Source organism: Pseudonaja textilis, chromosome 11 (assembly GCF_049901715.1).
Source record: "Pseudonaja textilis isolate UNSWEBS1 chromosome 11, rPseTex1.2, whole genome shotgun sequence".
NCBI classification, from domain to species: domain Eukaryota; kingdom Metazoa; phylum Chordata; class Lepidosauria; order Squamata; family Elapidae; genus Pseudonaja; species Pseudonaja textilis.
Window position 1 is genome coordinate 18,859,198 of NC_142000.1, and position 65,635 is coordinate 18,924,832.

Here is a 65,635-nt window from a genome sequence, read left to right on the forward strand (position 1 = left end):
TGTGTGTGTGTGTGCAGTTTTCTTGGAGATATTTTTCAGAAGTGGTTTGCCATTGCCTCCTTCCTAGGGCTTAGAGAATACGACTGGTCAAAGGACACCCACCTGACTTTGTGCCTAAGGCAGGACTAGAACTCACGAAGCCCAAAGTCCAATCCCATTCTAGTTCTGCTCTAAGGAAGCAAGCTGCCTGGGTGACTTTGGCCCAATCACCAGGAGACAGGGAGTTCTAGTCCTGCCTGAAGCATGAAAGCTGGCTGGGTGACTTTGGGCTAGTCCTGACTCAGTTCCAACCGACGTAAGTAAGTAAGTCAGTCAGTCAGTAAATACATAAGTAAATAAGTAAGTAAATAAGTAAGAAAATAAGTAAGTAAGTGAATGAATGAATGAATAAATAAATATTTGCAGTTCTCTGAGTTGTCAACAGTTGGAAAGAAAAGTCCAAACAACAAGCACATATTGTTAAATAAGAGGTTGAAAAAGGCATGATATCAGAGAGAAATGTAGGCAAAAATTGACAGCAGAGGCATATGGTTTGAGAAAAGGTACAACAATGGAGACACCTATTTTTCTTGAAGTCTGATATTTGAGAGTTTCAATTTTCCGTATTTAGAACATGAGAGGAGAAAGTTCTTTCATGCAGGTTTCATCCCTTGGAAAAAAAACAATAATAATAACAGCCTAAGCATCCATTAGAAACGTCTTTGATCTGGGCAAAATTTGGGTCAGAGACCTAGAGTAATTTCCACTTGCACCCTGTAGTAGAGCAGAGGAAGGAATGCAAGGATGAGAAAAGGAATTTAAAAAGAGACCCTCAAAAGAACAACAAAGGCTGAAATTTAAATAAAGACAATGGTGTCAAAGTATCTCCAGAAATAAAGATATTCTGATCAGTTCGTTGCATCTCTTAAAAAAGAAAAAGAAAAGAAAAGGGCATTAATTCTGATTTATATTTAAATAAAAATGATTAAATTTTATCTTCCAAGATGGAAATGTTGTGATAAGCACTGGTTGGTGGCCAAAGTATTCTCTGATGCCTGGAGCTTTCAGCCCTGTTGTCTTGTACGTATATTTGAATGGCAATGGGTTTTATCAGTATTTCTAAAGGCACTCATTTAATTATGTGGTTGTAAGAATTTTCAAAACCCCAAAGAATTAACACTCCCAATGCATATTCATGTTCTTCACATTAAATCAGCTTGAGCCATTGGAGGGGTGGCGGGGGAGAGAGAGAAATAAATAATATAAAATGAGAAAGTGCAAACACCATTTTTATTTCTGTAAACATTTTGAAGCTTTATTTGGGACTCATTTGTAATCTTGTTTTATTTGTGTACAATTACAAATAATTAGATGTTATCTACCCTTTCCTACATGGGCTAAAGGGGACTGGAATCATTGTTTACAACAAAAGACACAGGAATGTCTTCTGATCCTTTATAAAAATGCAAGCTCTTTACCTCCAGTGAAACTATAACTTATTCGTGTTTATTTTTTTCATTTTTAAAAATCCCACCTTTACTGTTTTCACAATTCAAGGCAGAGAATATATCCAACAGATCTTCCTTTCATTTTCCACACAACGACAACCCTTGTGAGGTGAATTAGATTGAGGGAGAGTGATTGGTCCAAAGACACCCCACTGGCCTCCGTGAGGGACTAGAACTCATTGTTTCCTAGTGTTTGGCCCAAAGTCACCCAAACCGGCTTTCATGGTTAAGGTGGGACTAGTAACCACTGTATCCTAGTGATTGGCCCAAAGTCACCTAGCCAGCTTTCATGGTTAAGATGGGACTAGAACTCACTGTCTCCTGGTGATTGGCCCAAAGTCCCCAAATCAGCTTTCATGGTTAAGATGGGACTTGAACTCATGGTCTTTTAGCCTAGTAACTTAATCACTATTCAATTTTTTTTATTATTTATCAGGCATGTATTAGATAACAGATATAATTAGAACATGATTATGATTTCATGAAATGGGTACAAATAAAAGGGCACATTAGGACAGGGTGGGTAGGCACTTTGGTGCACTTATGCACGCCCCTTACAGACCTCTTAGGAATGGGGTGAGGTTGACAGTAGACAATCTAAGGTTAAAGTTTTGGGGGTTTGGGTAAGAAACCACAGAGTCAGGCAGAGTATTCCAGACATTGACCACTCTGTTGCTGAAGTTGTATTTCCTGCAATCAAATCTCATGTCAGAGTACATGTGTGCAATAAGATTGGCTTAGTTTTCCTTCCTTCCTTCCTTCCTTCCTTCCTTCCTTCCTTTCTTCCTTCCTTCCTTCCTTCCTTCCTTCTCTGATTCTTGGAGGCTGCTGTACAAGTCTCTACACTCTTCTTGGAAAGGTTTTTCAGAAGTGCTTTGCCATTGTCTCCTCCCTTGGGCTGAGGGAAAGTGACTGGCCCAAGGTCACCCAGCTGTCTTTATGTAGTGATTCTCCAGCCCACTGGCTCCAAAGCCCCTCAGTCCGAAAAACAGACCACAGTGGTTTTTTTTCCCCAATAGGTCATGACAGAAGGCCAGAAGTATCTTAGATGCCTACAGATATTGTTTCGGTGGGGGGATTGCTTCTAATGTCTTTTGAAAAATATGTGGCCAAATATCAACAGGTGCAAAGGGACATTTAAAACTCTCCAAACCAAGGTCTGCATTTACGTTTCTCAGGATTCATACTCCATAATCCATTGTTTCTTTGATTCCCTATTACGAACAGTATAAAGAAATAACAGGTTAAATGCTGCACATTTTTATGGACTGTGTTCCAGGTGTATTAACAGGGAGAATATGCTTCTTATAATTAGCAGCTGGCATTTAAATAATCTGCCGAAGATTATGACAGAAAGGCTGTTATCACGAGAGAATTAAAAATATATTACTGTCAAAACACAAGAAGAATGGCTTATAAAACTATCAAGGAAGCAGATTCGGGTGTTGGAATGCCCCCCAAAAAAAAGAAATGGTTATATTTGAAGAAAGAAGAAGAAGAAAGAGGCTTTTAAAAGATGAGGAGGATTGAGGATTTTAATCAATAGCATTGAGGATAGTCTCAGCAATGGTCCTGGTGGAACAGCAGATTAAGGCTGTCATTCCCACCAAGAAATGGCCAAAGCAGGTGAAAGCTTAAATGAAAAAATAAGAAGTTTATGGAAGGAAGGAAGGAAGGAAGGAAGGAAGGAAGGAAGGAAGGAAGGAAGGAAGGAAGTGTTGGGCTCTCTCTCATTCCCCAGCCCACTGGCTCCAAAATCCCTCCATCTGAAAAATGGAAGTCTCAATATTGTGTTTACTTCTCAGCCCATTCAGTTTTTTCATTATTCATTCCCAGGGCCTTCGTGTCTCAAAAAATTCCTTGGGTCCAGAAATATGGGCCAAAGAAATCTATGGGCAGTTGAACCTCATTCTTTTTCCTTCGGTCGAGAAGGCTGATCTCGCCACTATATCTTGCATTAAGACAAAATAATAACAACCAATATCCACGTTTATCAAATCTCTCTCCTTTCTCTCTCTCTTTGTTTTTTCTTTGCCAGCTAGCTGGGAGATTGACTTGCCACATTCATATTTTCCAAGCATGTCAATGCTCCCCTATATGTCTAAATCTCATCCTCCCTGGGTATAAATATGCTTGTGTTTCTGCCTACCCCTTTGTTCTTTGCTGCACCGTGGCGGTCTCAAATATATTTTGACAGCGAATTTAGACTAACTGAACTCCCTTTACTGTAAGGGGAAATAAATCCATTATTAACAAAGTTGTCAATAAGCAATATCAACTTTGTCAGGCAGATTTATTTCCAGGGGTTCGGGCTGGGGAGAAATCAATACTGGGCGATACATCAGAGTGCTACTCAAATGCATATTTTCGATTCTGCCCTTAAGAATAACTTAAAAGCAAAGGACTTTCCCCTGGCATTCCAGAAAATAAATGCATGCAACTAATCCTATTTACCTTCGTATGAATCCCAAGGACTTTTTTATTTTTTATTTTTTCGCCACCCCCCTTAAGATTTCCCCATTTGTGTGCTTGCATGAGTTGTCAAGGGGTTTTTCTACCTGATATCTGGACTTTTGTAATTTCAATCTCCCGAAAGCAATTGCTTTTAAATATACTTCCTGACAGTGTATTTAAAAACACCAATCCAGAGCTAAACATGTTGGAAAACTACACACATCACTAAACATAAGTACGGGAGGTTTAGACTGGGCTCACCCAGAGAAATTAATCTTCTGCCATATTAGCAAAGCCGAAAGAGGCTAAGAATGGGAAAGAGACAATTTTCTGAAGCCATGCTGGGATTCTCATTCCCATCCAATAACAGGGAGCATCATTGCCAGGTAGTCCTCGACTTGTGACCACAAAATGGACACCTAACATCAAAAACATCATCAAAAAAGCAGAACAAAGAATGTTCTTTCTGCACCACTTTAGAAAGCTCAAACTGCCCAAGGAGCTGCTGATCCAGTTCTACAGAGGAAGGATTGAGTCTGTCATGTGCACCTCTATACCTGTCTGGTTCGGTTCTGCAACCCAACAGGACAGACACAGACTCCAGAGGATAATTAGGACTGCAGAAAAAACAATGGCTACCAACCTTCCTTCCATGGAGGACCTGTATACTGGATGAGTCAAAAAGAGAGCTGTGAAAATATCTACAGACCCCTCACATCCTGGACATAAACTGTTTCAACTCCTTCCCTCAAAACGATGCTATCGAGCACTGTACACCAGAACAACTAGACACAAGGACAGTTTTTTCCCAAAATGCCATCACTCTGCTAAACAAATAATTCTCTCAACACTGTCCAACTATTTACAAAGTCTGCACTTCTATTACTATTAACCTTCTCATCACTCCTTATCACCCATCCCCTCCCACTTGTGACTGTATGACTGTAACTTTGTTGTTTGTATCCTTACGATTTATATTGACTGTTTCCTAGTATGATTTGATTGCTTATTTGTACCCTATGACTATTAAGTGTTGTACCTTATGATCTTTGACTCTGGATGAATGTATCTTTTCTTTTATGTGCACTGAGAGCATTTGCACCAAGACTAATTCCTTGTGTGTCCAATCACACTTGGCCAATAAAGAATTCTGTTCTGTTCTGTTCTATTCAATAGATCCCCCAAATTTCTGTCACAAAGAGAGGTGTTTGTTCAGTGAGCTCTTCCCCATCTTACCAGTTTTCTTGCCAAAGCTGTTAAGTCAACCACTGCCTTTGTTAAGCTAGGAACATGGTTGTTAAGTGAATGTGGCTTCCCCAACGCTTGTCCGAAGATGGCAAAAGTGGATCGCAAGACCCCCCTGGGACACTTCAACCGTCATAAACACGAGTCAGTTGCTAAGCATCTGTATTTGAATCCTGTGACCCTATGGTGCAATGGTCGTAAGTGTGGGGAAACGGTCATAAGTCACTTTTTGCAGTGCAGTTGTAACATTGGATGGTCACTAAATGAACTATTGTAAGTTGAGGACTATCTGTAATGGTTTATTTTTTTTAAAAAAATGTTGCTGGTATCATTTAGATGCAGTTTAGAAATTATTCCCGTTCTCAATCACACCAGCAGCATCTTCATTAAGAACACTGTTGATAAGCAATTTAAACTGATGAAGATCCAGCTGTTTGATTATTTGTATCCAGTCTTTATTGGTTTGACAAATAACTCAAGATGGCGAACATATCCAACACTTCTTCCTTCTCCTCTTACCTTCCCATCAGCTTTCATGCCTAAGATAGGACCAGAACTCACCTTCTCCTGTGGATTGGCCCAAAGTCACTCAAGCCAACTGCCGAAGATGGGATTATAACTCATCATCTCCTGGTGGGGTCACCCAAAGTCATCCAGATGGCTTTCGTGGCTAAGGTGGGACTAGAACTCTCTGTCTCCTGGTGATTGGTTCAAAGTTACCCAGCCAACTAGAGACTAGAATTCACAGTCTCCTAGCAACTGACCCAAAGTCTCCCAAGCTGGCTTTCATGCCTGAAGTGGAACTAGAACTCACGGTTTCCCAGTTTCTAGTCTTAACCAAACTGGTTCTCTCTTGTGATGATGCCTGGATGGGTCATTTATGCAGCCCTTAGCTCATTTGGGGGAACAATCTCTGAGACCCACCTACAGAAATTCAGCAACATACACACACTCACACATACACACCAAATTCCTTTGAGCTTCTGTTAAACCTTAACAAAAACACCCAGTTTGTTTCAAAATCACTCAGTCGTGATCCCCATAAAGCAAAGAGGAGCCGGCCTTTTGGGCCCATTCCAGCAATATCACTTATCTGCGTGATTTTAATATATATAAAATATATATATATATATATGGTGCCCTCTCCCCCTGCCCCCATTCCTGATTTTTGAGGGTTGACTGGGGTTCATTTCACTGACTCTATAAGTGGCCTCACCAGGATATCGGAGAAGATGCTCTTTTAAAGCAGTGGCATCTTGAGGGCCTGTCTGCAGAATTCTGAATTTTGGACGTTTTAATTTCAACCTGGAGGGCTGTTTTCTCTTCCTACCTTTTATAAGGAAAACCTGGGTGAGGCGAAAAACTTTATTGTCCCCGTATCACAACAGCCTCATTACTCATGTCAACCGGTGGCTGTAATTTCGGCAGATGTTTCCCATTTTAAAAAAAAATAAAAAAACAAATACGACGTTCTTCTTTTTATTTTATTTTATTTTTTTATTTAAAAAAAAAAAAATTGCCAACAGCAGCAGCCCCTTTGATAAAGGCCAGATGTGAATACCAGGGGAAACGATAGGTGTATTTTGTGGAGTTTATTTTCCTTCCTGAAATCTTTACAGCCACTGATGCAGAACAGGGCCCATCTCTTTGGAAGCGGTCAAAAAAGAAGAAGGGAAAAAAAAAAAACAACCCAAGAGTTTGAAGGCTTTGAGGAGAAATCACTAAACACGAACAATTCGTGTTCTCGGTGCTCTTCGGTTCTTGAGCAAGATTCCAGGGTAAACCTTCCAGTTATCGAGGTTTGCAACAGCTTAGTTTGGTGCGGATTTTGTCTCGTGCCAAGTTGTTCAGGGTTGTTTCAACATGACCCCTTCTCTACACTGGAGGAAATTGCTTGGCAGGGAGGGAGAAGAAGGGGCGGGGGTTGGTTTTGGGTTTTCTTTTTTTCTTTTCTCTGCAAAAGAGATCATTTGGAAGCACAAAGCATTTCTGAACGGTGGGAACCCTCCAAATAGGGGCAAGTGATGTTGAATTAGTAAAATGCAAAAAAAAAAACGGTTTCCTGATAGGATGAGGAAGGAAGGAAGGAAGGAAGGAAGGAAGGAAGGAAGGAAGGAAGGAAGGAAGGAAGGAAGGAAGGAAGGAAGGAAAGAGTACAGGGAGGGAGAGAGGATGAAGGGAAGGGGAAGGAAGGAAAAAAGGAAGGAAGGAAGGAAGGAGAACAAGGAGGGATGGAAGATGAAGAGAAGGGAAGGGAAGTGGGAAGGAAGGAACAAAGGAAGGAAGGAAGGAAGGAGCAAGGAAGGAGAGGGAAGCAAGGACAAGGAAGCAGGATAAAGGAAGGAAGGAGTACAGGGAAGGAAGGAAGGAAGGAAGGAAGGAAAGAAAAAAGAAGGAAGGAAGTGGCAGGGAAGGAAGGAAGAAGAAGGAAGGAAGAAGTGGCAAGGAAGGAAGGAAGGAAGGAAGGAAGGAAGGAAGGAAGGAAGGAAGGAAGAAGGAAGGAGATCAGGGAGGGAAGAAGGATAAGAGAAGGGAAGGGGGAAGAAAAGAAAAAAGGAAGGAAGGAAGAATACAGGGAGGGATGGAAGATGAAGAGAAGGGAAGGGAAGTGGGAAGGAAGGAACAAAGGAAGGAAGGAAGGAAGGAGTACAGAGAGAAAGCGAAGGGAAGGAGGGAGGGAGGAAGGAAGCCAATATCAGCAGTGCAGCAACAGATGCGCCTGCTCAACGCACACCTCAAAGAGCAACCTGCGGACCCACAAACAGTTAATGGGATTTGTTTGTTTGTTTGTTTGTTTATTATTTGATTTTCCCCCAGCCCTCCCCCCTCCAGCTCCCCAGCCCTTGGTGGTGATGGGAAGACGGAAACCAAGAGCACGCTTTAGCATTCTCAACTTTTCTCTCAAAAAAAGAGGAAAAAAAAACCACCATCTAAAGCTCTTAAAATGAATGTATAAATAACATACAACGGTCTAGACAGGGTAGGTCAGTTACAAAGATACCGGGTCAGGCAAAATTGTCCATCAGCCAGACAAGCAGAACTGATTCTGATGCTAAGTAACAGTTTGGATATTCAGTATTCTATATATGCGAAAGGCTTCAGTGAGCATTGAATCTTCTCAACCCAGTCCTTAAAAACACCGCTTTATGCAGCCAGGGGAAAAGCCATCCCTGCTATTTAGACATTAAAATTAATGCTCAAGGAATGGGCAGCTACTCCTTCCTAACAAGGGGTTAGAATCAACCTGTGTAATTGGCTACTGGTCAAGCAACAAATAACAATTACACAATTGCGCTTGCTAAACAGCTAACCTAAGTGTACAACACTGACAGAATCTTAAAGAGAAGCCAACACAACCGCAAGAGGAAATACAAAGCAAGGTTTCTTGCCCCCTCCTCTCTCCCCCGCCCCCGCACAAACATCTCCCTCCTTTTTAAGACCCCCTACAAATATATAGCCCTTACACTAATTTGAGGGTGTTTTCAGGGTGTCTCAATCATGGGTGATTAGCCGAGGAAGAAGGAAATTTGGTTGTGATCTTTGTAAAGATAAAAAACTAGCAAACTCGCAATGTTCATTTTTCTCGCCATAAACATGTATGCACCCAAACTAGACTGTGTTGTCTCTCTGTGTCATATAATATAGGTGGGTAGGTACATGATTTTGTATTTATTTCTTTATCTCGTCATGTTTATGTAGTTTAACGTTGGAGGGGGTGACCCTTTAAGAGCTGTATGCAATGAAATTTCATGTTTAATGTAGGCCAATTAATGTACATTCAAAGTGACAATAAAGTTCTTCTCTTCTCTTCTCTTCTCTTCTCTTCTCTTCTCTTCTCTTCTCTTCTCTTCTCTTCTCTTCTCTTCTCTCCCTTCCTCTACTCTACTCCACTCCACTCAATTCTATTGTTCAACTATTCTATACTATTCTGTTCTGTTCTATTCTCTACCCCTCTATTCCATTCTAAAAATCTGGCGATATGAAAAGGGTTTAGAATAGGAGAAGGAGCACAGAGCATTGGAGACCATAATTCCTAGAAAGGCCCACATGCCGTGACAGTGAAAGTTACTAACAAATGATCAAATCCTAGGGATGCAATTTTCAGCAGCCTTTTAAGCAAATGGAAAAGTTAACTCGGCTTGCTCAGGGCTTTTAGCGCATCAACTTTTCATTTTAAACAGGGGGGAAAAAAAGGCCATCTTCACTCCAAATGAAAAAGGGCAGAATATCTCATCTCCTCCAACAATCGAATCACGTCAACGAATCATCGCCATGTTTCCAGAAGGCCTTGCTGTCGTCCCAAAATCCACTTAAAGTTATCACTGGAAAAAATATTTCAGGGAGGGGAGGGAAAGAGAGAGGAAAGAAGGGAAGGAGGGAGGGAGGAAAAGAGAGAGAGAGAAAGGAAGAAAGAATGCAAGAAAAAGGGAGGGAGGCAAGGGAAAGAGAGAGGGAGGGAGGGAAGGAAAGGAACAAAAATGAATTTAAATAGTTTGATCGTTAATACCGTTAATAAGTGAATGTAATTCCCTTTAAAGATTGCAAGAGCAGGTGGAATGATTAATACTTGCATCATAGTTTAAAAGCGTTTGTAGGTTTCATTAATACATTCCTTCTTTGTGTAACTGTGTAAGGATGGGTCAGTTATCATGTCATGGATGTTGATCCCAGCTTTTTGAAGTGCTGACTGATCCAAAGAAGTATCTGGTTTAATCTATTCTCAAATTTTGAGGGTGGATACATGAGGACGTTTGCCATTTTCCTCCTCAATTCTCCAAGGATGCGTTATTAGGACACACACTAAAATTTCAGACTTCTTCCTAGTTTTTCCATGGAGGCTGAAGGAAGTTCCTATGTCTGATAACAACACATTTTTTTCAGTGGTGGGATTCAACATTTTTTACTACCGTTTCTGTGGGCGTGGCTTGGTGGGCGTGGCAGGGGAAGGATATACTGCAAAATCCCCATTCCTTCCCCACCCACTAACCTGCTTTCCGGCTCCATTCTCCTGTGCAAGGCAACCAAAGAAGACCCAGCCGATCAGCTGGGACTTGATAGGAGGCAGAGAATAGATGGAGTTGGCGGGGCCAATCAGAGGTGGCATTGGCCGGTTCTCCAAACTACTCAAAATTTCCGCTACCGGTTCTCCAGGAGTGATCAGAACCTATTGGATACCGCCTCTGAATTTTTTTTTTTTTTTAGAAGAATTAAACAGCTTGTAAAGAGACTGAAGATTTCTTCCCACCCCCTTCCCAGACTAATTTTGATAGCCTAATTGGGAGAAAATCACAACGTCCCATCGGGTAATCTTGAACAACAATTTCACGTGGACCCTGGCAAACGATTACCTTCTCCTCTGCCAGCCAGAGGAGAAATATTAAATCAAGCTTTGATAAATGATCCCGACAGGCGGATTTAATACTTCACTTTTGAGCTGTGTTTTAAAACAGTTGTGTAAGTGTTAACATATTTCCCTCTTTCTGGGCAGATGAACAGCACGCTTGCTTTTTTTAATGCTTTCCCTCCGTGGCAAACGTCATCCTAATTGGTGATGCCGTGTTTATGTGGCTGATTTAATAGCCCCTGGGATGTTTCAGGGTATGCTCATTCCAGCCATAGGAACTTTGAAAGATGCTCAGATGAAATTTTATCGGCAAGCAATTTAGCTAAACCTCTCAAACATTCAACAGCATTGCAGGCAGCTGAAGGAGTTCTCCAGTAAATGTCGATGAAGATTCTCAGTCATCCAAGTCCTGATTGTCCCCAAAATGTTTTTTTTTTTTCTCTCTCCAAAAGGCAACTGGACTTTCTTTGGTTTTCCTTGGAGACGTTTCACTTCACATCCAAGAAGCTTCTTCAGTTCTGATTGAATGGTGCAGCATGGAATGATTTATGTTCCTTGCAGTCGTCTGGTCATTAGTACTCTCTCTGAGAATCGTTGAAGCCGCTTGGGAGGTTTGAATCAGAGTGTAAATGGGTGTGGAACAGTGGTGCATTTCAAAAAAAAGTTTCAGTGGGTGTGGCTTGTTGAGTGCACTTTGCGCATGTATACTTAGCGCATGCATGCCAAATGCACACGTTCTTCCTACAATCCCAATTTTTGGAAATTAAAACCCACCCCTCTCCTAGGAAAGTGAAATATTTTAGGATATACAAAAGAGGCGGAATATTTCCTCTAAAAAAGAAAAGTAGAAACTCAGAGGGGCAGAAACTCAGCCCGCCACCCTCCACCCTTGCTAACTCTGGCCTAGGCCAGTCTATTTTACATAACAAAGACCTACTCCAGGTAAAGCCGTAATAGGAATGGCCCAAAGCCCTTTCATGACATCACCATCCAACGAGGCTCAACCAAGCCTGGGACTCAGGACAGCCTACAGAGTTGCCCCTGCAGAGAACCAGCCAATGCCACCTCTGACTGGCCCCGCCAACCCCATTTCTTCTCTGCCTCCCATTGAGTCCCAGCTGATCGGCTGGCTCTTCTTTGGTTGCCCTGCACAGGAGAACAGAGCTGGAAAGCCGGTTAGTGGGGTGGGGAGGGAAGGGGGATTTTGCAGTAACTTTCCCTGCCACGCCCACCAAGCCACCCCCCACCAAGCCATGCCCACAAGCCACGACCACAGAACCGGTAGTAAAAATTCTTGAATCCCACCACTGCCCGGGACGCTGCGGCCATCATGAACACGAATCAATTGCCAAGCCTCTGAATTTTGACCGCGTGATAAATGCAGATGCTGCAAAGATTGTCACTGTGAAAAATGGTCAGAAGTCACTTTTTATTTCCAAAGTTGTAACTTTGAACAGTCACTAAACGAACCATTGTAAGACGAGGAGTACTTGCGTAGCCTTTCAAAACTTCATTTCCCCCCGCCCAATCCTGAAACGATCCAGGAAATGCCTTAAGAAGGGACAGAAAATCTTGCAATGGACATGTTTTGTCTTGTCCTTGTAATCTTGACAATGCCAGCTATTTTTTTTTCTTCTCCTCCTCTTAGGACATTTCCAAAAACTTCTTAGTAAGTAACAAAGCCACATTCAAAAAAGGAGAGAGAGAGAGAGAGAGAGAGAGAGAGAGAGTTTAAAAAAAAAACTTCCCTGCACCCATCTATAACAGCAGGTTTAATTTAAAATGAATATCGCTTTCTGGCTTTACCCAACTTCAAAGTGAGTTTCATAATGCCTCTCATTTTCTGTGTCTGTTTTACATCAGTCACAATTTCGTATCACCATTTCACTTCTCCTTGATACATATCATAAATTTTTGTAACTGGAAAGCACACTTAGGATATGGATCAAATTAAGAGTGGTTTTTCAACAAAACGCGGGGAGGGAAAGGACTAGAAGATAGTGGGCATTGAGATTATTAACTCTCTCTCTCTCTCTTTTTCTTCTCATGTATCTGATGATACGTTGTTAAGGGCATGTTAAAATGCTGTAGGATAATCCACACCACATACATCAATGAGAGTCTTTTGGGGGCGAAAAAGAAAAAAAAAGGAGAGTCCTCAAATGAATTGAGGAAAGGAAGGAAGGAAGGAAGGAAGGAAGGAAGGAAGGAAGGAAGGAAGGAAGGAAGGAAGGAAGGAAGGAAGGAAGGAAGGAAGGAAGGAGAGGGAGGGAGAGAGATAGAAGGAAAGACAGAAAGGAAGGAAGGAAGAAAGGAAGGAAGGAAGAGGGAGGGAGGGAGGAGAGAAAGTAAAAGTAGGAAGGCAGAAAGGTGAAAAAGGGAAGGAAGGAGGGAAAAAAGGAAGGAGGGAAGGGAGGGAGGGAAGGTTGGAGGAAGGAAGGAGTACAGAGAAGAAGAGGAAAGATGAAGAGAAGGGAAGGATGGAAGGAAGGTTTAATAAGTTAAAAATAGATTAAAACATGGTAACTCTCTTTTAACTGAGTCCCAAATCTTACAGAAGGAGACAAAGAACAACTGATGCGCAAAGCAGTTTCATAATAAAAATTTAAATTATTCTATTTTTTTCATATTCCTAATCTGCTCAAAATAACTGGCATTTAGGCATCCAACAGCTATTTCTATGTCGGAATCTATGTCTAAGGAACTATCATCAACCCTTCTCCTTCACTGTACTGATAAACAATAAATCAGTAACATCTATATTATTCTGCCAAAGATACAAAACACATCTCATTAAATGTATGAGTACAAAACTCCACCCTGGCATGTTTCCTCAACACATTCAATGTCTTCTGGAAAAATAGGGCTGATACGAGAAGGTTTCTGTAGTTTGTGCCATATTCCTTTCCGTCTCGTTCTGTATCATTCATTTCAACCTTAGCTTAGCTGAAGTGAGCCTGATAAACACAACTGGCCATGAAGAACCTACTGGCAGAACATCCGTCATCATTGTAGGTGACCTTTCCAAGTAACTTCTTACAGAATTGAGAGGAACAGAACTTCCTTAGCACTCAAACTTCCAGAAGTTGTTTTCCAGTGAGGAATTGAAAAGACTTTCTTTTGATACTGCTATTTGGAGAGAGGTTAAGGCTGAGAAGGGACGCAGTGGCTCAATGGCTAAGACCCTGAGCTTGTCGATCGAAAAGGTCAGCGGTTCGGCGGTTCAAATCCCTAGCATTGTGTAACTGAGTGAGCTCCCATTGCTTGTCCCGGCTTCTGCCAACCTAGCAGTTTGAAAGCATGTTAAAAAAATGCAAGTAGAAAAATAGAGACCCCTTTGGTGGGAAGGTAACAGCTGGCCACATGACCAGAGAGACGTCTTCGGACAGCACTGGCTCTTCGGCTTTGTAACGGAGATGAAAGAAAGAAAGAAAGAAAGAACCTCCCCCTAGAGCCAGAAATGATTAGCATGTATGTGCAAAGGAAAACTTTACTTTTACCTTTTTAAGGCTGAAAACCTAGAGACTCTACCAGTGGGAGATCTCCTGTTCTCATTTTGACTTTTAATCTAAGACAATCAAAGAATAGCTTCTAGTTATACTAGATGTTGGCTTTCTGTAGGCCATCAAGAGATTGAGGTGTGCCTTCTGAATGATAGATTTACAGATTAATAGAGTTGGAAGTAACCTTGTATCTGGTCCAACCCCCACCCAAGCAGGAAACCCTATAATCTCTGACAAATGGCAATCCAGTCTCTTCTTGAAAGCTTCCAGTGATGAAGCTCTCACAACTTCTGAAGGCAACTTCTGTTCCACTGGTTGATTGCTCTGTCAGAAAATGACTCCTTATTTCTGGGTGGAATCTCTCCTTGATCAGTTTCCATCCTTTGTTCCTTGCCTGGCCTTCAGATGCTTTGGGAAATAGCTTGACCCCTTCCTCCTCTCTGTGGCAGCCCCTCAAATATTGGAAGACCTCTATCCTGTCTCCCCTGATTGTTCTCTTCACTAGACTAGCCAGCCCAGTTCATGCAACTGTTCTTCATAAGTTTATCATTGTATGATAAACTGATGTGGCCTTTCTCTCCTCTTTCCCCTACTTGAGGTGCCAACTTCTTCACACCTGTTGGCAGTTGTATTTGTAATACTGATCAATGGTCAGAACTTCAAATCTTTTGACATGAGTCTTCATGTTGAGGGTGGCCTAGGGTGTCAATCTCTGGGTCTGGAAAGAAAACTGCTCCTCCCGAGTACATCTCTTCCATCTGTAGAGACATTTGCTGTTGGCAATGTGCAAGCCATTCCATGTTAAAGTCACTGTAATCTGGGCAGTGTGGTCACTAGCCATGCGTAAAAGACAGTGTGAAGGAGGAGGGGCATTCTGCACACTGCCAGTGACACCGCACCAAGGAAAGGAAGATTAAATTAGAGTGAGAGGTTATAAGTCTGACAGAAACTTGATCTGTATTCCCTAATTATAGTCTCCCTTTCACAAAACTGACACATGCAAAAATGTTAAGCCAAATTAGATGTTGTCTAATTAACCATCATATACAAGGCTTTAAAAAAAAAGGAAAAGAAAGAAAGAAATGAGGAGGGAGGGAGGGAGGAATGAGAAAATTGGGGTGAAGGGGGAGTTGTTACACGTTATTTAGCACAATCGTTCTTCCGACTTCCAAATCATCACTTAGCAAGGATTTCCCTCTTGGTTAACTTTATCCAAACTTAAGCAGCTCTAATTCCAAAATGTGAATCGCTTTAAGAAGATTTCTTATCAGGTTCAATAACAACAGAAGCTTGGCAAATTTTTCATGACATGATGAAGTGGGAGAACTTCTTGATCCACAAGGTGCTTTTTCAAGAGGCAACTAGACTTTCTTGTTTGTCTTTGAAGACTTTTAACTTTTCATCCAAGAAGCTTCTTCACTCCAGCTGTCTCTTGAAAAAGCACCTTTGGGACAACCATGACCTGGATGACTGAGAATCTCCATAGTTATTCTGGATCCAGAGCTCAATTGCTTGGAAATATAGTGATGGGCTGACCAAAGGGGTTCTTTTCAAGTCATAGACTGGTGGAGAAAATCCAAAGAAATGGAGCTCCTGAGACCCAATATGTTTTCTTGCTTTCAAATGGTTGGCAATTGCACCTTAGCAGAACTCCTTCCGAGTAATTAGTAGATGATTTCACAAGTTTAAGACAGGTGAGCCAACTCTCAGAATTCCAGAGCCAGCCAGACTGAAAGTTATTAAGATTGAGAAACAATAAATTAGTGGTTTCCTTTTCGGTTGGCCACAATTGCTGGGGTTGGGACATCACTGGACCAGAAGTAGGTACGAAGGAAGTGAAAGAATTTGCTGTTCCCAAAGTCTCACCCAGTTTGTTCTTCCCTCTTCTCATGGGACCAGTGTCCTCTTCATGAATGAGTTAGCAGAAGACCAGAAAGTCAGATTGCCCATTGTGATCTTCTGAAATTGAGATCCCCAGACAAGATCATTGTGATAGAATTCAGGATTCCTTAGAGGAGAGAGGGAGAGAAACCAGAGTTCAAGAATGAAAATAATTCTCCTAATGAAAATTGGGATAAGCAGAATACAGAATAAAAGAGGACAATGGTGCAACAGGAGGGGCCCATTCAAACAGTCGATGGCTGGAGAAACATCCATGAGGACCTGCTTATATTACACCTGGATCCTAGATCATGGTTATTATACATTTCAAAACAAAACGCAAAAAGAAATTAATATTTCATTGGCGATATTTGGTTCGATCCTCTGCCATGTCTCTTTCAACAGCTAGAAACATTCGTTACCAATGATTTTTAGGAAGCAGAATATACACTTTTTTTTGGTCACCACATTATAAAAAAGATGTTGAGACTCTAGAAAAAGTGCAGAGAAGAGCAACCAGGATGATTAGGGGACTGGAGACTAAAATATATGAGGAACGGTTACAGGAACTGGGCTTGGCTAGTCTAGGGAAGAGAAGGACCAGGGGAGACATGATAGCAGTCTTCCAATATTTGAGGGGCTGCCCCAGAGAGGAGGAAGGGGTCAAGCTATATTTTAAAGTGCCTATAGGCCAGACAAGGAATAATGGATGGAAACTGAACAAGGAGAGATTTAAGCTGGGGATAAGGAGAAACTTTCTGACAGTGAGAATAATCAACCATCAGAAGTTGTAGGAGCTTCATCACTTGAGATTTTCAAGAAGAGATTGGACTGCCATTTGTCAGAAATGGTGTAGGGCCTCTCCTGCTTGGGCGGGGGGGTTGGACTAGATGACCTACAAGGTCCCTTCCAACTCTGATTATCTGTTATCTGTTAGTACTTCGGTTGTGAACTTTTCACAACCCCGAAGCCTCTCACAACAGCTTGAATCTTGGCAATCTGATTCAAGGATCCCTGCTGGAGGCTCACTTGGGGATTTAATTGGACTCTGAGAAGCCAGGAAAGATACAGATTGCTGTAGAAACAACAATACAATGACTTTCTAGCAAAGTCATGAGGCCCATGGCTGATGCTCCTTACTCAACTTGTTCAAAGTAGCTCTCCAACAATTTTGGCCCAAGCTGAGCTCAAGCTGACACTTCTTCCACCAAAATTTGGTGGAGTTGGTCCAGGAATGTATAGACACAAACAGTAGCTGGAATGTTTGTTGTCTTTTCCCATTTTTTTTTTTTAAAAATACCATGCTTTCTTAAAAGATATACCGGTGTATCTCCTGCTCCTCTCATATTCCCATGTGTAAGTCCTCCCTGTCACCACATCGTTCTATATTTAAAAAGCAGGTATAATGTATTTGCTTTGCAACCTGTCATGTCTGATTTCCAGGATGAACTCACTGTACAAAAATGTTCTTGACAGATTACATCGGCTTTACTACACGATTCCCACGGAAGACACACCGCAATGGAATGGCTACAATAGCGTGGTAAGGCCACCCAGATCTGAATCATAAGTGAAGCTGTGTCAATTTGATTCATAAATAAGTATTATTTGAGCAGTTCAGAAATATCTAGAACTCTAATAGGCCCTAAATATATGTCCTCGATTTTTTTTTCTGTTGGTGATGATTTCCACAAAACGTCAACAATTCTACAGGTGTCACACAAGGACTTCAGAGAGTAATTAGGACTGCAGAAAAAACAATTGCTACCAACTTGCCTTCCATCGAGGACCTGTATACCAAAGAAGTCAAAAAGAGGGTTGTGAAAATATTTACAGACCCCTCGCATCAGTGGTGGGATTCAAACATTTTTAATACCGGTTCTGTGGGTGTGGCTTGGTGGGTGTGGCATGGGAAGGATACTGCAAAATCCCCACCCCACTAGCCTGCTTTCCAGCTCCGTTCTCCTGTGCAGGACAACAAAAGAAGACCCAGCCGATCAGCTGGGACTCAATGGGAGGCAGAAAAGAGATGGGGTTGGCGGGGCCAGTCAGAGGTGGGATTTGCCGGTTCTCTGAACTACTCAAAATTTCCACTACTGGTTCTCCAGAACTGGTCAGAACCTGCTGAATACCACCTCTGCCTCACATAAACTGTTTCAATTCCTACCCTCAAAACAATGCTATATAGCACTGCACATCAGAACAACTAGACACAAGGACAGTTTTTTTCCTAAACGCCATCATTCTGCTAAACAAATAATTCCCTCAATACTGTCCAACTATTTACTAAGTCTGCATTACTATTAGTATTTCTATTAATCCTCCCGTCCTTCCTTTCACCCATCTCCTCCCACTTGTGACTGTATGATTGCAACTTTGTCGCTTACGATTTATATTGACTGTTTCCTAGTATGATTTGATTGCTTACTGTATTCTATGATTATTATGAAGTGTTGTACCTGATGATTCTTGACGAATGTATCTTTTCTTTTATGTACACCGAGAGCATTTGCACCAAGACAAATTCCTTGTGTGTCCAATCACACTTGGCCCATAAAGAATTCTATTCTCTTCAATGAGTGAAAGCAACTTCCACCACAAATCTTTCCAGTGAGACATTAAGGGGTCACAAAGTCCTTAGGTTTCATTTCTGGCATCTCCGATTAAAAGGATCTGAGGCTCTTGCAGTATGTCAGATCTCTGTTTCAGGTTCTGCAGGTCACGGGAGATAATATATCAGGTTGCTGCTGAGACTTAGATGCGAAGTATCCCTCCTTTGATTTTAAGTTTGGGATAGAAAGCTTTGAAATGCTGAAATCTTTGTTGACAGACTGTGACTTTGCTTCTTTGTAATTTTTTTCCCAGTGGCCCGTCTCTTTTTGACATTCTGGATAACAGCTGTGTTTCCCCCCCATCTCCTTCAAGATAGATCTGGAATGAGGATAGATAGATAGATAGATAGATAGATAGATAGATAGATAGATAGATAGATAGATAGATAGATAGATAGATAGATAGATAGATAGATAGATAGATAGATAGATAGATAGATAGATAGACAGACAGAGAGACAGACAGACAGCCAGGCAGGCAGGGAGATATGATAGATAGATAGATAGATAGATAGATAGATAGATAGATAGATAGATAGATAGATAGATAGATAGAGATAGATGATAGATGATAGATAGATAGATAGATAGATAGATAGATAGATAGATAGATAGATAGATAGATAGATAGATAGATAGACAGATAGATAGATAGATAGGGTGGCAGACATGATATGATAGGAGAGAAAGAAACAGATGGAGTGAAAGAGAAATTGATTTTTAAGAAAAGAAAAACTTTTTTTTCTCCCTTCCATCCCATCATGTCTGATTCTCAGGTAGCGCCTGGACAGGTCCTTGCAGTTTGCTTGAGAAGATTTCGGAAGTGGTCTGCCCTGGGTTCCTTCCTAGGGCTGAAAGGAATTGACTGGCCCAAAGTCACCCAGCTGGCCAGGTAGGATATGAGGTCCTTGCGTAACGTTCATGAGTCTGTAGTTAGGAGACCAACCAAGATTGCTGGGATGGCCATTGGTGAACGATGTGGTCCCATGATCTCATGCTTTGCAATCCCAATGCTTAGTGACACCAATTCCGGTCTCAGTTGCTGTCCTAACCTGAGGACTTACCTGTATTTGCTCACACACATACACTATTCAAAAAGGTAAAAGAAGAAGTGTGATATTAACATGGAAACATTTTACCTGTACCACTAAACTCATTTTAAAAAACAGACAACCAAACAGAATTCCTGAGAGTGACAGGAAAAAAGCTCATTTATCCAAGAAACAGGTGTTGAAAATAAAGAACAAAGCATACCCCAAATCTGGATACTGGATACATCACACCACAACGATTACAGACAACAAGGTATCTTTCTAGCTACTCAAGGTGCATTTTCTGTCCAGAAGGATATTTTGGGATATTGGTTGTCGTTGTTCGAAACAAGAACAAAGCAGCCCCTGAATTAACTCACCTTTCAGCTTTCGCTTCCCCGGCCAGCTTTTCAGAAAGAAATATTTCAAAGATGAAAACATATTGAGAAGGTTGGGCTTAGGGTTTAAATCCACCCATAACTGAGTCTGCTGTAAACAATAAACGCAGCAACAGGCAGCTGTTTCAGGTCTCGACGTGATCAAATTATAAAAAAAAAACAACAACAATGAAAATTGAGAGGAGTCCCAGTTCTAATGTAAGGATTTAAGCTTAGCTCAACCATCAGAGTGGGCTTAAGCTCAGCTCAGCTCCTTTTATCCCATTCATTTCGTGAAGAAATGCCTTTGGCTTTCTAGACCTCTTTTGCCAACTGCAGCTCATTAAGGCCTCACAGCCCAACTTCTCATGTTGTTTTACCAAAAGCACTGATGCTTAAAATGTAATTAAACTTAAAAGAAACAAATCTCTGTGTTCTTATCCCTTCATCCACACCCCATTGGGGGGGGGGGGGTACACACACACACACACACACACACACACACACACGTATTTTTAAAAGCTGAGTTTTTAGTTGTTGGTTTTTTTTAAAAGAAAAGAAAGGCTGGATGGGGAAAACTCTACGTTTCAAGTCCTTATCACTAAACGTTTGCTCAACTGTTTGGCACGGCAAGCACGTTTAAATACTTGGGGTAACAGCCCTCCAGAGGGACTTCTGCTCACAGATATATATTTTTTTCCAAATAATAACCCAGCAAGTCTAGCTGTCCGACGAGTGTCTTATTGAAATATCCCAAGCTGTTTGGGCTGTCACAGCTGTCGGCTCCGGCGTTCGCACTTATGTCGCATTGCTTTCATTGCAAAAATAGAAATTTGTGTCCTTTGCGTTGTTACATTACTAATGCTAAATATTTAATTCCCCCAGGTGCTAATTATAATCAAGGACTGGCAACAACACGGATTCGACTTTTTAATAACAACGGCAAGAGCCATCGGAGTCTCTCTTCCTCTTTCTTCCTCTCTCTCTCTCTCTTTCAATTAATTAAATACACAGTTTACCAATAACCTCTTTGTCAGTTTGCCCTCCAAGACCCATGCTAATTTGTGCGAAATAAAAACGGTTTGAAAAATTAACAGATATGCTCGTCTGCTCCCTGTTATTCTATTAATTTAAAAAGGGCTGTCGAATCAAGAGACTGTCCTAAGAGTTACAGGCCCAGCGCGCAAGGCTGAATTTAAGGAGGTGAGGAAGGATGGAAAGGAGGATGAAAATGTTTACAAGAATCTAATTAGCCCAGACGAAACTCAAGAAAGGAAAGCACATCTGGTCTTGTGGTGACAGGCCAGAATGCTCTCAGACATAACATATGTGGTTGCCCACTACATATGTAGTCCTCGACTTACAATAGTTCACTTAGTGACTGTTCTAAGTGGCAAAGGAAGGAGAATTAAGGAAGGAGAGGGGGAGAGGGAGGGAGGGAGAGGAAGGAAGGAAGGAGAATTAAGGAGGGAGAGGAAGGAAGGGAAGAGAATTAAGGAGGGAGGGAGGGAGAGAGGAAGGGAGGAGGAGGAGAGGAAGGGAGGAAGGTGTTAGATAATAGATAGATAGACAGACACTGAAGGTAGATATTAGAGAAAGAGAGAAAGAGTCAATAGAATGAGAGAGAGATAATGATGATGACAGATAGATATATCCATCTATTATACAATACAACTCTATGTAAATATAGTCTACAAAGATAAGATTTGTAGACTGTTTGCTAGAATAATCTTACATTGTTCTTTCCAAATCCAGTTAAATACAGTCTTCCTTGGACGGCTGGATTATACTTCTGTGACAAAGTCTGTATTTTGCACGCAACGTATGCAAAGGAATTATACACTGGTGTTGCAAACTTCTTTACAAAGCCAGACATCGTGTCGCCACAGGTGTTTGGTTGTACAAGGAAAATAAACACTTATCTGCCATGGGAGCATACGAATATCCGAAAGCAGCATTTGAATGCACATCACTCGATACAAGTTTTTTTGGTTTTGGGGGGGGCGGGGCGGGGGGAGCTTAATAATGCAAAATGGCTGCTATAATCTTTGAAGATACCTATCGGATTGCTGTTAAAATAATTTCCCACTCTTAAACCGCATTATTCCTTTGTGGCCAATCAAGCAGATTGATCCTGTATCAATATACAGATATGGATACGGCTCCGATAGGATAGTGGAGAATGGAAGGAGCTGAAGAAGCTTCTTGGATGAGAAGCGAAACATCTTCCAAAGAAAAAACAGAAAGTCCAGTTGCCTCCTGGAAAAGCACTTTTGGCCTGGAGGACTGAGAATCTCTACAGACTTTTAGCTATACAGTTTGGGATTGTGGTGTGGGAGTAGGAATGGTTTTCCAAAGAAAAATAAATTTCAGGCTACAGGAACCAGGAGTGCTACACAGGTGATCCCAAGGACACAGATAAACCTCCAACTGGCTTCAATGACACTCTAAAACAGCGGTCTTCAAACGTGACAGCTTTAAGACTTGTGGACTTCAACTCCCAGAATTCCACTTCCAGTCATGTGAGCTCAAGAATTCTGGGATTGGAAGTCCACAAGTCTTAAAGTTGCCAAGTTTGAAGACCCTTGCTCTAAAAGGATGCAAATGACCATCTGTCAGCAAGGGATATAAATCCTTCCATTCCTGTCAGAGCTGAAGAAGCTCCTTGGATGAGAAGCGAAATGTCTTCAAATGAAAAAAAAAGAAAGAAACTCCAGTTGCCTCCTGAAAAAGCACCTTTGGGACTTTATGTCCTTTTTTTTTTTTAAGTTCACTAGATAGAAGCCACCCCTGAGAAGACGTTCCTTCTAGAATAGGACAACCATACGAATTTTAAGGTTGGTAATGATCTCTGAAAGCAACCTTAAGATCTCAGCTGATCCAAAGGGATGGATTTGGGAGCTAATTGGAAAATAACGTTTCTTTTTTATTAAAAAAAAGTCCATTTTTCCCAATTAGCCACATTGTATAAGAAAAGCCTATATAAATTGTTTTATAGGTGGCATCTTCCTCCACCAAAATTGCCCAAAATGTATCAAAATATATCACCCATCTGTTGAAAATGTACCCAAGAATATAGATCATATTGCCATGTATGGTGGAAATGTGGAAAAACTCAAGAGTTTTGGCATAGAATTCAGAGGTGGCTTGAGGAGATGACAGGGCAAAAAAGTGGAATATAAACCGGAATTTTTCTAAATCGGAATCATAACAGAAAAATAGAAAAAAAAGGTGATCTACTTAATAATACATGTGATTACTACAGCAAGGTTAGCTTTTGTTCAAAAGTGGAAAGATAAAGAAATTTCCGATGAAGTATTAAAAATAGATCTAGATTTGCGCTGAGATGGATAAATTAACTTTGGAAATAAAAGACAAAGACGAAACAGAATACTATAAAGTATGGGATAAATTCTATCAATGGTGGGAAAAAAGGAAGGATCTAGAACCAAAGATAGGAGGGTTTGCAAAACAGATGAGTAGAAATAGAAAATGTTGTATAAATGTATATAAAATATGTACCTTATGCCATATGTATGCATAACAAACAAGATTGTCAGGATGATCACACCACATCCAATGTTTTTAACAATTCATTCAATAAAAATTTTGTTTTTTTAAAAAAATGCTCCTGTGGAATAAACAGTGGAATCGTCATCATGTCCTACTATAGACTCCAGGAGCCATCTGGCTGTTTGCTGTTGACACCAATGACAATCTAGAAGATCCTTTGGTCAGCTCTGATGTCCCAACACAAGGAAGACTTGTGCTGACATCCCTTCTACTTCCTTAATAAACATGTTACATTTGGTTTGCCACAAGCAATTGCAAGTGGCAATTTATAGCCTTGGTTAAAAAGGTAAATTGTGGGCAATGGCAAAAACATTTTTTTTTTTTGTAAGTGCAGTGAAAAGAAGAACTTCGAAACAACCCAGGAGAGAAGGTTTGGGATCTAGAAATATTTACACACAGAATACAGCAATCATTGTAGAGCCAGGAAGTCTAGTCAAAAACCAACCTATTATTTGGAGTATTTATATCAGCATAAAAAATGGATTCTGTCTACTCCAAGTTTACATTTTGTTTTCTATCTTGAGTACTGAACAAACACCATGGCAATCCTAAACTCTAATGCCTGGTCATTATGTGCACGCAGAGGTATGATTTGAGTTGCTGACCTAATGTCATGCTCTCCTAAAGATATAGATATAGATATATAAAAAACACATTAGGTTCCCGTTATGCTGCCTTAATTAAAGATAACTACATGGTTCTCCCAAAGCCACACATAGTGGATTAAGAAACAGGAGGAACAAGCCTATTTCAGACCTTGTTTTCTGGAAGGACAGGGATTAAAAATAATCATTAAAAATGTGTGTGGCGACTGGAGAGTCTTTGACTTCAGCAGAAGACACATTTGATTCCAATTTGGCAATTCGGGACACAGAATTACTGACCGTTATTTCTATGGGGGGTTACAATTTTTTAAAAGCTATGCAGGAATCACAGGAGGAAAGGCATGAAGTCAACCAACTTGTGACTTTGCCAACACCTTGGATGGAAGCTACTTCACGGCATGTTGAACAACGATGAACATGCCCAGAAGTTCCTCCACAAACCTTCACAATTATTGCCTTCCAGCTTCCATTCCCAAAATATCTCAGTCAAAAGGCTCAATTTGGAAGGTGCCAGGTGGGAAAAGGCATTTTTTACTGGGATCAGAAGTTTACCTATTAAAGGGGGGAAAAGTCTTATTTGTAAAAAGGATACCACGCAACAGCAGTCCAATTATTCATCAGTTACTTCATTCAGGTTTATCTCTGGAGCTGGTACAGTGGTACCTTGGTACTCAACTGTTTTGAAACTCATCGAATTTTGTACTCAATGCATTTTGATGATAAAATTTTGTCCCAGTACTCATCATTTGTTTAGTAGTCAACACATAAGTATAATTTGTCAAGGTCAACTGCCTTGTGTCTCACTATTTTATTCCTTATGGGGAACATTTGTCTAGTACTCATCCTTTCTGGTACTCATTGCACTCCTGGAAACAATTAACTATGAGTGTTAAATTGGAAAGTGGGCCATGGAGGAGAAAGGGTAGAATGTAAGATGGGTTGCCGCTAAATCTATTGTATCGTTGGAGATGCTTCTTCACTCAATTTTCCATCCATTTGCATGCACAAAGTCAAACAATCTTGATGTCTTCCTCAGATTGAGATGTAAGTAGCCCATCAAGCCTCATAATATTCAAGGTCATTTAACCAAGATGAGTTTGTCTTTTCTTCTCCAAGTATCACCTTCAGTTATCATTTTTATGGTCAAAATTATAACTTTAGCTCAAGAGACAAGTCAAAAAGAGGAATCTTGAATTCTAGGTAGCTCAACTAATTATAACTGAGAATTTTCAATATTTTCAATAGTTCAATATTTTCAGTATTACCACAGAGGAGAAAGGGAAGTATGTCTTCCTGACCAAGCATAATCAGATGCTTTCAATACATCATTTCCTTGATAAACCATTTCTAGATAGGAGGTAAAGTTAATGGAAATCCTTATTTCAAGTTGGTCCATCCATAGACACCTTCCCATCACATGTCATTTCAGGTCCTTCAAGCCAGTGTGCACGTGGAAGCAAAAATTAGTATTCTTCAACTTAATCATGACTGCAGAAAAGCCAGAGGAATCACTGAAAGCAGAAAGATTCAGGTGTGTTTGATTATTTCACAAGTTACAGAACACAGCTGTGTCTGACCGCTAAGCCCACACCCTCTGGACTCCTAACCATTCATAAACACACTCACCTCTTCCTCCCATAACCTCATTTATAGCTTTAGAAATTCCTCCATATCCATGATAAAACATGAAAAAGATGTTGAGACTCTAGAAAGAGTGCAGAGAAGAGCAACGAAGAGGCTAAAATATACAAAGAATGGTTGTAAGAATGGGGTATGTCTCATTTAATGAAAAGAAGGACTAGTATGATATGATAGTATTGTTCCAATATTTGTAGGGCTGCCACAAAGAAGAGAGGGTCAACCTATTTTCCAAAGCCCCTGAAGGCAGGACAAGAAGCAATGGATGGAAAGTTATCTAGGAGAGAAGCAACCTAGAACTAAGGAGAAATTTCTTGACAACGAGAACAATTAATCAGTGGAACAGCTTGCCTTCAGAAGTTGTGGATGCTCCAACACTGGAAATGATATAGAGCCTCCTGCTTGAGCACGGGGTTGGACTAGAAGACCTTCAAGGCCCCTTCCAACTCTGTTATTCTGTTAATACTTTTACTGGAAATGCTAGCATTGATCCAGCAAAGGATGGTACTTAGATAGGAAGGACGTAGATCCTTGGAGTGAATGATCATCAATCACACCCCATTCCTGGATCTAGGGACCCTGGTGAGGAGAATCGACTCCTAAACCTCTGTATAATCCACTTAGGACAGGCACTGGGCTGCCTTCTCTCAGCTGCCTTCTGTTTCCTTTTACGCTAAGCCACACAACTGAAAGAAGTGGCTTTCAGGACACCCCCATAAAATACGGCAGGTCAGAATGGCAAAGGGATCAAATGAAAGCAACCTGAACCAAGTTGGAAATGAAATGTGCACACACAATAAATAAAGAGAAAGCGGGAAGTTTCCACTGTTTGTAAATTATGTACAAGTCTCCAGCTCCAGCTGTTCCCAGCATTCCAAGGACATCAGTGGAGCTAGAAAACTGGAGCTCGCCTTTAGAAGAGTGGAATAAAACGCATTCGTTTAGAAAGGAGAGGCCGAGATAGGGGCCTTATTTATTTATTTGCAAAAAGGCAAATGAATCACAGAACCTTTTCTTTCTTTCTTTCTTTCTTTCTTTCTTTCTTTCTTTCTTTCTTTCTTTCTTTCTTTCTTTCTTTCTTTCTTTCTTTCTTTCTTTCTTTCTTTCTCTTTCTTTCTTTCTTTCCTTTGTTCCTTCTTTCTTTCCTCTTTCTTTCCTTTCCTTTCCTTCTTTCCTTTCTTTTTTTCTTTCCATTGGAAAAGAGAGATATACCTACACACCTCCTCTAGCTTTTCTTTTTAAAAAATGCCAAGGATGCTGAAGCGAAAATGGATGAGACAAGTTTCAAGAAAAGAGTGAGTTTTCAAAGAAGAAGTGGATTTATATAGATAAGTTTTTATATATTTTTTTACAGGTCAGGGTGGAACCAGACTAACCAATGCACCCAAAATGGAACCACGTGAAGGAAAAAAAAACATTCTGCCATCTTTAGCAGAAATAAAACAGACGTGAGGGGATTGTGTTTTCGTTGGTCCTTCAGTTTAAAATGGGGGCGGGATCTCAATCTTCAGTCTGCATCGGTTTCACAGTAATTATTATCGCTCGCAAATTGGTTCTTTTTCTTGCTAATAATCTTCTGCTATATACCTTTATACATATATATGTGCAGGCACACAACGCCCATGAAAAATAAACCTTTAATCAAAGAGATATTGGACACACTTGAATTGCTGAAAACTTTTAAAAGTGTTTGAAATTGAGGAGACAGTTGAATACCAATCTTACATTATTAGTTTGCAAACAGCACTCCAGACTATTTTATTAGTTTGCAAACAGCACCCCAGACTATGATGCAGGGATTCTAAAAGACTTTATTTCCCAAATACTCCATGGGCACTTATTGAATTAAGCCATAAATGTCACAGGAACATGCATTACAGCTATAATGAAATGGTGGAAAGCTAAAATATGGGTTTTCCCGCTACATAATCTTTACCAGTCATCCTTAATTTTCCACAAAAAGCATTCGCTCAGTAATAAAAGGCTTTTGAGATCTTTCCTGCACACAAAATAAGAATATAGATTTTTATCTTCATTCTGTACCGCGGCTGTAAGGATATTTCCAAGAAATGTGTTTGGGGATCATTCATGCTAGAAAGAAACAATCTTCCCATGTTTTTGATTCCTTACCATCCTAGTTGCTAGAAGGTCTTGAGCTTTGTCCCAGTGCTGGCCACTCCTTGGTCCTGCTTGATCCACGTTTTTTTTTGGAAGCAGCCCTGATGGTCCCACCAGGTCAAACACCTCCCTTGCGTTCTTCTCCAGGTGAATGGAGGAGGGAAAAGTCCAGAATTGCAAAGTCAGCAATTCAATCCCTACAGAAGTGCCTTGGAGAGAGATTGCTAAGAATAAATTTGAGAGCATCTGATCTATCCTTTGATTCTTCGGTCATTTCCCCTTTCCCCAAAATTCTAACCTTCAAAGATTTCCAGTGTGAAGTCTTCGTTTTCCCCCTTCTCTTCAAAGGACTTAGCTTAGAAAAAGGTTCCTTTATTTGAGAAAGATGTTGTCCACGGAGGCTCCCAGCAAAATCCAATCTGTCTTGAAAATGCTTATAAGTTGCACGTTTTCGACTGATGGCCATAAAGATGAGAAGACTTCTTTGCTACAAGCTAAGAAAGGGGGGGGAGAAGAAAGGAAGGAAAGAAGGAAGGAAGGAGGGGGAGAAATATCTCCTTCTCTCTTTCCCTTGAAGGATCCCATTTTCCCATTATTCAGGCTTCATTATGCTGAATCAATATTCGTTTAGTCACTGCAGTTATTGACATATTTTAAAATAAAAGTATACCCTTCAGCTAGTGCAGTCATTACAGGTAATTTGTCTTGTCAGGGAGTCGGGAATATTATCTTGGCGTCTTTCAGAAGCCGACAGCCCATGGAAAGACATCCCCATGGTTACAACTGTAAATAATTTTAAGGCAAAAATATTGAAAAATCAATGGTTGTTTCCTGCAATCTGTCACAAACGAATCAATCATTGTTACCATCACCCCATCGCCAGCCGAGTGGAGATTCGGAGGAGATGAGAGAACAGGTGTAATTTTTGCCCAGAATCTCACATTTCGGAGAAGAAAGGAGGGTGAGGGGGAGGAAAATCACAGCAACATAATGGTGGTCATCATTTAAACACTTAGTAGGCCCGGCTACTGTCTCCATCACTCACAGCTCCAAACTGGGCAAGAGAGCTTTAGCTGCACAAAGTGGTCCCTGAAAATGCTTGCGGAATTAAGTCACTGTTGTCCGATTGGGCTTACGGTCTGTCAGCTGCAGCTCCCGGCTCCTAGCCAATCAATAATGATTTGATTCCCTATAAATTTGCCTCTGAAGATGGATTGTCTGCTGTAATGTAATCAAGCTTGCAGGTTGGATGCAGACACAGGCTGGCCTGCTAGCGTTCACCTTGGGGCAACCTGGCGTTTTTACCTTCGCTTCGTAACCTGCTTCCAATCTGTCGGCTCTTGAGCCCCAAAGCAGACTCTGAAGAGAGACAGACAGACCCAGAGAGAAAGAAAGGGAAAAAGAGGGGAAGAGAAAATCTTAACTCCGTCTGCTCTGGCGGTGTCACATTTCACCAACAAGGCCCTTGAAAATTAGTAGAGTTTAAAGTTGAGGGCTATGAAGAAGATAGGCAGGTCCATCAGAAGGAATATGGTGAAGATCCCATCAGCTAAGGAGCTAACACTGATGGGACCCCGCCAATGGGCCTTTTCTGCTGTTCCTCCCCCCACCGGTGGAATATTATCCCACCCCACCCCTGAGATGAAGACTGGCCCCATCCTTGAGGTCCTATCATAAGTCCCTCAACAGAATAGAATAGAATAGAATAGAATAGAATAGAATAGAATAGAATAGAATAGAATAGAATAGAATAGAATAGAATAGAATAGAATAGAATAGAATAGAATTCTTTATTGGCCAAGTGTGACTGGACACACAAGGAATTTGTCTTGGTGCAAATGCTCTCAGTGGACATGAAAGAAAAGACACATTCGTCAAGAGTCGAGAATCATCAGGTGCAACACTTAATGATGGTCATAGGGTACAATAAGCAGTCAAATCATACTAGGAAACAGTCAATATATAAATTGTAAGGATACAAGCGACAAAGTTACAGTCCTACAATCACAAGTGGGAGGTTATGGGTGATAAGGATTGATGAGAAGATTAACAGTAACAGTCTTCGGGGTGTCAAGGAAATGTTGGTTTAAGGGGGTGATTTCATTGCTCATAGCTCCTAATTGCTTTCTCCTTGCTTTTGAAAAATAATATGAACGGTTAAATTGTGGGGTGCCTGTTTTTAATCTTGTCATTTTATGGTTATTTTTATTGCACGCCATCGAGAGTCATGTTTTGTGAGAAAGGCGGCCATAGAAATAAGATGGATGGATGGATGGATGGATGGATGGATGGATGGATGGATGGTGGGTGGGTGGATGGATGGATAATGGTGGGTGAGAGGGTGGATAGATGGATGGATGGATGATGGATAAATGGGTGGATGGATGGAGGGTGGGTGAGTGGATGGAGGGATGGATGGATGATGGATGGATGGATGATGGTGGGTGAGTGAATGGATGGATAGAGGGAGGGTGGGTGGATGGATGATGGATGGATGGATGGATGGGTGAATAGATGGATGGTAGATGGATGGATGATAGAAGATAGGTAGGTAGGTAGGTAGGTGAGTGGATTGGTAAATAAATAGAGACAGACAGACAGACAGACAGACAGACAGACAGACAGACAGAGATACAGGAAATTACTGCATTGCAAACAAAATGAAAAGGGCTTTGTTTTTCTATGGATTTTTTTTTTCACTCTTTACCAAAGAGGAAACTTATAGAGGCAAAAGGCTAATTCTTTTAAAAAGAATTCCCAAAGCAAAACACGTGGTTGCATAGTGATTTAGGCATTTTTCTTCAAGCCTGTCCTTCCGGAGGAATCCTGAAGCTCAAAATGTCCGTAAGCCACCCAGAGTTTCCCTCAGACGAGATGGGCGGCATACAAGTCTAATCCACAAACAAACAAACAAAATGGCACATTTGAAACTCTCGTTCTTGGTAAGGCTTGCCAGCACATATTAAAAGGGGTTGGGCTTCAGTCATGACACCACACTCAGCCCCTTTCTCAATATCTACATCCTTTCATTTCACAAAGAGAATCTCAGTGTTGCCAGGTTGTGTATTTGGGGACTATTAGAATTGTTTACCTCCGGATGAATGTGATGTATGTTATTTCTTTATCATTCTTATTCTGTTTTGAGGGGATCCGTTCTTTCTTTTTGTTGCACTTTTGAAGCGGTTGTTTTAAATAGTGGTTCTCTTCTCTAACTTCTGTTTTTAATTATTGTGTTCACTGTTAGGAGTGTTTTGAAAACAGAAAAGCAGAAAAAGAGTTCTTTAAAATAAAAAAAATAGAATCAATAAATAAACAAAACCTGCTTGGCCTCCACTAGGAAGCTGAATGCTAAGCAACTCTAAAAAAAACATTAGGTGACTGTCTTGTCTTCAACAAACCGTATTTTTCATCTGTTTCCATCCATTTGACAGGTTCTCTGATGCTATTTCCATAGAGGATTCAGCTCAGCTTTGCTAGACTCTCTGGAAGAGAAGAGAAGAGAAAAGAAGGGAAGGGAAGGAAGGGGAGGGGAGGGGGAAGGGAGGAGAGGGGAAGGGAAGGGAGAAGAGAGGAGAGGAGAAAAGGGGAGGGAAGGGAGGGGAGAGGAGAGATGAGAGAAGGGAAAGAAGGGAAGGGGGGAAGGGAAGGGAGGGGGAAAGGAGGAGAGGAGAGGGGAAGGGAGAGAAGAGAAGAGAAGAGAAGAGAAGAGAAGAGAAGAGAAGAGAAGAGAAGAGATTAAAGGCTAATGAATGAACCCACAACAAACCTACTGTAAAAATTATGGACATTTAAAGATACAGTCCTTGCGTGGTGGTGCCTCAAGCCTTGTCCTCCAGTTGGTTTCTGAAAATTCAGCTGTTCAGAACCAGCCCTCGAAAAACTATCTGCATTAAAATAATATTGCCAACCAGCCACAAGAGAAATAAAAGAAAAGACAAAACGACACACCGTCCCACTTTACAAGGGAAAAATGCGGCTACTGAGAAGGGGAAAAAGAAGAAAATGCTCTCAAATGCTCCATCAAGACGATCTAAAGAACTTTCTGAAGAACCCTTCACTTGATCATTTCCAGATGGAGAAGCTCGGTTAACCAGAAAAACGTTCCAAGTTTAAGGAGGAGAATTAACCTAAGAAAAGAGAAATGCCATTTAGTCCATAGGAATTAGGCAATTATATTAAACATGTAATGATGACAATATTTTATAAGTATTTTATTATTATCATCATTATAAATTTATTCTAACCCCCTAACTTCTATGGACTGAATGGCGTTTATGAGAGGTTCTTAGGTCTTCGGTGGAGAAGTCAAGTGATACTGAGATAATTCCTCCGTGTGTTAAGACAGAAGACTTATACATACATCTTTAACCCCTGTGTAATTGAAGCAACTCAACTGGATAAGTATATTTTCTTCCACCTAAAACAATAGAAATACACAAACACACATCCCAATTATCTTTAAAAGATTTGTGAGAAATTAAAAAGATCAATGCTGCCCCAAACTTCAACCTTACCCCCAAAAGTTCAGCTCTAACTAAACTTTGTCCCACAACCTCTTTCTTGATACAAATAGCCCTGTGGATGGCATTTGTATTGTTTGCCTGTTCATTTCCAGACTCGTTTTCAAAATAGCTCTTGCTATCCGCCTTTGTTAAAACCACAAGCGCTGAAAAATTATATTTTCTCACTCATAAATTTACTACCGAGGCCAAGGGTGGGCAGATGGGGGTTTGCATGGGTTCGTGACAGCCCCAGCTAAGATTCTGTGCAGTTCGGACAAACCCCAAATCTTACTCCTGGCTGGTCAAGCCCACCCCTCTCCTCCCCTCCCAGGAATCCCAACATAGCCCATTTTGGATGCAGGTAAGTGCAAGGTACATGCAGAGGCTCAAGGGATGGTGAAAACCAGGCCTCCCGGAAGTTTGGGAAAGCCGGAAATGGGCCCATTCAGGGGTGGGATTCTACCAATTCACACCTATTCGCTAGAACTGGTTGTTAACATTCTAAGCAGTTCGGAGAACCGGTTGTTAGAAGAAATTACTGGCCTAATCCTGTAAGGAAGGCAGGAAGGAAATGTTCTGGAGTTGCTTACAGAAACTGCCTCTCTGTTAACCCTTATTACATTTTTGGCAGGACTCTGCTTGTGAGTTGCATGGCTTACAGGGGAGGAAAGGGCCCTGATTCCCTTCATTAGCTGCAGCTGGGAAAACAGTGTTTAAAAAGGCAAGCTATGCACAGCAAAGTTGCTAGAAGTAAACTGTGAGTTATCTTTGTCAAGGCTTATCTGGGTTCCTGGCATCTTCCCAGCTGTGTGTGTTTTGTTGGCCTTTCAGTTCTGCAATTCCTTATGCTGCCCTGTTCGGTTAACTGCTGCAGTGTGGTTTCTGTGGATTTTCATTTACAGTTTATATGTACTTTGTTTTCAGACTGAATTTCCTCCACTTCAAGACTGTTCTTGGGAGAGTTTTTTCTCTAGCTGAAGGTAACCTGGACATTGGGGGCAAAGTTGGAGGTATGAAAAAGACTTTTTTTACTTATGTGACTGTGTTGCCTTTGTGCCACACTCCAGGTCATCACACTGAGCTTGCAAGGCTGACCTTCAAGGCAAATACGGTTGCATGGAGAACCAACGTCCACAAGAACTCAAAATAAAGTCTTCACCTTGGCCACACCTAGACTGTGGGATTTCATACCCGGAGAGAACCCTCTGGCACCCTAACAATTTATTTGCAAGTGTCTAAAGTCATAACTCTTGCCTGGCTCATTTCTCCATGATTTGGAATACCCCTGTTGCTCTCATGATGATTTATCGGTGGTTTAGATGTTATTATCCTGAGTTTTTGTACCAAATTTCAACCCCCCCTCTTTGGGTTTGTTTGTTTAAATTGACTGCAGCTGGGTGGCCTAATTTTCTCAGATCATTTTGGAGATAGGGGATCTCGTGGGTTGGAAGATTCCTGGGAGAAGAAAGGCTTTCGACAGCCCAACGTCAGCAATGACATTCCTAAGGAAACGTTGCCCATGCCAATGCTGCCTGGCCAAAAAAACAGCTAACCAAAAGCAAAGCAAAGCAACACCAACACCCAGATACTTTAAATTATTATCTGTACTCGTTTCAAAGTATTTTAAACAGCCTGTTGGCTCTAGCGTCTGATAGAGCGATTCATGCCACTTTTAACGGCTCGCCTCTCTTGCCAAGTCAAAATGAGTAATGGATTCCTCTGTGGAGTGTGCCAAAACATGTCCTCTGCTTCTGCTGAAATTTTTCTTTCCCCGTAAAAGAGGATTCTGTATTGTCACCTTTATTCTTGAGGGGGACCTTAGAGATTGTGTAGAATCCCTTTGGGTTGTGTTTCTAAGTTTATTCCTTTTTTTCCCCTGTGAAAGAGGTTTCTGTATTGTCTTGGGGTGCCTAAGAAAATCCCTTTGGGGTTGTGTTTTTAAGTTTCTTATTTTGCTGGGAAACAGCAGAATATGTATGTCTATATCTATCTATCTCATCCATCTATCCATCTATATCTATCTATCTATCTATCTATCTATCTATCTATCTATCTATCTATCTATCTATCTATCTATCATCTCTATCATCTATCTATATCATCCACCTATATCATTTCTTTGCTTGAAAATCAATTTATCTCCCTCTTCCTCTCTCTCTCATCTATATCTATCTGTCTGTCTGTTTATCATCTGTCTATATCTTCCATGCATCTACATACCCACCTATCTATCATCTGTCTATACTCAATATCATCTATCTATATCATTTCTTTGCTTGAAAATCAATTTCTCTCTCTTCCTCTTTCTCTCTCATCTATCTTATCTATCTAGAAGACCTCCAGGGTCCTTTCCAACTCTGTTATTTTAAATATCTATCTATCTATCTATCTATCTATCTATCTATCTATCTATCTATCTATCTATCTATCTATCTATCTATCTTTTTGAGGGATTTGTTCCTCCATCTGTCTGCAGCCTCCTTGTTTATCTACTACTCAATCTGGAAAGATCCCTTAGAGATTCCAGGTATTTTCTCAATGGGAAAGTCAAAAACCAATATGGCTGTCAAAGATATTTTTCTGCAATGAATGATGGGATGTTCAGACCTAGGTCACCTCATGGATAAAACAACGGCTGAGCGCCATTTTCTATCCTGAGAACAGCATCCAAATATCCATAGGGAGCACCAGAGAAGGGCCACCAAAGAAATTTAGGGCACAGCAAATATCCGGGCTAGCACCCTGCAGACAATTAATATTCATAAAACGGTCACGTCTGGGCATCTCCCCGAGACCTAATTTTTTCTGTTTGCAGGGGAAGACTTGTGTCAAGGAAGCCAGCTTCCTAAAGGAGGTGCCATTTAGGGTGAGACAGTCTAGACAGGGCTTGCCTCCTGAGGGAGAATGAAATTTGGTCCTTCCAGTACAAACACAGACCTCGACGCAACCTCAGCATCTCTGGATCGCAATTCAATAATCGGGACGTCCCGCACAAAATTCCTGTCTGTCAAATTAAAGACAAGTTATGGTGGAAACCAAGAGATGGGAGTTGGGAAGGCAATGGCTAGAGGGCTGGGTTTCGTCTAGAAGACATGGGTTCAGCTTTCCTGGAAGTTATTAACACTGTGGGTGGCCACAGGGCAGAGGGGGAAATTTGCACCCTTCTTTGTTATAGTAGACAAGAAGATGATGTTGGAAGTGTATCAATCTCCTGAGGAATTCCTCTCTAATTTTCTCATAGTTGGGAGAGAAGAAGGAAGGCTGGGCAGGAAGGCTGAGTATGGGAAGCCACAAAATGACTTTTTTTTTTTTTTTACAAAACATTAATCTCTATTAATCTCTAGAGATTCTCAGTCATCTAGGTCAGGGGTCTCCAACCTTGGCAACTTTAAGACTTGTGGACTTCAACTCCCAGAGTTCCTCAGCCAACATTGTTGGCTTAAAGTTGCCACGGTTGGAGACCCCTGATCTAGGTCATGGTTGACCCAAAGGTGCTTTTTCAGGAGGCAACTGGACTTCCTTGTTTTTTTTTCTTTTTGAAGATGTTTCACTTCTCATCCAAGAAGCTTCTTCAGATCTGACTGGATGGTAGGGAATGGAAGGATTTATATTCCTTGCAGACAGCTTGCATCCTTCCAAAGGATCGTTGAACACCCTTTGAATGGAGTGGGAGTAGGAATGGACTCCCAGAGGGAAAAATTGCAGACTACAGGAACCAGGAGGACCCAGGTAAACCCCCAAGTGCTTCAATGACCCTCTAAAAGGATGCAAATAACCAGCTGTCTGAAAGGAATGTAAATCCTTCCATTCTCCAACATCCAAAGCAAAAACCGAAGGTTTTCTAAGAGATTTACAAGACACGCCCCCCCCCCAAAGAACCCTTCCAACTCTCTTATTCTTTTATTCTATTATTCTGGGTCAACCTATTTTCCCAAGCACTAGGAAGGCAAGACAAGAAAGGACGGATGAAAAGTAATCAAGGAGAGACGCAACTTGGAACTAAGGAGAAATTTTCTGACAGTGAGAACAATTAATCAGTGGAACAAATCGTCTCCAGAAATTGTGCTGGGTGCTCCAACACTGGAGGTTTTTAAGAAGAGAGTGGACAACCGTTTGTCTGAAGTGGTGTAGGGTTTCCTGTCTAAGCAGGGGGTTGGACTAGAAGACCTCCAAGGTCCCTTCAAACTCTGTTATTTTAAATACTTCTTTTTTTTAAAAAAAAACCCAGTTAGAAAAGATGCACCAATTCATAACCGCGAACAATTCTCCCCTCATCTATTCAGGGGAAAGAAAAATTCCCAAGCATGATATTTATGGCTTTTCATGGTTCTCAAAGAGATCTGTGGCAGCAACAACCTACAGCATCCAGGAGGGGAAAACTTCCCAATCAAACTTCCCCTTTTCCCTTAATCAACTGGAGTCCAACGAGCCCATGAAAAGGAGATTAGATCTGGGTCTTGTCTCTCTGTGAGCCGTGGGTTAAACATATATATTGCTTTCCCAAGTACGTCTCACTCCAGCCTGGTCACGCACACAATCTATCAATGTGCAGATAAAGCATTAAAAAAAGAGAGAGAGAGAGAGATCTTGAAGAAACACATTTTGCAGTTTGATGCAAAACAGAGGTGACAACCACAGCGAAGGAGGCTTTGACTTCAAAAAATTATCTACCAGGGCTTTCAAAAGCTGGAATTCTGGGAGGCGAGGAGCTCTGTGGCCAAGCAAAGGGGCCAAGATGTTTAGACAGGTAGCCCTCGACTTACGACTACCCCGATTCAGCCCCAGATTTCTGTTGCTAAACGAGACGTTGGTTCAGTGAGGTTTTGCCTCTGTTTTATGACCTTTCTTGCCACGGGTTCCCCCCCCCCCGACACACACACTGTTGACTTGGCTGGTTGAAGGTTGCAAAAGGAGATCATGTGACCCCAGGATACGGCAACGGTCATAAATGGGGGGGGGGGTCTGAATTTTGATCACATGATCGTGGGGATGCTGGAAAAAAAGTCGTACCTGTGAAAAACGGGTCACAAGTCACATTCTTCCGTGACGATGTCACTTCGTTAAGCAAACTGTTGTAAGTGGAGAACCAGGTGTATATATATGCACACTCCTGTGCCTGCCTTACTACATTCAAGAGCCTGAGTCAGGGAGCTTGCAAACGTAACCATTTATTCCTTGAAACAAGGAGCACCCAAACAAAATAACGAGATAACCATTCTCTTACCTTTTCCCAAGCCATCAAGTCAATGGAAACCGTTCTGATACATTTCTACATTATGCTGTAGGAAGAAAGACTCAAGAAATAAATTAAGTTATTCATTGGAATTTCTTTCTCCCTCCGTGTGTGTGTGTGTGTGTCTCTCTCTCTCACACGCATAAGGCATTAAATACGTTAAAAATATTGCAAAAAGGACCATGCAAGCTGTAGTATAGAGATACGCATAACAGTTGATTTCCTTTTTCCCTTATGTCATTAGTATAGTGCTAGCTACATATTATTTCTATTTACGTTTATCTATATTTATACACAATTATATACATATTTAAACCATCTTTTATATTCATGCATTCGTATCATTTTGTATTTGTCCATTATATTCCATTCTCTTTGGTTTACAAAACTTTAACTTTCATTCCTATAAAGCATCAACCCTTTCTTTTTTTCCACCTTGACTCTAGCTATTGATACATTTTACACCAGACTTCTGTCTCACCCTTATCTTTGATTTCTAAAGTTAGTCTGTCCATCTCTGCACAGACTAATATTTTCCTTAATGTTTCATTTTCTGCAGGGGTATCTTCATTCTTCCAGTTTGGGGCATATACCAATCTCTCAGCTGTTACTATATGTATCATTAAAATATATTGTTCCTTTACTGTATTTCTCATTCATAATTCCCAGTAAGAACATTTCTGGTTTGATGGCCAAGAAAGTTGCACTGTGTTCAGTTTTGTTTTGAATGTTTATTCAGTAAAATTTATTTAAAATTTTTTAAAAAATGCAAAAAGGATTTCTCATTTATTGACTCAGATACGGTGCTGTGAATTATGACAGAAGCTTTTTTGGAGATGGGGAGTGAAAACGAAGCGGGAGACTTATTTGCTGAAATGACCAATAATTGTACTGCTTGTCTTTTAAAAACTGATCGAAGGGCACACCTGTGTGGATTGAGTGTGTAAGAATGCTGATAAATCTGGTGCATTTCTGGAAAGATGCCATTTTGTGCACCTTTCCAGAATTGAAATCTTACACAATATTGTTTTACAGGATGTAAACTTTAGCTTTCTTTTAAACAACTGACTTTTTTTGAAATTAAGGAACACATTCTCACACACGCATGGGAAAATAATAATAATCTCTGGAGAAAAAAAAAAACCCTGCTTAAGATTCTAGAAGTTTGATTTAATCTAACTGGGTTTTCATTAGACACTTAATTTGGGGATTATAGACTTGCAAATGTCGTGAGGATACTGCAAGTATATACTATATGTGTGTAGTAGCTATGCCAATTATATACTAATCCATATTTTCTCTCGTTATGCCTATGTGTTAATCTGCAATGTCTTATGAAGATTCTCAGTCATCCAGGTTATGGTTTGTCCCAAAGATGCTTTTTCAAAAGGCAACTGGACTTTCTTGGTTTTTACTTGAAGATGTTTTGCTTCTCATCCAAGAAGCTTCTTCAGCTCTGTGTGAGCTTTCCTTGCAGTTTAGAAACCGGGACTTGAAGATTAAAATGATGCCTAAACCTAGCTAACTGAAACTCCTCTTAAAAAAGCCAATAAACACAACCCACAATTAAACCGAGAACTAACTATCACTATAACTTCACACCATGTGCTGACCCAGCAAATAGCATGCACTCAAAGCAAGTCCTGTCAATGAAAAATAAATATGTGCTTTTTCCAAAAAGTAACTGGACTTTCTTGGGTTTGTTTTTTCCCCTTCAAAGCTTTTTGCTTCTCCTTCAAGAAGCTTCTTGGATGAGAAGAAGCAGCTTCTTAGAGGAGATGCAAAGTGTTTTCAAGGGAGGGAAAAACAACTAGAAAGTCCAGTTGCCTTTTGGAAAAAAAAAAAAAAAAAAGCACCTTTGGGACAACTGTGGCCTGGATGATTGAGAACGTCCACAGACAATGCAAAGAACTGTGCTGGCATATGGACCCATTTGGCTGATTGGGCTTTCTACAACTTTGGCACTCTGCCCAAACAGATTTCCCACTTACCCCAGCCTGCATTTACAAACAACACACACACACACACACACACACACACACACACACGGAAAGACACAGACATTTGGAAACTCTCCTTGCAGAATAATCTACAGCCATCTCCTCTGGCATTGCCTGTAACCACCCACCGCACAAAACCCACCCACGTGTGTCTAGACACCAAGTAAGCACGGTTTCAGCCTCAGAGCGGGGCCGTGGAAACGCGCGCCCATTCATTGTTCTCCCGGCTCAGCAACTCCAGCCACTTACCTGCCTTCCTGCACTCTGCGCGGCTCCCCCTCCCCCGGCAAGCTGCCAAGGGAGATAGAGAGAGCTGGGTTGAGAAACCGACTTGACCCTTTCTTGCCTCTTCCCCGTCCAAGCAGCCGAGGATCGCCCGAAGGACGCGCCGCATCTGCGGAGCGCTCCAGCCGCAGCCGCGACCAGACGCTGCGAGCAGCCCAGACTGCGGATTGCAAAGGAAACGGGCTCTCTTTAGACAGCGAAACAAAACGGAGAGAAAGAGAGAGAGAGAGAGAGAGAGAGAGAGAGAGAGAGAGAGAGAGAGAGAGAGAGAGAGAGAGAGAGAGAGAGAGAGAGAGAGAGAGAAAGAAAGAAAGAAAGAAAGAAAGAAAGAAAGAAAGAAAGAAAGAAAGAAAGAAAGAAAGAAAGAAAGAAAGAAAGAAAGAAAAGAGAAAGGGAGACGGAGGGAGGGAAGGAAGGAAGGAAGGAGGAAAGGAAGGAAGGAGAAGGAGGAAGGAAGGAAGGAAGGAAGGAGAGGGAGAGGGATGAGGAAGGAGGGAGAGGAAGGAGGAGGAAGGAAGGAGAGGGATGGGGAGAAAGAAGGAAGGAAGGAAAGAATGGAGGAAGGAAAGGAAGGAAGGAAAGAAGGAAAGGAAGGAGAAGGAGGAAGGCAGGAAGGAGAGGGAGGGAGGGAGGGGAGGAAGAAAGTAAGGTGAGGGATGGTGGGAGAAAGAAGGAAGGAAGGAAAGAATGGAAGGAAAGGAAGAAAGGAAAGAGAAGAGGGAGGGAGGGAGGAGAGGGAGAGAGGGAGGAAGGAAGGAGAGGGGGGAAAGAAGAAAGGGAGGGAGGGAGGGAGGGAAGGACGAGGGAGGGAGGAAAAAAGACCAAAAAAAAAGCAAAAAGAAAAAGTCACAGCCAAATAGCCTGCGCTGCCATCCGCAACTTGCCCTTTGCAAAGTCCCGATCCAGATGCAAAGAAACTCCTTTGCCGCGCGGGCCAATTGGGGAAGGGGAGACTGGGGGGGGGAAGGCAAGGCAAAGGATGCGCTGCAAAGGCAAGGCAAGGAGATGGAAGGGGGTTGGAGGAGCCCAACGTTGCAAAAGCCCTCGAGCCCAACGTTGCAAAAAAGGGGGGACGATGCACGGCTCTGCTCCTCCCCTAGAGGTGGCCTGCCCTGCCAACTGGCTCACCTGAGCGCTCCGGGAAGCGCCAGCCCAGGAACACAGCAAAGGAAAGGAAAAGAGGAGAGAGGGAAGGAGGGAAAGGAGGGAGGGAGGGAGAAGCCACCCTTGTCGCAAACTCTCTCGGGGGCCACAGTGCCTCCGCCCTGCCTGGGCCACCCCCGAGTGGCAGCTGACCAACCAATCGGGAGGGAGCCTTCGGCCACCCGGCCCGAGGCGGTAGCCAATGAGCAGGTTGAGAAGGGAGCGAGGGAGACCCGCACAGCAGAGAGGCGGGTGGGTAACGTAGTCCCGAAACCTGGCGGCTGCTCTTCGTACAAACCGCCGTTTGGAGTTTCTTCTTCCAGTTTAATTTAAATAAAATAAAATAAAATAAAAATTAATCTCAGTCTTTCTCCTGACCTTTGACGTGAAAAGGGCAGGTGCCAATAAACCAGATTTCGGACGCACCGATTTGGAAGAGAGTTATTTCGTGGTAAGACCCTGATGATTATATATCCCTCTTTCATGGCTGGCATTTGCACTTTCTTCCCCAAATGACAATGCAAGCAACCTTGGAAGGTAGCTTGGGTTAGTTTCAGACCAAGCTTTGAGCTTCCCTGGTGGATTCTTGGTTTCACTCTAATTTCGGCTCTGATTCAAGACCAGGGTGAGTGAGGAAGGGCAGGTGGAGGGTTTAGTTATCCTAAATGAGAAGAGAGAAAGGAAGGCTTGGGTACAAGAAGAGTTTCTTGGGGGGGTTGATAGTTGGACGTGGGGTCTAGAACTGGCTTAGGCATTGTGGCCTTGTCTCAGTGGTTGAGTTTAGGGGCCCCCATTCTTGTGGGATAGAGGCCAAATCTTGTCTACCATTTCAGGATGAAACTATTCAGATCATTCAATATTTTTAGTATTTGTCTTCCTCCCTTCCTCCCTCCCTTCCTCTTTTCTTCTTTCCTCCCTTCTTCCTTGCTTTTCATACTACTTCCTTCCTCTATCCTTCTACTCTTTCCCTTACTTTTCTTCCTCCTTCCTTCTATCCCCCTCCCTCTTCCTTCCTCCCTCTTTTCTTCTTTCCTCCCTTCTTTCTTGCTTTTCACTCTTTCCTTCCTCTATCCTTCCACTCCTTCCCTTCCTTCCTTTTCTTCCTCCTTCCTCCTTCTGTCGTCCTCCCTCCACTTCCTTTCATCCTTCCTCCCTTCCTCTCTTCTTTCCTTCTTCCTTCCTTCTCTCCCTCCCTTTTTCCTCTATCCTACTTCCTCCTCCTCTCTCTCTCACCCACACCCCTTCCTTACTCTATCTTTAGCAAATGCTGAAAGCTTAGGATCAAGTGAAATCCTTCATCTGAAGGCCTTAGAGGAGGAGGAGGAGGAGAGGAGGAGGAAAAAGAAGAAGAAGAAGAAGAGAAGAAGAAGAGGAAGGAAGAAGAAGAAGAAGAAGAAGAAGAAGAAGAGGAGGAGAGGACGAAGAAGAAGGAGAAAGAAGGAGGAGGAGGAGGAGAAGGAGAAAGAGGAGAAGAAGGAAGAAGAAGAAGAAGAAGAAGAAGAAGAAGAAGAAGAAGAAGAAGAAGAAGAAGAAGAAGAGGAGGGAGGAGGAAAAGAGAGGAAGAAAGAAGGAGGAGGAGGAGGAGGACGAGAGGAGGAAGGAAGGAGAGGAGAGAGAAGAAAGAGGAGAAGAAGAAAGAGAGAAGAAAGAAGAAGAAGAAAAGAAGAAGAAGAAGAAGAAGAAGAAGAAGAAGAAGAAGAAGAAGAAGAAGAAGAAGAAGAAGAAGAAGAAGAAGAAGAAGAAGAAGAAGAAGAAGAAGAAGAAGAAGAAGAAGAAGGCCTTGTATCAGTTAGTAGTCTGTGGCGAGAGGTTCATCAAGCAAGTCCTCCTTCTGTCTCTTTTATTTCTTTGATCCGGAAGAATGACAAAACCATCCTGGGAGACCTAACCCTCCCCTTCTTCTCCCCCCCCCACTCCCACTCCCCAAACAGGGAAAGTTTTGATCAGAGATTTTGAATATCTAGAATTCGGTGTGTTTTTCGAAACGCCACCCTCGGGCCAAGATATCTGGTAGCCTCGGATGTGTTTGCTTTTCTTTAATTGGGATGGGGAGGAGACAGGGGCTGCTTTGGGGGTCGCGATTGGAACGACGATGGGCAGCGGGGTCTCCTCCCTAACGGGTGGGGGAGGGGGAAGAGAAATGGAGGGGGGAGCGAGGAGGGGACATCTTATTCAATCCCATGGATCTTATTTCCAAGTAAATGCGGGGTACTCCAATTGAAACTTTTTGATGGAGCTCAACTGCACCGGCCCGCGCTTGGCAGGTAGTATCCGTGTCTGCGTTACTCGGGAGTAAAACTCCGGGCTTCCGTGTAAGCCAACGAAACTTCTGTCCGCGGAAAAGCAGGCTTGGCTCTGCCTCCTAGCCTCAAGCCGCAGCTCTCTTTAGGAAGGAACGGGGGCCGGTGGTTTTTGAATTATTAACGATTAATGGTTCCCTTCCGAAAATGGGTAACAGTTTTTTTTCGTTTGCAACCGTGCCAGTTGCGCGGGGATCGATCCGGCTACGTCCTTAATCCCGGCCTCACTTCGTGGAGAACTTTCTAAACTCCCTTGGACATCCGGGCGTGAGTGGAGGCGTCCAAAATTGAGCCTTTCTCCGAAGATCTCGGCCTCTTCCGAATAAGAATCGAATAAGAACAGACACACACGCTTGCTTGGAAAAATGCGGACGCCCCAAATTCGCTTCCCAGCCGATTCTGCGCCCAGAGCGCTGCTACTCCGAGCCCTTCCCTTCGGCTAACTGACCTTCTTTCCCGATCTTCTGGGGATTTTTTTGCCTTTCTCAGCTTTCAGTACACCCCCTCTCTCTTTCTCTCTCTCTCCTCCTCCTTCTCTCCCTCTCTCCCTCCCTCCCTCCTCCCATCTCTCTCTCTCTCTCTCTCTCTCTCTGTGTGTGTCTCCACCCGTCCCCACTCTCATGCCCCCTAAGGAAAAAAACAAAAAACCAAAATCTGCCGAATCGAACCTCGAACTTGGAAAGTTTCGCAAAGATTTAAAGCGACCCCAGAGCCTCTGTAATCAGGCGCGCCCAAATTTGACTCGCGTTCCTCCGCCTCTCCAAAAAACTCTTTAGACGTCGTCGCCTGCCCTGAAGGAGATCCCGCCCAGCCAGCCAGCCACCTGGGCTGAAGGAGTGGAGGGGTGTCCAGTCCCAGCCAGGAAGCCCCCACCCCTGGCTAGTTTTGCAGGCTGGCCCTTGGCTCCTTTACACCCAGGTGGGCCCCGCGCGCGAGTGGAGGCCGTTTCTTAAGCTGAAAAGGAAACTTCGGAAGCTCAAAGCAGCCGGAGGTGGAAAGGTGTCCTTTACCTGGTCGTGGGTTGGAAAGACGGATCCGTTTTCATGGGGGGGTAGATAGATATCAGAGCTGCCTCTCCTGTGAAAGGGAGAGAGAAGAGAGAGAGAAAGGAAGGAAGAGAAAGAAAGGGAGTGAGAGAGAAAGAGAGAAAGAAAGAAAAGAAAAAGAAAGAAAAAGAAAGAAGGGAGAGTGTGTGTGAGAGAGAGAGGGGGAGAGGGAGAAAGAAGGGAGAGAGGGAGGGAGAGAGACAGAAACAGAGAAAGAGATAAAAAGAAAGAAAGGAGGAGGGAGGGAGAGAGTGTGTGTGAGAGAGAAAAGAAGGGGGAGAGAGAGAGGGTGAGAGAATGAATGAATAAAAGAAAGAAAAAGGATAGAGAGAGAGAAAGCAGGGAGGGAGAGGGAGAGAGAGAATGAAAGAAAGGAAGAAAGAAAGGAGAGAGAGAAAGAAAGGAGGGAGAGAGAGGGAGAGAGAAAGAAAAAAAAGGAAGGATGGAGGGACAGAGAGAAAAAGAGAGAGAGAGAGAAAGAAAGGAGGGAGAGAGAAAGAGAGAATGAATGAAAGAAAGAATGGAGGGAGAGAGCACAGAACGCGATCCTACTGCGTAATAGATACCTGCAGAATCAAAGGAGATTACATTCTGCGCTAGGCAAGGACTTTTCCCCACTCCATCTGGTTTTAATCTGCTTTGGCTACCACTACCCTTTTACGGGGTTTAAGGGGGAGTAGAGAAAGGAACAGATACCTGGATTATCATTTTTCTTTTCTTTTCTTTCTCCCCCTGAGATGCCCAGGCCAAACTTCGCCCAAGCAGGCCGTTCCGCAGCCCCGTTTCTCCTTCCGTCGCCCTCCGCGGCTTTTCCTGGGCTTCCCTCCCTCCCCCTCTCCTTTCCCCCCCCCCTCTTTCTTTCCTGCCAAGGGGGCAGAACCCCAACCCCTAACCCCTCTGCTAACTGTCCCAACAAGAGGGCGGGAGGGGCGGTTGGTCTTTCTTCCCGGGACGACTTGGCCAAGGGGCGCCCTCTCTGCTCAGGGACTCGGGCAAAGCGCCGCGCGGGAGAGATTTCGCTTCTTCTTCTCCCTGCCTACCTGGGCCAAGAGGGGACAAGAGACCCTGGCGTGGGGGTGGCTGTAACACGGGGGGGGGGGGGGGCGCAGGTCCTCGCCTCTTCTCGGGCCCTGTAAAGAGAACTGGATTGGGGAGATAACTTTGGTCCAGGTGTGCAGACCCAGAGAGTTAGTTCACCACCCGAACTATATTCGGTTTCGAGTTATTGGCTCATATCAGTAACTCGGTAAGGAAACCGGAGAGCACCGTTTCCTTTCGTTTCATACAGAAGGATCCCTGGGAGTCGCTCCGCGGCCCGAACGTATCTTCCCAGCCACCCTTGAAAGGGTAGAAAGGAGCGACTTTAAACTCTACCTGGCCAACACTGAGCTGTAATTTTAAGCAACTAAATCCCCAGGCCCGGTCTTCTTCTGCGGCCGCTGTGCTGGAGGAACGGAAGGGAGAAGGGGAATCTGAACAAATCCGAATTGGGGTCCTCTGGGATAAGGAACGGGTGTGTGTGTGTGTGTGTGTGTAGCTTTCTGTGCCCTACAGGAGGACCATTTATCGGGAGGTGAGGGTGGGGTGGTGGTGGAATCCTTCATGGGATAATATCTGTCATGATAACAACAACAATAGCAAAGATATTAGATGGAAGATGTTAAGGCAGGTAGGACCACAAAGCAAAGTGCCAAATTTGGAAAAACTGTTTTCTCTTCTTCGACAGATGGCTTTTGATTTATTGGGACTTCTTTTTTACTTCCTTATTCCCAGATTTCCTTCCTTCCTTCCTTCCTTCCTTACTTGCTTGCTTGCTTTTCATCTTCCTTCCTTGTTTCTCACCTTCCTTCCTTCTATCCTTCCTTCTTCCCTTGTTTCTCTCCTTCCTTCCTTCCTTCCTTCCTTCTTTCCTTCCTTCCTTCCTTTTCATCTTCCTTCCTTGTTTCTCACCTTCCTTCCTTGTTTCTCACCTTCCTTCCTTCCTTCCTTCCTTCCTTCCATTTCATCAAGCGAACGCATTCGCATTCCAGTACAGGCCCGCCAGCGGGAGAGCGAGCGAGCGAGGACCCAGCCGGCATGCCCGTTGCCATAAATCAAAAGAGAAATTGCGCTGATGGTGTATTTAGCAAATGAAGAAAGTTGGAGGTGATCTTTGCTAAACAGCTTGGCTGTTGATTGCCAGAGGCCGGCGCAATTGAGCCGGCAAGAGAAGAGGGGGGCGGGAGAGAGAAGGGGAGAGAAGGGGGAGACAGAGAGAGAGGAGAGAGAGAGAGAGAGAGAGAGAGAGAGCTGCTTGGGTTTGGCCAGCCGCAGCTCCAACCAGCCTCTTCGGATTTCTTTTACTTTTACTTCTCTCTCCCTTCTCTCCCCCGTCCCTCCCCGCCTCTCCCTCCCTCTTTCCTCTTCCCCTCCCCCACCCCGCCTCTCGCTCCACCAACACCCCCCGCGGGAGGCGGAGCTTGGGCGCATTGCGTCGGAGGCGTCAGAATCCTCAATTCCCAACTTCGCGTCTTGGCAGGACCTTTGGCGGAGCGCGCACAGGGAAGGGGGGGGACGACGGGCGGTCAAGAAGGCAGGCGAGGGGACGAAGAAGCCAGCAGCCCCAAAGCGCCCTTTCCTTGTCCAGCGGAAGGAGGGAGGGAGGGAGGGAGGGAGGGAGGGAAGGGGGAGCGGGAACCGAGAAGAGGACGCCTGCGAAGAGGAGGAGGAGGAAGAGGAGAAGGAGGAGGAAGAGGAGGAGGAGGAGGGGGGCGAAAGGTGCCGCGCGCCGGAGACTCCAGCCAGAGCCGCTGCAGAGGGGAGGCGGCGAAGAGGGGCTCTCCGCCCGTCCGCCCGCCGTTGGCAGAGCCGCCCGCCGCGGCAAAGGCTTCGACGACGCGCTCCGGAGAGAGCCGGGATCCCGAGCGGCGGAGCGGCGCTGCGCTTTGGCGGCGGAGGAGGCGGCGGCGGCGGCGGCGGCTTGCAGCAGCTGCTTGCGCGGCTGGCTGGGGCTGGCTGGCTGGCTGGCGGAGCTCGGCCAGCAGCTTCCGGCCATGTCGTATCCTCAGGGTTACTTGTACCAACCGTCCGCCTCTTTGGCCCTCTACTCCTGCCCTGCCTACAGCACCAGCGTGATCTCCGGTCCGCGGACCGATGAACTGGGAAGGTCGTCGTCCGGCTCGGCTTTTTCCCCCTACGCCGGCTCCACCGCCTTCAGTGCTCCTTCGCCCGGCTACAACTCGCACCTCCAGTACGGCACAGATCCGGCGGCCGCGGCTGCCTTCTCTTCCTACGTGGTAAGCACCGCTCTCCCGACCTTCCTTCCTTCCTTCCTTCCTTCCTTCCTTCCTTCCTTCCTTCTTAATTCTTCCTTCCTTTCCTTTCCCTTCCTTCTCTCCCTCCTTCCCTCCCTCCCTGCCTTCCTTTCCCATAACTTAATTCTTCCTTCTTTCTTTCTTTCCTTCCTTCCTTCCTTCCTTCCTTCCTTCCTTCCTTCCTTCCTTCCTTCCTTCCTTCCTTTCTTTCCTTCTTCGGCACTGGTTGGAAAGAGGCAGAGCTGGGCAGGGGGCTTGGGCGAGGAGAGAGACCCCGAGATCAGGAGCAAAGGGGAGGCGGGGAAGACCCCGAGAGCTGGGGCTTTGGTTGGGAGCTTGCGAAAGCGGCTCTGGCTTCAGGGGAATCCGCCGGGAAAGGGAGAAAGGAGGCCCGAGAGCAAGAAGGAAAGCAAGCAGGCCGCCTGGAGGCTCCGGGCCCCTTCCCGACGAAGTCTCGGCCCCACCGGCTTCTCTTACCCGGAGACAGGTTGCGTCGGATCCTGCTTCGGCTCAAATTGGGGGCAATTCTGCCCTTAAGGGGAGATCCTAAGGGGGAATTGCTGCCTGCTTCCCCCTCCAGCGAAAGCCCAAGCCGTTCTCGGCTCCAGCAGCCTGTTTATTCGGGAGAACTCGTAAGGCGAAACGGGTTCGAGAGTGTCCAGCTCTTTCGAATTGGGATCTCAATAGCGGAGGGAAGGCGAAGAGCGGTTTTTGGGGCCATTCAGAGACGGAAAAGAAAAAGAGTGAAAGAGAAAAAGGGAGAGATAGAGAAAGAAAGAAAGAAAAAGAAAGGGAGAGAGAAGAAAGAAAGAAAGAAAGAAAGAAAGAAAGAAAGAAAGAAGAGAGAGAGAAGAGAGAGAAGAAAGAAAGAAAGAAAGAAAGAAAGAAAGAAAGAAAGAAAGAAAGAAAGAAAGAAAGAAAGAAAGAAAGAGGAAGAAAATTTAGGACGTGATCTGGTTAGCTTTTCAGAGATTCCCCACACCATCCCTTTATTTTTGTCCGTGCACGTCGGAGCAATGCGCCCCCACCACCCGCCCCCATCCCCCCCGCTTTGAATTCAAGTCAGGTCAATCAGTTTAGACGCCCATCAGTTTGGCTGCTGAAGAAGGGGACGGGGGAGTTGGGGAGGGGTGGGCTGGGGAAGTGAAACCGCTCAGATTTCGCCCCTTGCTCTCCCCCCACCCGCCCGGCGGCTGTGGAATCCAAGCGCCAAGTCGCTTAAAGAAATCACCGCCGTGCTTACTCATAAATATAGGTTTTAAAAAATAATAAATAAATAAAAAAAGCGTGCAAAGCGACCTGCGGCAACCGGCTTAGGGTCCCTTACCGAACCGGTCACCCTGGAAATCTTTAGGGGACAAGACCCCGTGAAATAAAGCAAGCCGGCCCCGCGTTTCTTTGACGCCCTGCGGATTCGCTTCGGGCGGCCCAGCCTTGCCTTCCCGGGGCTCCGGCCACAACAACCCCAATCCATTTTTTTAAGGCAATTGCCTTAGGCCACCGGGGGGTGGGTGGGTGGAGAGGGAATATAGTGGGGGAGAAAGGAAAAAATAATAATACTCCGAGTCTTAACTCCTACTTGAATCCGATTAGCTGGGTTTAAAATCAGAGTAGCCCAGCCGGGCTCTTTCCGACCTCGAGGGTTGGTTTTCGGTTTTCCTGTCCCCTTTTGCCGGCTCGATACAAGCTCTCCATTTCTAGGGGTGTTTAAAAAAGGGAAAATAAAGGCGAAACGGCAGAAGTTGGGGGCGAAAGGTTGCCTTTAATTAAAGGGGAGAGAAGAAGGCGGGGTGTATAATTTGTTTGCTGTTTACAGGCGGATAATCCGGCGTAGAGGGAAGCGGAGGGGGGCGGGGGGGAATGAGATACCGAGGTGGGGTGGCAGGCTGTAGCAAAAGTAGCGGTGGTGGGAAAAAAAACCCGCTGGAGTGGCGAGTGGCGAATCTTTTCTGCCCGCGTTCTGACCTTCGGGCGACTCGCGTGATTGTATATTATTACCTTGTGGCGGTTTTTCTTTCAGGCCGGGTTTATTCGTTATTATTACCTCGGTGGTCGTTATTCGAGTTGTTATTATGTGGGTAGCGGGGTGGGGGCGGGGGAGTTAAGGGAGGGGCGGGAGAAAAAAGGGACTTTTCGTTGTAAATATCGTCCACGGTGGAGTTTTCCCAGCCGGGGTGGATTTTTCTCCTTTTTCACCCGGGCCTGCTTCGCTTCTCCTTCTCCCTTCTCGTTTCCCCTGCAGGGCTCGCCCTACGACCATACGCCCGGCATGGCGGGTTCCTTGGGGTACCATCCTTACGCCGCCCCGCTGGGCTCCTACCCTTACGGGGACCCGGCTTACCGCAAGAACGCCACGCGGGACGCCACGGCCACGCTGAAGGCCTGGCTGAACGAGCACCGCAAGAACCCCTACCCGACCAAGGGCGAGAAGATCATGCTGGCCATCATCACCAAGATGACCCTCACCCAGGTCTCCACCTGGTTCGCCAACGCCCGGCGCCGCCTCAAGAAGGAGAACAAGATGACTTGGACGCCCCGGAACCGAAGCGAGGACGAGGAGGAAGAGGAGAACATCGACCTGGAGAAGAACGACGACGAAGAACCGGCCAAACTCGAGGAGAAGGGCGACTCAGAGGCGGGTCAGCTTGGTAAGAGACACCGCTGCCTCTTCCTCCTCCTCCTGTCCTGGCCCCGAACGTTGCTGGCTTAATTTGGGGGCTTGGAGGCCTTGAAAAAGACCGTTTTTGTCCCTGAATTGCGCTTAGGTGGGGAGGGGTGGATGGAGAAGAGGCGTGGGGGGTGGTCGGTCTCCCCACTTTCAGGCCGGGGTCCTCTGGAGAAGGAGGGGAGAGGGGTCTCCAGCAGCTTTAAAAGGTGCAGGAAAAGCGGAGGGGCCTGTCCCGGGAAAGGTGCTCAGCAGCTCTTGGTAGCCGAGGAAGAGGGTGGGGTGGGGGAAGGGGAGAGGAAACCCGAGGGTCTGTATTCTCACGACTAGCTTGAAGTAGGTCAGTAAAGTGTCTCACGGCCCTCATTCGCACGATCGGAAACTTGGGGTTGTGGGGAGAGAGAGAGAGGGAAGGAAAGTGGGAGGAAGTGAAGGAAGGAAGGAAAAGAAAGAAAGTGGGAAGAAGGGAGGGAAGGAAGGAAAAGAAAAAGTGGGAGGAAGGAAAGAAGAGAGAGAGAGAGAGAGAGAAAGAAAGAAAGAAAGAAAAAGTAGGAGGAAGGAAAGGAAGACAAGGGAAGGAGAGGAAGGAGGATGAATGGAAGGAAGGAAAGAAAGAAAGGAGAAAGAATTAAGTTATGGGGAAGGAAGGAAGAAAGGAAGGAAGGAAAAGAAAGAAAGTGGGAAGAAGGGAGGGAAGGAAGGAAAAGAAAAAAAAGAAAGTGGGTGGAAAGGAAGGAAGAGAGAGAGAAAGAGAAAGACAGAAAGAAAAGAAAGAAAGAAAGAAAGAAAGAAAGAAAGAAAGAAAGAAAGAAAGAAAGAAAGAAAGAAAGAAAGAAAGAAAGTAGGAGGAAGGAAAGGAAGACAAGGGAAAGAGAGGAAGGGATGGAAGGAGGATGGATGGAAGGAAGGAAAGAAAGAAAGGAGAAAGAATTAAGTTATGAGGAAGGAAGGAAGGAAGGAAGGAAGGAAGGAAGGAAGGAAGGAAAAGAAATCCCTAGGGGTTAGATGGCTTACTCGGCCCCGTCTGCCGGGTGGGAAAAGCAGACCGGAGGAACGGCTTCTTCGGGTGTCAGGTTCCGGGTGGGGTGGGGTGGGGGGCGTGAAGACGGGCGCTGAGCCGCAGAAGTCTGACAGCGGCGCCCCCTGGGCCTCTCCGGCTTTTCTCCGCAGGCCCCGCAGACCCCAAAGGCGTCGGAGGGGGCAAAGAAACGGACGGCGCCTCCAGCGACTCGGATTGTAAGGAAAGCCCCGAGCAGACGGGGCTTGGGAAAGAAGCCGCCGGCGCCGGCGCCTCGCCGCCTTTGGCGCACTGCGGCTCCGCCGGCCGCCTGCTCCTCCAAGCTCCCCATCACCTCCACCACCACCCCCATCACCACCACCAGCACCACCAGCAACAGCAGCAGCAGCCTCAGCTCTTGCACCCCGAGGAGCCCCCCCCGGCGGCCCCTCCCTCCCAGTACCGACCCCCTTCGACGGACCTGCACCCTGGCCTGCCTTCCAGCCACGGCACCACGTCGGTCATCCACACACCCCAAGCGCCTCCGCAGGCGGCCGGCTCGGGGCCCCTTTCCAAGCCCAAGCTGTGGTCCCTGGCGGAGATCGCCACCTCCGCGGACAAAGCCAAGGAAGCCGGGAGCAGCGGCGAGACGCCCCCGCAAACGCCTTCGGGTTTAGGCGCGCCCGCCCCGACGGCCCGCTCGCCTTCCGCCGCCCCTTGCCCCTTCCCCAACGGCGCCGCCTCGGTGCTCCCGCGACCCCTTTACTACGCCACCAGCCCCTTTTACCCCGGCTACACGAACTACGCCTCCTTCGGACACCTGCACGGCAACGCGGCGGCCCAGGCGGGCGCCCCCGGCCCCCACTTTAACGGATTAAACCAGACCCTTTTGAACAGAGCGGAAAGCTTGGCCAAGGACGCGAAGGTGCTCCGAAGTCAGAGCCAGTACGACTTTTGCAAAGAGCCGCCTTACGAACTCAAGAAAGGTATGTCGCACATTTAATCTCCCACTTAAAAAGCTGAGCTCCAAAACGGGACTTGTTGGATTTGGGGCTCGCCTTTTGTTTTTATTTTTATTTTTTATTTTTTTTGAGGGGGCGGGAGAGAAAGTTGTGTTCCCCCCCTCTACTCGTCCTCCTCCGCTCTTTCAGTGATTTTCTGCTATTTTTTTTCTTTTTTTCATCGTGAGCGGTTTTTCCACATTTCTTTCCCATCCAGCCCGTCTGGATTGGGTTTTTTTTTTTCCCACCCGCTGCTAAAAAGGGCGGGGGGGAGGAAGGGTGGAAGAGAAAGAAAGAACAAGGAACGAGAGAGAGAGAGAGAGAGAGAGAGGCAGAGAGAGAGAGAGAGAGAGAGAGAGAGAGAGAGAGAAATGAAAAGGAAAAAAGGAAAGTTGTGGCCGGTTTCCCAATCAACTTTATAATTTATTTGAAAACGCAGCTTTTAGAAGTCTTAAGCAGAACTGCAAGTTGTGGTGGGTTTGTGGAAAAACTCTCGCACGCAGAGGGGAGGGAAAAAGACAGAGGCGATTTGTATGAAATCTTATTCTGTATATTTAATGTAGCTTTTTTTGTATTTAAATCGGTTATACGGTATCTTTGAAGTAAATTATGAAATCCAAAACACTTGTACGGTCATAATGTCGCTTTTTGGTTCTCTCTGCATAGATATCTCTAAATATAGATATATGCACATACACACGCGCGCGTTTGTGTCTCTTCCCAAATTGCTTGTGTGTGTGTGTGTGTGTGTGTGTGTGTGTGTGTGTATGTGTGTATCTGCTTATTCTTAGCAGCATAATATCTGAAATGAACAACTTTCTATACCGAAGCTGGTCAAACTGTGCTATGAGGTGTCAATCACAGATGCCCTCAGTCCAGCGTGAAAACAAACCATAGACTTATTTTTATACGCATTAAAATGAAAAAAAAAATACATTTTAAAAAATAATTACCGAGCACTTTTTGGGGGGGGGGGGGATGACAATCCGAATGCAACAAACAAAGAAAAGAGGAGAGAGAGAGAGAAAGAGAGAGAGAAACCGAACAAAGGAAATATTTTAATGAATTTTTTCCCACCTCGTTTAAGGTTGAGAACGCGAAAAATTATCATTATGGCCAGGAGCCGGAGGGAAAAAACCCGGCTTTTGGGAGGGTGTTTCTAGTACCGGTTTGGGGGAAAGTTGGTCTAGGAATGGATTTTGGGGTGGAGGGTGGGCAGGCGGAAGGGGCCAGTGGTAAGGAGCAGATGGGGATGTTTCACCTGGGCAGATTTTACGCAGGCCAAAAAACTCTTCCAATTCGGCTGATTTTCAAATAGAAATCGTAGCCCCAAAGCCATCTTCTCATTTGAAAACGGGCCGGGGGCGGGCGGGCTACCGTTTGGTCGTGCGAACCCGCCGGCGGTGGCCCAGCCTCACCCCAGAGATTTCCACTTCTTGCTAGATTTTGCGGGGGGCGGAGGGGAGAATCGGTTTTGGGGAAAGGGACGCGACGCACGGGAGGTACCGACGCTCGCCCCTGCCTAGATTTGGGGGTCGTTGGGGGTCGTGGGAGGGGGAGAAACGGTGCAAACGGCAGGCTAAAAAAAAAAAAAAATGGAAGAAGCCGCGATTTTTTCACGCCTCGCTTTTACAGCCGGTTTGTGTTTCCTCGATCTAGCGGTTCTCTGCACTAAGAATACCCGGTAGAGGAGCGAGGTTGTGTGAATCCGTGCACGCCTAGCCTGGCGCTTGGTTCCTTTCCTCGCTTGCTGCCTCAGCTCTTTCGAGGCCGCCTTCTCTCTCTTTCTCTTTCTCTTTCTCTTTCTCTGTCTGTCTCTGTCTGTCTGTCTCTCTCCCTGTGTGTCTGTCTGTCTTTCTCTCTCCCCCTCTCTCTGTCCCTCGGTCTCTCTCGCTCTCTCTAGGCCCTGCTAAAGTTTGCAAAGTCGAGGGCGGCCGAAATGATTTCTCCCTCCCCGTCCCCACTGGGCTCCGTTCTGCCAAAGGCGCGGACGGGACTTCGGGGGGTGAGCGATGGGGGGTGGCGCAGATGAGTGCGCGCAAATGGAGAAGTGAGCGCTCGGGGGTCTCCTTGGACCGCTTCCCAAATTCACAGGTAGGTGTCAGACTTGCGCCGAATTTCAAACGGAGCCCCTTTCCGACTGGTGCAAGAGAGAGACCAGGGCCCAGGTTTCCCCACCAAAAACCGGCCCCCCGAAATGAATGGAACCGAAAAGCCTTTTGCCAGTTCAGTTCTCTCTCCAAGGGCAGGTTGAGACTGGAGACTGGTTAGATGGGAAAGATACAGCTCCGATTTATTTAAGCGTTTTTGAACGGGGGAAATATTAGCCCCTTGGGTTCTTTTAGTCTCTCTCACGCACACACACACACACACACACACACACACCTCGTGCAAGATCACCTGAGGCCCTCAACTGGCTCTCGTCTCTTTCGTATACTTTCTTTTTTTTTTTTTGACAGGGACCCAGCTCGCAACCTCAGGTTTCCATGCGCCAGCTCCTCCAAACCACCTGGAGGGCAATCCTCGGGTCTTCTCCGGGGCTTTGTCTATTTCTTTCATTGGGGCAAAAGAGGAAGAGCTGGCCTGGAAAAAGCGTCTTTGGGATATTTAATATTAAGTTTAGAGGCATCCAAAAATGAAATCCGGGTTATTTTATGGCCTGGTTTGACCCTCTACTTTGTTGGTCTACCTCCTTCCTTCTCGGCCTTTGAAATAGCAAATGTTCCCTGGAGACCGGAAACTGCTGCTCCCTAGTTTAGGAGGAAAAGGTAAAAACCATTCGCTCTTTTCTTGGAAACGAGAGGGGGGCGAAGGGAGGGAGGGAGGGAGGGAGAGAGAAAAAGGAGAGAGAAAGAGAGAGAGAGAGAGAGAGAGAGAAAGAAAGAAAGAAAGAAAGAAAGAAAGAAAGAAAGAAAGAAAGAAAGAAAGAAAGAAAGAAAGAAAGAAAGAAAGAAATAGGTCTTCCCTCCAGAAGACGAGGCAAACTAGGGTGTTAAGGAGCTGGGATCCCAACGAAACAGAAGAGGTCCTTGCAAATAGATCCCAGTAGAGGCGGATCCCAGCCTCCCGAGGTAGGTTAATTCTCCTGGGATCTATTCTTAAGAAATAGATCTGTGCAGAGAGACACCCCGCTTTCCTTGAAGAGTCCATTGGGGTGAACGCCTGGCTGCGGAATCTGAAATTTGTCTTGGATTCCACACCCTCGGCCTGCAAACTAGGCCCGAATCCTGGCCCGGTTCGCTCTAAAATCATCCCGGGTTAAGTTAGTGTGACTCCTCAGGTTTGTGTGTGAGGGTGTGTAAGTGCACGCGTGTAAAAACAACTTCCCTTCCCTTGGAATTAGAGTAGGGTAGGATCGCCGGTCTGATTGCGCCTCCCTGCTTTGGATTTCCGCGCCTCGGAAAAGCGACTGGGAAAATTGTGCCAAGGAAGGTTGGGCGGACGTTGGTTGGTTTCTCGCAACGTTAGCCTCCCGCCTCCCCTTTCGTTGCTCTGAGGTGTATCTGGGGACCGCGAGGGTAGCTGGAACAGCTGAGAGGCTCCCTGTGTTGACTTGGCGTTTGCGCGGCGCTTATCCTAAGACTTATCCTCAGACTGTCCCCACGACTCGCCTAACGAGCTGTTAATTAGCTGAGCCTCAGCTATGCAACTGTTAACTGTCCCTAACAACCCACCGGCTCTTTCCCTAACTCAGAATAGCTGCGAAGCCATTTGTCACAAATTTAATGCCGAGTCGGATTCCCATGAGCAGTGACTTATAACCTAAAGCTGTTGCAAGGCCGAAGCGCTGAAGAATACTTTCGGGCCCTCCTCCTCCTCCTCCTCCTCCTCCTCCTCCTCCTCCTCCTCCTCCTCCTCCTCCTCCTCCTCTTCCTCCTCCTCTTTGACTCAACCAGGATTCAGTGAACCTCAAGTTAAAGCATCGTGGGAACCAACATGGCCATTGCAGAGCTAACTATTTCTGCCCACTGACAGCAGTTCGATTCTGACCCGCTCAAGATTGACGCAGTTGGTAAAAGGAGGGTCCAGATTTGGCAGGGGGGGAGGAGTGCAACCTTCTGACTCTGGAAATCGCTTAGAGACGGGCTGTCAAGCAACGTGAAGTGGTGTATAAGTCTAAGCGCTATTGCTGTGGCTGTTTCAGCCCGCAAGCCGACTTTAAAGAAAATATTTGGCTTCTTGGAGGCACACATGGGAGCGGAGTTGCCCAAGAAATCTATTCTGTTCATAAAAACATAAAGTATGGCTGCAAAGCAATGGCCAAATCGGTTATCGAAAGTGTAAGAAAAGATGCGGGAAAGGGAAGAAGGGGAGGGAGAAAGTGTGTGTGTGTGTGTGTGAGAGAGAGAGAGAGAGAGAGAGGGAAAACATTGCATTTCTCTGATGAGGAGATGACCTGCATCCAGTTGCAATTCAGACGAACACCTTGGGAACTCGAAGTCAAACTATTTTTTTGTTTGATAGTATCGTTGGTGGGTTTGAATGCGAAGGATGTCGCAAAAGAATGCGCATTTAACTACGCGGTTGCTTGTCCTGGTAGGACAGCTAGTGTGTGTGTGTGTGTGTGTGTGTGTAAGGGAATGGGTGTGCACGTGTATCCTTTCCAAACTCGAGATACTCTTCCAAAACCCAGAGGACTGCACTGGTACCAAGGAAAGCCGAAGAAACTCCCCCGTGCCTGACTCTTTCCTGAGCAGCCACAAAAGTAGCATATATAGTTGAATTAAAGATTCGGTTTTCTTCTGAAACTTTTCTTTTTCTTGGATTTATCCATGGTTAGCCTACTGGGAGTCAAAAAGGTCAATAAATCGCAGGTGCTGCACATTGGAAGTTGTGATGCATATTTTGAGAGACAGGGAGCCACACCAGAGGGATGAAAGAGCCCATGTGGCTCCAGAGCCGACTGGTTGCTGACTCCTATACTAGACCAAACGGTCTCTTAAAGGCAATGGTCACCAACCAGTGGGCCGGGGACCACTGGTGGTCCCTGAGAAAATTTTGATGGTCCGCAGAGAAATGTCACCCCCAAAGCATCCCCCCAAAAGCAATTAATCCAGGGTGTGTGGGAACACAAGTGCCCACGTGGCCCAGTGGGAACACAAGGATTGTATTGCAAACAACATGTAGTGAGGGGAGGGGGAAAGGGCCGTGGGGGGACTGGCCTGGCCACCGGGCTGCTTCTTTCCGCTTCTTTTTTCTTCTGCTTTTGGCTGCACGCAAGGAAAGCAGCAGAAGTCTTTCTTTCTCTCCCCCAAACTCCGCCAGAAATGAGTCTTTGGGACCCTGCAAGGCCTCCTGTTCCAAGAGGCTGTTCCATTCTAGCAGAGTTTGGGGGAGAGAAAGAAAGATTTCTGCTGCTTCTGCTGCTTTCCTTGCATGAAGCCAAAAGTCTCTCTCTCTCTCTCTCTCTCTCTCTCTCTCCCTCCCTCCCTCCCCTCCTCCCCCCCAGAACGGAGCTGGAGACGATATCCTGCGATCCCAAATAACGACCCTTGTCTTAAGGTGCATCTTGCCATGGAAATAAAAATAAAACCCACTTCCTTTCTGTTTGTTCTTCCTGTCCTGGCCCTGCTTTGTCTATTTAAAAGGCTGAAGTAGAATTGTTGCAAAGGATTTCGTATCTGGCCTTCATTTATTTATTATCTCCTCTTATGGATTTCCTCCCCACAGTTGAAACTTAATTAGCACCTCGTGCCTACATCTAACACATGAAGGGTGGGTTATTGTTTCTTTTTTTTTTTTGGGGGGGGAAGAATTTTAATCTTTCCGGGATGGGTTTTGTAGTGCGTAAACACACAGGGACACCTCACCCTGCCGAGTGTATTTCTCCGCTGATCTGAAAAGCGTCTGAAATCTTTCAAAATTCGGATCAGCTTCCTACACCCGCCGCAAGGTAGAAGGGAAGGTTTTCCGTAGAGTTTTCGTTTCCCTGTTGAAATACTTTTTGAGCGCCTCGGTTTCCCGAAAGCAATCTTCAGAAAGTTTTTTTTTATTTTTTTATTTTTTACGGATAATCCCCGGAACGGTGGGGTTAAGTTTTATCCGGCTGAAAAAGTCAGGCGCGATTGTCACAAAGCGAGGCGGAAATTCTTTAGTGGCGGAAACTGGATGCTCGATCCGCAAGGGAGTTGTTTGGTTTTTTTAATCGCAAAACAGAATCCTTTGAAAAGGCGGTGCGCGCGCGTAAGACTGTTTTTTTTTTTTAAAAATAAATAAATTCGGACGTGCGGTGGGTGGGACTGGAAGTTTTGGGGCTTTAGAAGCGGACCGAAGACGGCGAATTTAATATATCAGGGAAGAGATTTATTAAGTGGGAACGCTTCCCACCCTACGTGTCGACCTAAAGAGAGGTTAAGAAGTCGCCGTTGGCGTGATGGCTCGACGGACGTGCTTGATTTGCCTTCTGACCTACAGGAAAATAAATAAACGAGCAGGAAGTTCACACCACCTGCTGATATAGACTCCGGGTTTGTAAGCAAGCAAAACTGCAAAAACTGCATTGCTTACTTTTTTTTTAGCCCTGACTGGCAGGCTGTCCGGACTTCGCTGCCAGATACGAGCCCCGTCCAAAAACACCTTCGTTTGGGCAGAAATCGGTAGATATAGAGGACCTATAAGAGGGTCGGAAGGGATCTTGAAGGTCTTCTAGTCCAACCCACTTGCCCAAGGCAGGAAACCCTACTATATGTCTCAGACAAACGGCTATCCAATCTTTTCTCGAAAACTTTCTCTCCTTCCTTAATCCAGGGCTCTGTTCTAAAGACGTTGTATAACCCGATGTCAACCCGGCGATTTGATTCGGCGCAAAACACACACACACACATAGTGGATTGGGTTAAAGAAAGGAGGAGATCGCAGGCTTTACTAAAAAGGAGTGAAAAGTTTTAAGGCACGGGTGTTGAAAAAAAAGAAAAAGAAAGAAACCACCTTCGGTGCAGGATCTGCAAAGAGGAGCAACAGGGTGGATCCGCAAAAGCGAACTCCAATCCGAATTTAGATGCGTGGGAGATTAGAAAGAACGACTCTCTTCGGGAGTCCTGAGCTAGCCAAAAGTCAAAAAAAGTTGACTTTGGGGATTCCTTGGTGCTTATTGGATTTCAATGGGGTCCCAGCAGACAGATACCTTCCTTCCCACCGAAACATCAACTTAAATCCCGTCCAATTTTTTACTTCCAACTTAACTCGGTTGTTTCCTTGCAGACATTTATTTCATCACACAAACTAGGTAACAATTTGTGCAGTCTTGAAGTTACCCAGTTTGGGTCATGAAACGTCTGCCAGGGAAAAAAAAAACAACCAAGCTCAGAGACCCCCCCCACAAAGAAAACCCTCGTTTCAACCCCCGAGCTATGCATATATTTGATTGGTGGATCGGCTGGGATCCCAAAATGTTTAGAAAAAGGATCGAAAAGTGAAGCAGAAAGGGGCCTCTGCAATCCAGATTGGGAAGGCAACACCGCCGCCTACGGGCCTTCTCTCCCAAGCCAGGGAGAAAAAGAAAAGCGAAGTAGCAAAGTTTTCCCAAAAGCAATTCGAGATTTCTGAAGAATTCCCGCAGAGTCCAGCCCGCTGTTCCGAAATCAACCGAGAAATGGAGAGAGTTCACTGGACCGACCAACTTGGTTCACCAACTTGCCGAGATATCGACCTTCCTTTAAGCGGGGCGCTCAGCTGGGTATCCATATCCAGGGGTCCCTTCTTTGCGTGTCCTGTCTGGATTTCCCCCACCCCCAGCCACACCCCCACCGCAAATGCCCCGAGCCTTTGGCAAAACTTTCCACGAAGTTTGTTCCAAGTTTGCCCCTTTGTAGATTTTCTGCAGCTGGAATTCAGGGGTTTGCACAGTTCTCTCTCTCTCTCTTTTTTCTTTTCTGGCATCCCCCAAATTGCTACTTATGGCTTTCCCATCTCCCCCTCCCCCCCCAAAAAAGGGGGAGAGCTTTTCCTGAACTTCATCAGAAGTCGGTTTTCAAATGATGTGTGTTTGTGGTTTTGTGTGTGTGTTGTGTGTGCGCAGTACATGCTCAGAATCCAATGGTTTGAAATCCTGTTTAAAAACAAAAACAAAAAAACCCTAAACCTCTACGTGCAAGTACAGGCAGTCCTCGACTTATAACGGTTTGTTTAATGGCCATTCGAAGTTACAAAGCTGAAAAAAGGGGAATTTATGGCTGTTCTTCATACCTGAGACCTACGACCCGGCCATGTTGCACCTTCTCTATGCTCACAGGATCCAAATTCAGAGGCTTGACGACTGACTCATATTTATGATGGTTGCAGGGTTCCCGGACGCCATTTATGACCACCTGACAAGCCGAGTCAACGGGAAAGCTCAGATTCACTTAATGACCGTGGGATTAATTTACCAGATTAGCTGAACAACCGGGGGGGCAAGAAAGGTGGTAAAAACAAGCCCAAACTCACTTAATGTGTGTCTCGCTTAGCAACCAATGTTGTGCTCAATCGTGGATGTAAGTCGAGGGTTCCCTGGAGTTTCCTTCTTCCCTTTTTTTAAAGGAGGCCCGCTTTGGGTATGTGTGTGTGTGTGTGACTTTTGCGGCTTTCCCCAATTGCCTGCGGCCTCCTTCCTTAATTTAGGAAGGACATTCTTAAATATGCTCTTTCCTTTTTTTTTTAAGAGAAAGGAAGAAAGACAGGCCAGTCTTGTTTGTTTGCAAAAAGGTCGAGGAACCAGTTCGGTTTGGAGGTTTAAAAAAAAAAAAGGCAGTTCAGACAATGGTCAGAGGCGGATGGCTAAACTGGGGGGCAAGGAAGGGTAGAGCCAATTTGTTTCCATTTCAGCTGCCAAACCAACCTGATTCTTATTTTTTTTTCTTCCCACCATCTGGGAGAAAAAGTTCCCTTCAGCTTTCAAATCAAAGAGATCCAGTCCAGAAAAACAAGAATTCGTTCGGTTCAAACTTCTGGGTTCAAAGCATTTCCAAGGAGGACAGGACACGAGTTTCGCATAAACGGAAGTCTTCTCTTTACTGGGGAGGTTTGCATTTCATGAGTGCCACTCAGCCCCCCCCCCAAAAGAGAGTCTTTTTTCTAATTCTGTTTTATTTATTTACTAGTTGGATACCCGTGCTTCACTGTGAAACTATGTGATCGGGCTTAATTTTGGGGGAGGAAAATAAGGAGAAAAAAAAAATTCGGCCTCTGCCTACCAGCACCCATCGGGTATTCATCTGCCTCGCGTCCTGTCAGTGTGTCAGAGAGTTGAGGCTGTTTGGAAACTGAAACAGTATTTGCTGTGTGAGCAAGGAGACAGCAAGGAGACTGGGCGTGGCTTAGCTCAACTGTTCTTTGCTAAAGCAGCTTGGTGCTGTGAAACTAAAACTGAAACTGAAACTCCTCTCCTCTGCTTGTGTTTTGCAGGTGGGTGGGGAGTAGAACTCTTTAGCATCAGAGCATGTTAATAATAATAATAATAATAATAATAATAATAATAATATAGGAAACACTAATGCTCTGGTGGTCATTTCCAAAATCCTTTCTTAGTGAGCACCTAGAAGCCAAGAGGAACATACGTGCCCAATTTCAAGTTTGTTAGGCTTTATGATTCTGGAGATTTTGTGACGATGTGTGAGTGGTATTTCGTTTTTAGATATATAGATTTTGTGGAACTTGGATGGGACTTTCAGGTAAAATGTCTCTTGGGAGGGGTGTCTAGTCTACTTTTCCAGCCATTAATTTGCAAGCTCTCTTCCTTGGGGTGGGTGGCCGTAGGAAACTCCTGAATTAATTTGAGGATGGAGTTTAGGATTGAGGACTGGTGGTGTTGAGTTGGATGGAATGGATTTTAATATCCGAGTAAAGGGGTATGTCGGATCTGTCTGCCGGGATCTCTCCTGGGATCCCATTGAAATCCAGTAAGGATCACCGCTTGATCGGGTCCAACTTGCATTGAATAGGCCAAGCTTCACTTGAGGCCAGCCAGGCCTTTGGGATACTAGGGGAATGGAAGTGTGTGTGTGTGTTTGCCGTATTGGGGAAAGGAAGGGGAGTTTATATTGGTTGCTTTGCTTGAAGCAGGCAAATATCTTTGACTTGGTAGCTTGTTTTACTCCTGAGTAAGTGGATGCTCAGGTTGATGTTTGCTTCAGGAGAGGGAAAAAAAGGATTAGCTGCTTGAGCAGAATAACTTTTACTGCATTGGTCATCCTACCTCTTCTTCAACTTTTAGAAAGGTTTCCTTCCTTCCTTCCTTCCTTCCTTCCTTCCTTCCTTCCTTCCATTCATCTCTTCCCTTCCCTCCCTTCCTTCCCTCCACTTCCCTTGCTCCCTATCTATCTTTCCTTCTTCCTCCCTTGAACCCTTCCTTCCTTCCTTCTCTTCCTTCCTTCCCCTTCTGTCCTTCTTTCCTCCCTTCCCCTCCCTCCCTCCCTCCCTTCCACTTCCTCCCTCCTTCCCTTCCTCCCTTTCCCTTTTCCCTCCCTAACTTCCCTCGCACCCTTCCTTCCTTCCTTCCTTCCTTCCTTCCTTCCTTCCTTCCTTCCTTCCTTCCTTCCTTCCTTCTCTTCCCCCTCCCTCCATTTCCCTTGCTCTCCCCTATCTTCTTTCCTTCCCTCCTTCCTCAAACACTCCCTCCCTTCTTTCCTCCCTCCCTCCCCGCCTTCCTTCTCTTCCTCCCTTCCCCTTCCACCTTTCTTTCCTCCCTCCCTTCCACTTCCTCCCTCACTTCTTCCTCCTTCCCTCCATTTCCCCTTTTCCTCCCTATTTTTTCCTCCTTCCTCCCTCACACCCTACCTCCCTCTTGGCAATCTTTCATAAACCAGACACTCTACAACATTCCATTGGCTGGGATTGCACATCTCACCAAACCACCATTTAACCACAGAGACTGGGATTGTTCTCAAGACGGGCAAAAACCACTCTGGGGTTTGATTGCTTTGTGGTTTCGCACCTGGGGCAAAATGCATGATGAGTTCTGTGGCCTAACTGGAGTTTAGGTGTGGATGCTTGTGGATGAGTTCTAGAGGGAGGACCGATGGATCACCCTGGGATGAGAAGATGGCAGATCACGGCTTCTGGGTAAACTCTCCGAGAGGGGAGATCGTGTTTCTCTTTTCTCTAACATAATGCAATGGACCTGGGAGGATTTATGGGAGTGATTTCTGGTTAAAAGCTTCCAGATCTGGTTGCACAGAGCTCCACTTCGTGTGCAAACGTCAATAACTGTGCTTTTCTCTCCTGATCATGCCACCTTCACAACCTCCCTGTGAGGTAGGCCGCTCTGGAGAGACCAAAGGACTGTCAAGACTTGAAAAGAACCCCAGCCAGCAATTTCCCCTTCTCTTAGTAACACAGCCTCTTCCGATGGGATTTGCCTTTTCCAACATTTCTGATGTAATGGCAAGGGATGATGGGACTTGCAGTCCCACGAGACCAGCCACCCATCCTACTGTTACTTTGGACTTTGGCTCCCATCATCCACGCTGCCTGAGAGTTTCTTTTTTATTTTATTTTTTTCAGTTTGTGGAGCAAAGAAAGAAAATATGAGCAGAGTTTTCCTGCGGTTTGAAAAAGCAGGAAGGGTCTCAAGTGGGAAAAAAAACCTGCTGGCGCTCCAATCCAGCTCCCATCAAGCCTAGCCAGCAGGCCAAGGATGATGGGTGTTGCAGCCCTAGTAAGACCACAAGGCCCCCAAAATTGTCCTGAGAGAGTTACATTCATATACCAAAAAGCAAGATTTGGGGCGGTTTATTCCCAAACAGGCCTGGCTGGGCTGCCAGGAGTGAACTCCACAGAATACAACTGGTGATTCCCTAAGGAGTGATCACTTTCAAAGATAGTTCTTGACTTAGATCGCAATGTAGCCCTAAATTCCTATTGCTAAGGGAGACAGTCATTAAGTGAGTTTTGCCCCATTTTACGACCTGTCTGACCAAGTTGTTAAGTGAATCACTGCGGTTGCTTAAATGAGCAACCTGACTGTTAAGTCCATCTGGCTTCACCCGTTGTCTTTTCCTGTTGTAAAAGCACACGAACCCAGGACACTGCAACGGTCATAAGTACACGCCAGTTGCCAGCGCCAATTTTTGATCACGTGACCATGGGGATGCTGCACCTGTTGTAATGTGAAAAACCAGCTTTGCCGCTTTTTTCCCCAGTGCTGTTGCAACTTCGGCCGCTGCACAAGTGGACGTAAGTCGCAAGGGCTATCTATATTGTGCAATGATTGTGAGTGCGATGACCCGGGGCATGACAAAAAAATAACCAAGTCACAAAAATCGAAGAAAGTTCCTTTAATGCCTCCAACTTGGTCCTAATGTCCAATTATCCTGGAAATCAAACTCTTAAAGAAAACAGTTTACAAAGGGAGTAAATGCAGTCCGCACCCAAAGTAAAGTTAATTCGAAATAAAAAAAAAAACCAACACAAAACACACTGAAGAAATTACTATGGCAGGCGCTGATGATTAATTGCAGACTTCTACCAGATAAGCAGCCACTCCAGTTTGGAGGAAGCCAAAACACAGATAAGTTCTGACAACAATAAAACACCCTTGGCTTTCAGCATTGGGCCATGCACAGTTTGTCCTTATAAACAGTCCTGACAGCTGCAGCCCATGAAGGGGATCAGGGCCCCTTCCTCCCCTATAGATCACCCATTCATGTTTCTCCCTTATCCTTTCCTCCTTGCATGCCCTAGGATGAAGAGGGGATGGGCCTGGGTCTTCCTCTCATTGCCCAGCTGGCCAGTTTCCTCCACAACCTCTCGAGCCACACTTCCACTCCCTGTCGGTTGTTCCTCTCTGTCTCTCTCTGTCTCTCTCTCTCTCTCTGTCTCTCTCTCTCTCTCTCTCTCTCTCTCTCTCTCTCTCTCTCTCTCTCTCTCTCTCTCTCTGTCTCTCTCTCTTTCTGTCAGACTCCAACAGGGGCATGACAGTGAGCTGGAGTTAATTCTACTTACTCTGGGGTGGCAGGGGAATAAATTCCTTTAAAGGGCACAATTTAGGCATCATTCATGTGGATAGTAGCAGTCACATGGTTCTGATTCTCCCCAAATTTTTTACTCAGGGAAGACTTTACCCCACCAGCTCCTTTGAGTTGAAAAAGGAATTGCTGAATCCATTTTAGGCTTACGGGGGGAACTCTCTTCCCACCACAGTTTTCATTAAAAATAAATAAATAAAATAAAGTGCCCGAGTTAAGATGCTTTGAGTTTGGAAATGTGTATTAATTTGCCATTTAAAGCTAGGCATGTGCAAGTGACACGTTTAGAGAATTAAAGGGTGAGTTTCAATCACATCCTTCGTGAAATTGCCTGCACACGCATCCCTAATGCAAAAGTTTG

The 65,635-nt window shown here is 44.7% G+C and overlaps 1 protein-coding gene and 2 long non-coding RNA genes across 5 annotated transcripts; 1 reads left to right on the forward strand and 2 right to left on the reverse strand.

Annotated features, from left to right (window-relative positions):
• Window positions 1–15,265: 15,265 nt before the first annotated feature.
• LOC148124853 (uncharacterized) lies at window positions 15,266–18,852 on the reverse strand. Its single transcript, XR_015744985.1, has 2 exons — window positions 18,374–18,852; window positions 15,266–16,041 (listed from the first exon to the last, which is right to left on the reverse strand). It is a non-coding gene; the product is annotated as an uncharacterized LOC148124853 (long non-coding RNA).
• A 4,954-nt stretch (window positions 18,853–23,806) lies between these two features.
• On the reverse strand, window positions 23,807–41,327 carry LOC148124854 (uncharacterized). 2 transcript variants are annotated; one of them, XR_015744984.1, is made up of 6 exons: window positions 41,017–41,327; window positions 39,853–40,048; window positions 37,595–37,649; window positions 30,960–31,350; window positions 28,167–29,227; window positions 23,807–28,092 (listed from the first exon to the last, which is right to left on the reverse strand). It is a non-coding gene; the product is annotated as an uncharacterized LOC148124854 (long non-coding RNA). The 2 variants fall into 2 exon arrangements; XR_015744983.1 differs by lacking the exons at window positions 23,807–28,092; window positions 28,167–29,227 and having other exon boundaries at window positions 30,874–31,350; window positions 41,017–41,323.
• Window positions 41,328–46,766: 5,439 nt separating this feature from the next.
• Window positions 46,767–53,028, forward strand: IRX5 (iroquois homeobox 5). Of its 2 annotated transcripts, none has more exons than XM_026713934.2 (3): window positions 46,767–47,652; window positions 49,913–50,318; window positions 51,506–53,028. In XM_026713934.2, exons 1-3 carry the CDS (start codon window positions 47,410–47,412, stop codon window positions 52,333–52,335), a joined length of 1,479 nt encoding a protein of 492 aa, XP_026569719.2. In that variant the 5' UTR covers window positions 46,767–47,409; the 3' UTR covers window positions 52,336–53,028. The 2 variants fall into 2 exon arrangements, with proteins under 2 accessions (XP_026569719.2, XP_087796832.1); XM_087940706.1 differs by having other exon boundaries at window positions 47,060–47,652; window positions 51,515–53,028.
• The last annotated feature ends 12,607 nt before the right edge of the window (window positions 53,029–65,635 follow it).

Excerpts from the sequence above, each read along its gene's own strand:
- IRX5 (XM_026713934.2), top strand. The coding sequence starts at position 47,410 with ATGTCGTATCCTCAGGGTTACTTGTACCAACCGTCCGCCTCTTTGGCC. Across the intron at positions 47,653-49,912 it reads CTGCCTTCTCTTCCTACGTG|GGCTCGCCCTACGACCATAC; the intron begins GTAAGCACCGCT and ends TTTCCCCTGCAG. Across the intron at positions 50,319-51,505 it reads CTCAGAGGCGGGTCAGCTTG|GCCCCGCAGACCCCAAAGGC; the intron begins GTAAGAGACACC and ends TTTTCTCCGCAG.